The sequence below is a fragment of the Asterias rubens genome, chromosome 18 (genome assembly GCF_902459465.1).
Source record: "Asterias rubens chromosome 18, eAstRub1.3, whole genome shotgun sequence".
In the NCBI taxonomy this organism is placed as follows: Eukaryota; Metazoa; Echinodermata; class Asteroidea; order Forcipulatida; family Asteriidae; genus Asterias; species Asterias rubens.
Genome location: NC_047079.1, coordinates 12,073,304 through 12,136,975, shown reverse-complemented (window position 1 = coordinate 12,136,975; position 63,672 = coordinate 12,073,304). Strand labels below are relative to the sequence as shown.

At 39.0% G+C, this 63,672-nt stretch overlaps 2 protein-coding genes across 5 annotated transcripts; both read right to left on the bottom strand.

Annotated features, from left to right (window-relative positions):
• Nucleotides 1-4,739: 4,739 nt before the first annotated feature.
• Nucleotides 4,740-33,229, bottom strand: LOC117302445 (trichohyalin-like). 3 transcript variants are annotated; one of them, XM_033786392.1, is made up of 20 exons: nucleotides 32,813-33,229; nucleotides 31,801-31,875; nucleotides 31,568-31,596; nucleotides 31,210-31,263; nucleotides 29,979-30,129; nucleotides 29,454-29,536; nucleotides 28,820-28,903; nucleotides 27,886-27,948; nucleotides 25,459-25,698; nucleotides 24,075-24,392; nucleotides 20,763-20,906; nucleotides 15,871-16,104; nucleotides 15,671-15,792; nucleotides 14,244-14,440; nucleotides 13,006-13,049; nucleotides 10,906-11,015; nucleotides 9,002-9,105; nucleotides 8,734-8,771; nucleotides 8,158-8,205; nucleotides 4,740-6,050 (listed from the first exon to the last, which is right to left on the bottom strand). In XM_033786392.1, exons 1-20 carry the CDS (start codon nucleotides 32,982-32,984, stop codon nucleotides 5,988-5,990), a joined length of 2,373 nt encoding a protein of 790 aa, XP_033642283.1. In that variant the 5' UTR covers nucleotides 32,985-33,229; the 3' UTR covers nucleotides 4,740-5,987. The 3 variants fall into 3 exon arrangements, with proteins under 3 accessions (XP_033642283.1, XP_033642285.1, XP_033642284.1); XM_033786394.1 differs by lacking the exon at nucleotides 20,763-20,906; XM_033786393.1 differs by lacking the exon at nucleotides 27,886-27,948.
• Nucleotides 33,230-38,700: 5,471 nt separating this feature from the next.
• LOC117302235 (PR domain zinc finger protein 2-like) lies at nucleotides 38,701-59,090 on the bottom strand. Of its 2 annotated transcripts, none has more exons than XM_033786080.1 (6): nucleotides 58,997-59,090; nucleotides 47,197-47,294; nucleotides 46,806-46,909; nucleotides 46,101-46,256; nucleotides 45,168-45,690; nucleotides 38,701-44,527 (listed from the first exon to the last, which is right to left on the bottom strand). In XM_033786080.1, the coding sequence occupies exons 2-6, from the start codon at nucleotides 47,279-47,281 to the stop codon at nucleotides 39,126-39,128; spliced, it is 6,270 nt and encodes a 2,089-aa protein (XP_033641971.1). In that variant the 5' UTR covers nucleotides 47,282-47,294; nucleotides 58,997-59,090; the 3' UTR covers nucleotides 38,701-39,125. The 2 variants fall into 2 exon arrangements, with proteins under 2 accessions (XP_033641971.1, XP_033641970.1); XM_033786079.1 differs by lacking the exon at nucleotides 58,997-59,090 and adding an exon at nucleotides 50,302-50,328.
• Nucleotides 59,091-63,672: the final 4,582 nt, after the last annotated feature.

Genomic DNA, 63,672 nt, shown 5'->3' with positions numbered 1-63,672 from the left:
GTCCAAGGTTGCTATCACAAAGAGTTAAACAAAGGAGGGTCCCGATCGCAGGTGTTTACACACTTACGTGTACATGCAAGCAAATAGAAACAAGTTACTAGTTACAAGCTGGCGTCATCCACAATTCAAATAATGTACAAAACCTACAGAGTCATACTTGTAAGGGTGCATACTCTATACTTCCTCCTGCTGCACTAAGTAAATCCACTGTCTTGTGGGCAGGTAAACTGGTAATTGCTCAAACATATCAAACACAGATCTCTATCTCGAGTTCCGAAAGCTTAGTCAGTGTTAGAGCCAAAATCTGCGCAAGAAGGGTGAAGTTTGCAGGGCACTGCTATCGACACCCTGAGCTTCCAGCCAGCAAGCTTGTCCTTTGGGAGCCTAAGCAAGGTCAAGCTCAAAGAGGTTGAGGTCATTTGATCAATGTTTATTTACTCAGAAGGGAGACTGGGTTTGTGACTGCTTGGGAAATATCTACATGCATGAGGGACAGGGAGATCTGGGGACAACTCAGTCATACATCATTGACCGAGGAACTACTCGAAATAGAAGACGCTCTGTGTTCCAGCAAAACTAATCAACAAGCGCCCCCCCCCCCAAAAAAAAAGGGCCACACAAAATCACATAGCATTATGGGATACATATATCATGATTGGTATTCAGTAGAGGTAGAAAAACATGCCAGCACTGGTACTTGGCCGAGCAATGAACTTTCTGGTTTACCAATAAATACAAGTTTCTAAAGCATAAGCTCACGATGGTCCAAAGCATGTACAAATAAAGTTGGCAAACTTTCAGAGCCACCACTCCTTCAAAAGAGATTTTACTCACGGTTGTACTCGCAAGTTTACTATTCATATTTATATTTATAGTTACTCTTAAAAGTTGGCAGTTTTAAAACCATTGAAGTAAATCTAAGAAAATTAAACAAAAACAATACAAACTCAAGGAGCTGCATTATTATGCGTAATTATTCACAAAAATGACAGATTCACATGTACAAATTTGGTAAATCCAAGGTAATTTTAATAATATTTTTTTTTGTTACGTCTGACCGATACCCAATTGTGTTGTATATTCCTTTTAAGTTCATTAGTCAAGGCAATTCCAAATAATAAGTTAATATTTTGTTTTAAATCAACAGAAACTATTTCAGCTGAGGGGACCCTCAATAAACTGATCTACATACATTAACATATATTAACATATCAGGCCCATGTTACTTTTATTTCTCCATCACCAATGATTTAATAATAGTTCTTGGACAATGACACATGAATCACAACACTACGGCTATAGACTGTGCAGCCGAATAGGACTTATGGAGGCCAATTTCATAGAGCTGTTTAAAGACACTATTGGTGATTGTCAAAGACCAGTCTTCTCACTTGGTGTATCTCAACATATGCACAAAACAACAAACCTGTGAAAAATTGAGCTCAATCAGTCGTAAAAGTTGTGAGATAGTAATGAAAGAAACAAACACCCTTGTCACACGAAGTTGTGTCCTTTTAGATGCTTGATTTCGAGACCTCAAATTCTAAATCTGAGGTCTTGAAATTACTTCTTTCTCGAAGACCACTTCAGAGGAAGCCGTTTCTCACAATGTTTTATACTGTCAACACTCCCCAGTACTCGTTACCAAGTAAGGTTTTATGCTAATAATTGTTTTGAGTAATTACCAATAGCGTCCACTGCCTTTAAGCAGAAAATATTCCTTAAAAACTGTGTGGTAAGCAGAATAGTGTAGGATACCAGTCACAAATTGTACATGTGACTTGGTTGTTTAGTTGGTAACCTTATTCTGGTAAAAAAATTGGTTGTGCTTTTATAGTTACTTTTTATGCTTAAGCGGCTCTATGAAATTGGGCCCTGGCCGGGGTAGCTACAGCCTAAGCCGAAATAGTCTGGTGCTATTCTTGTTCTACATAAAGGTTGCTAGAATCACTCTTGCATCTCGTCACCCGAACAATCCTATCCTATGAGAAAAACTCACATTCACAAATAATAATAAAACAATATATAAAAAAAACACAACGGGCACCCATACTTTAAAAAAATATAAATAAATCATCATGTTTTAAGCGAAGATCAAGGTTTTGTGACTATTTAATACTGTCTAAATCCCAGCTTTACCTCGCCCCAAACAAAAACAAACAATTAATTTACTCATAACTAGCTAGGAATAAAAAAATACTAGAAATAAAAGTTCATCCATCCTCATATAAATCGACTGACAAAACTACTTCTATTCATACAACGGCATTGCCTTCAAGGCCCAAATTCATCGAGCTGCTTACAAGCACCAAGTGCAGCTAAGCATAACAAACATGCTTACCAGAATAAGGTTACCAGCCAAATACCACATATGTGGCTGGTATCCTGCTTCTTCTTGATAAGCAGAAACCATAAGCAATAAGCGATAATTTCTGCTCAAGCGGCTCAATGAAGTTGGGCCTAGAAACTGAATTGCCCTTACATAAAAAAACTGATTTTTTTTTTGGTAAACTATGTATTAAGCCCCCATGCCACCTAAAGAAACTACCTGTTATAACTTCAGAAGAGTTCGTTTTTGTTATGCTCAGTATAAATGTTATCGTGAACATATGATGTTTGTTTAATTTACAAGGTACATGTACATGTATATAGCAAGCATTGTCTTAAAAATGCATAATGCCAAATATCAAAGTTGAACAAGCAAAATATAATCTTTGAATACACAAAGTGCAGCTGTAATATGAGTGCTGAAATATAAATGCTTTATGTCTCAAAGTAATTTGTAACATTAAAACTTGGCAGTTTCCACTACAATTAGAAAACAAATGTACTTGATTATTTTGAAAGAAATTAAAAGGTAAGCCTAACCCTAGCCTGAACATTTGACGTCACACTTCGAGGCTCGTGACTAACGCCAGAGTTCGGCCTCCAGCTGGCGTGTACATGTACCTTTGACCTACATTCATTTCACATAGAGATACGCAGTCAAATTCTATGGCGGACCTGATAGGAGTGAACTGTTTGGGCATTTATGGAAAGCTCATGTCACTTCATGTTCATCCAATGATATCATTGTATCCAATAGAATCACTAGATTTGAGTAGCAGGTACCTAAGGGGACCAGTCTAGCCTAACCCACGCATCATATTAAATGATAATTACCTAGCTTGATTAATTTGGGCAACACAGAGGGCGCTCTACAGATTATGCCTCAACTAATTATGAACACACACTGGTACTTTGGATTCCCTGGTTTAATTAACCATCATACATAGCTTCATCACAGAAACTGGCTTGCAGCAATAGCCTACACACATACTTGAAATATAAAAAGCATCGCTAAAATAGCTCAATATTAAACGAGAAGAACCCATCTTCAGAATCCCAAGTGATTGTGAAAGGTTTCATGTATGCTAAAACGAACAATGCATAATTTACATACTGCTCAAGAAATCAGGAAATCAGCAGTCAAAAATCTCAATGTGTAAAACCACATACAGCTTGTACAATAAGGTGTTGGGCTAATTGGATAACAGCACCGAACTCAAGCTCTGGTTTTTCTGTTCTGCAGAGTGTGGGTTCGAGTCCCGGACGGACACTTCATGTGTCCCTGAGCAAGATACTTAAAGGAACATTATAGTATTGGTTTTTGCTAACAAAACAGTTGCTGGCAGAGTAGGCACTTTATGTAATCCACCCTAAATACACTGACAAACCTGTAGAAGTTTGAGATCGATCGACCATGTGGGCCACAAGAAAATAGTGAAAAACTGATTACACATTTTGCATGACATTGATGCAAACAAAAACACGAATAAAACGCTCACTGAGCGATAAACTCCAAACGCAAATTTAAGCTATTTATTTCATTTCAAATAGGACATTTCAGGCAGAAATATTTCAAGGGATGTCTTCTACTATCATCATCATTAGACCATGTAAGTTTCATTTAAATCTGTGATCTTCACGATTTTGTTTTCATACCAATTCTGTAACGTTCCTTTTAACAATAAATTGCTTCTCTCCACCCAGGGGTAGATGGAAACCTGTGAGGGCAGAGATGGTTCTTGGGATTAATTAAGTGCGCTACAAATCTGGAATTAGTTTCTTAAGATGCTTACTGCCATTACCATCTTTAAAAAAAAAAAAAAAAATCAATTTCCACGTCTACGTGTACATGTACAGGTACTTTCAATTTGCTCATCTTTTTTTTACAAGTTAGCTTTTGGTTAAAAAACCCACATTTTTTTCAGGGTGATAACCAAAGTATAACCCTATCTTTTTAGGTGACTGGGTACTTTTTGTAACGCAAAACACGATTTCCAGAGATTTAAATTAAACTTTTACACCAACGGATGATACTGACAGTAGGCTTCCCTTTAAATATTACTTGCCGAGTGCTGTATTGATTTATTTTATTTTTAAATGAAGCGTATCTAAAGACGAAATTATTTTAGCATGTAAAGAGTTTTTTTGTAACATTGTTTTACTCATTCCTCAAAAACTACAGCACCTCAGCAAGTAATATTTCAAGTGAATCTTTTTTTTACTATCATTATCTTCAAACCGTGTGATTAGTGTCAATCTTGGGCATTGTGTTTTGTGTTGGGAAGAGGTACATAGACCCTTTAAAAATAAGATTATATTTTTATTTTTACTATTATTTTTTAATTTTTTTTTTTATAGATTAGTCTCAACTCTTTGTGAAATCCACCCCAGATGTTATTATTATTAAATTCCATACATATTTAAGTAGAAATGCAAGAAAAACACACTATTTTTTTACATAAAAACAAGTGAACATTTTGACTACTTTTTCTTTTGGAATTATATGCCCGTTAAGTTTTGATGTCAACTGAATTTGAAGACAGAAATCTTTGAGATATTTTTGAATTCACTGTTGCCATCCTCAGCTCCATTGCTAGAGAAAACACTTCATGAGTTCAAGATGATGCAATCTTTCCATTTTGACCTCTCAGCACAAAGAGGGCAAGACCCAAACACGAACTGAAATAACAAGTTGACAAAATGGTGATCTCAGTGTTTGTGGAGCCCCATTCCTCACACCGCCACTTGGAAACCAGTTGGGGGTCTTAGGCAACGCTTATCAAGCCTTACATTACACATTACAGTAGAAAAGACACTCATCATCCAATCGTACTCCGATGGGGGTACCAGTGACAACCTCATTATGACTCCAGAAATTGTATCCACATTGAGAGATAAAGGTTCCAATCAGGGTAGAAGTATACCCCAATCGGGATAGTACAGGTGCCATTGATGCAATAGTTCCTTGACTCCAGACCACTGGTATCCACATTGAGAGAAAAAGGTTCCAATCAGGGTAGAAGGTTACCTCAATGGGGATAGTTAAGGTGTCATTAATGCAATAGTTCCTTGACTCCAGACCACTAGTACCCACATAGAGAGAAAAAGGTGTCAATCAGGGTAGAAGTATATCCCAATCGGGATAGTTAAGGAGTCATTGATGCAATAGTTCCTTGACTCTAGACCACTGGTATCCACATAGAGAGAATAAGGTTCCAATCTGGGTAGAAGTGTACCCCAAACGGGAGAGTTTATGTGTCATTAATGCAATAGTTCCTTGACTCCAGACCACTGGCATCCACATAGAGAGATAAAGGTTCCAATCTGGGTAGAAGTATACCCCAAACGGGATAGTTAAGGTGTCATTGATGCAATAGTTCCTTGACTCCAGACCACTGGTATCCACATTGAGAGAAAAGGGTTCCAATCTGGGTAGAAGTATACCCCAAACGGGGATAGTTAAGTTGCCAATTGTAGACAGCAGTCAAAGCTCTTCTGTCTGAACACCTTGCAATGTTATTGCTTTATCCCATAAGTCTATTTCTTTTTAAGGCAATTAAGGCGATCAGTACAATTTTGTTGAGCGTTTCCATGGCAACCCTTTTTTTCCAAATTATCACTCATGTCCTGTTGGCATGGAAATACTGGTTAAACAGTTTTCATATTTCTCTGCTTCTGGCGTCTTCATGTGCATTTATATTATTTCTTTCTCGATGAAACTTCTGTTGATGAAAGAAAAACAAACCATTATGAGTTGTATGCATGATCGATGTACACATTTTATTTACTTATTTATAGCCCAATATAAAACTACTTGGGGCAAGTTTGAGCAAGTTTTAGCATTTTGACTGTGTTTATTGTAATCTGAACAAATTCCATGAAAATACCATGAAAGTGATATATGCAATTGTGATAATTTATATATTCAATCTTAAAAATCTTGTGCATAACCTTAAAGGATTTGGGTACTTGTATTACAAAACACGGTGTCCACAGATTTACATTCAACTTACACCATTTGAAGATAATGATAGTAGAAAGCATACCTTAAAGCCTTTGGATACTTTCAGTAAACAGTATTATATACATGTATATATATATCGAAGTCTTATATAGCGCACGTATCTACCAAACAAGGTACTCAAGGCGCTGAGTATATACAAACTTTCAGAAAGATGGGTAATTGCAGTGATGAATTCTGAGACCCAATTATTTAGCACCTTATAAGGGTTTACAAGGTGCTACTGCGCATTAAGCAGCCACAACCAGGAACACCGGGGCGAACCCCTACTCTTTTCGATAAGTGCACTGGGTTCTTTTACATGCGTTACACAACACATGGGACCAACGGCTTTACGTCCCATCCGAAGGACGAAGCAATGGTTAAGTGTCTTGCTCAAGGACACAGTGTCACGGCTGGGGATTCGAACCCACACTCTGCTGATCAGAAACACCAGAGTTTGAATTCGGTGCTCTTAACCGCTCGGCCACGACACTTCCAAAGGCCCACACTAAAGGCCCACACTTCAGGTATCATAACTTATATATAAAATAACAAACATGTGAAAATTTAGGCTCAATCGGTCATCGGAGTTGGGAGAAAATAACGAGAAAACCCACCCTTGTTTCTGCACGTTTCGCCGTGTCATGACATGTGTTTAAAATCAATCTGTTATTCTCGATATCGAGAATTGATAATTGATTTAATGTTTTCTCAAAAAGTAAAGTATTTATTTCATGGAATAATATTTCAAGAAAAGTCTAAACCCTGTTAGTTTTTTGTAAATCTGTGAACTTTTTTCTCTTTCTTTTCTGTTCCAAAAGTGTATAATGGCTTTAAAATATTAGTTGCTGAGGGGCTCTAGTTTTTGAGAAATGAGTAAAACAATGTCATGAAAATATGTTTTTACATGCTAAAATAATTTTTGTCTCATGATCACTGAGACGAAAAAAAATTTCAATACATTGTTTTACTCATTTTTTAAAAACCACAGCACCTCAGCAAGTAATATTTTCGGGGAAGCTTTCTACTACCATTATCTTCAAACTGTGTAAGTTTAATGTAAATCTGTGGACATTGTGTTTTTTGTCCTACAAAAAGTACATAGACCCTTAAAAAAAAAAAAAAAGGCACAAATTTGATGACTGAACCAACATTTCTAAACAACAGTATGAGGACACTAAGCATAAAACCCAAGTAAATTAAACAATCATAAAATGCTATGGCAGTGTTTGAAAAACAGCCTGCCATTGCAATACTTTTCTTATATATAATATATATCGATTTCTGGCACGTGAAATCATTGGATGAAATCTTAGAAGAAAACGCCTCAGGAAAGAACGGGAAGAAAGAAAACAGGTAGAGAGGGAATGAGTTTTACAAATTGCCATTCCATGCTTGTTTTTGAAAGGGCAAGGGCACCAGGGCATTTTCTCCTTGGTAAAGGGCACCCCTATGAGGAAATTAATAATAATAATATCGAAGTCTTATATAGCGCACGTATCTACCAAACAAGGTACTCAAGGACCAAGTACACAGTGTATGTACAAACTTCCGGAAAAATGAATTCTGAGACCCAATTCCACAGCCAGGAACACCGGGGCGAGCCCCTTCTCTTTTCGATAAGTGCACTGGGTTCTTTTACATGCATTACACAACACATGGGACCAACGGCTTTACGTCCCATCCGAAGGACGAAGCAATGGTTAGGTGTCTTGCTTAAGTACACTAGTGTCACGGCTGGGGATTCGAACCCACACACTCCTGCTCGGCCATGACACTTTATAGTCTAATAAAATTGAGTCGATACGATTAATAACAAAACTTACTTGGTTTTCTTGTTGTTCATCATCCTCAGATAAATTATCCCCTCTGAGCTGTTAATCAACCAAGAAAATAAAATTGCTGTTATCCAAACCAGCCGCCTTGTCATGTTTACATAAAAATTGACATTATGTGTACATTTTTAGTGATCAAACAACAAACAAACAAAATAAATAGAAACAGAACAGATAAATAAAAAGTCAAAAATTAAGTGTGTAACAGCCTTATTTTGTTCATGCAGATATAGAAGTGTTGACGAGACTAGAGACAGTGGGTTTTGGACAAAGCGCTGAATTTTTTGCCTTAAAGACACTGGACACTATTGTATCTGACAAAGACCAATCTTCTCTTTATTATACTTTCAACAGCTCCCCATTACTCGCTTCTAAGTAAGGTTTTATGCTGATAAGCTAATTATTTTTTAGTAATTACCAATAGTGTCCACTGCCTTTAAGTGCCTACGATTTCAAGCTCATTTTCAAATTATGATGACTTACTACACATATTTGTTCACTTCAAGATTTATGGCTCGTACTAAACAAATTGAAACTTGAAACCAAAACAACCCAACATCTACCCACCTGGTTAACGCTGTCTTTTTTAAGAGCAGGAACTAAACCTGTAGATAAAAGAAGGAAAAGAAAATCAAAAAAACATAACTGAGACCATGGGAAGTAATGCCCTTCTTTAAGTTCTAACATCAAGTTTTATTTTTGAAAATCCATGATCAGTGGAACGTGTAAATAGTTTGGGATGGTGGCACTGGTCTCCACAATCTATCAGATAGTAGGAGGGATACTATTTGTGGTGGTAAGCAATAATTCAGCAACGAGGCTAAGCATATATTACCTTGAGGATTAGGAAGTTGGACTTGTTCATTTCCCTCATCTGGCATATTAACGACGTCAATATGATCAGCTCCTGGGGCACGTAATTGAATATCACCATTAACCCTGCCAAAAATAAAAACAAAATCAATCAAATATCCAATCAACCAACCCAAGCATTCTAAGAAATAGAATCCATTAAAGCCATTGGACACTTTCTGAACAGAACAAAAACTAAAAGTTCACAGATTTACAAATAACTTACAGGGTTTAAAGAAGGTAATGGTGAAAGACTTCCCCTGAAATAGTATTCCATGAAATGCTTTACTTTTTGAGAAAACATTAAAACAATTATCAATTCTCGATATCGAGAATAAAGGATTTATTTTAAACACATGTCATGACACGGCGAAACGTGCGGAAACAAGGGTGGGTTTTATCGTTATTTTCTCCCGATTGAGCCTAAGTTTTCCCAGGTTTGTTATTTTATACATAAGTTGTGATACACGTAGTGTGGGCCTTTGGACAATACTGTTTACCTATGTTGTGCGATTGCTTTAACTCTACAAAAATAACAAATAAATCAATCAAAAATATTCAATCAATCCAGCCAAGACACAATTCCAGTAGAATCCACAATCCCCTAAAACCAGGAAGATCTAGCAAACAGCTGTAAAATAAAAACCAACTGCACTGGGCTTATTGTCGCAGTGCTGCATACCACAAACCTCTGCGCTTACGACGTACTGTATAGGGCCACTGATTTTACGCGATCGCGGAAAACGGACGGAATTCGCGGAATCCGCCCTTTGAAACGGAAAACGGGATTTCAGTAAATTTGATTTTTTTTTTTTTTTTTTTTTTCTTGACGCCAAAACTATTGAAATTGCATTCTTTATTAAGATTCTTTTTGTTAAACTAAAAAGGCATCAGAAATCAGACCATTAAAAAGTACGAGATCGTAACCGTGGATCATTCTGTTCTACTTCACACCATCCTCAATGTTTACACACATGATGTACACACGTTGTTAACATGGTTAAGCGAAGGGCATTATTCGCGGCACGTTTTAAACATTTTTTGTTCACCCAAATTGCATTTTCTCCCTCTCTTTTACCAACAATAATACACAAACTAGCTTACCTATGATCTATAAGAACACATACAATGTTTTTTCATCTCGGAAAGGTCTAAAATAAAACCGTAAACTGTCAACATTCTGTCGCCAAAGCGAAAACAAAATGGCTGACATTTTGTTTGTGGATGGAGAATGGTCACGTCCATAGACTTGTTCCCAAGTCTTTGATCATGCTGAAACAGCACCCTCTTGTGGATACACTCCTGTCATTAGCCTACAATGTGGCTGATGCAGAGAATCAACTGCAGTTTTAGACTTGGAATCAAGTCTTTCACATCATGTGCATTGATACTGCAGTCACAGTGCAACCTTTTTAGAACAGCAGTATACAAAATAATCCACAATTATAAAAAAAAGTATTTTTTGGAAGTTTGTCAGTTCAAATGAACATTTTACGAAGTCAACAGTGCAACTTATCTCAAATTGATTTTTATAAGTGTGTCCCTGGGTATTAAACAACCTTTTATCTATTTAAAAAAACATGAAACGGAATTTTTTGTGCCTGAAACGGAATTCATGTTTTTGCCAAACGGAATTTGCACTTTTCTGAAACGGAAAATCAGTGGCCCTAACTGTAAAACCCGGTTCATATTTCCTGCGAATGCGAATGCAATACAAATTTGTACGTCACATGGCTGTTTTCACAGCGAATGCACAAGTCAACTGATGACAGTTATTCGTTAAGAATTTGTGACGTGAAAACTCGTATCGCATTTGAATTCGCAGTAAGTATGAACCGGGCTTGCAGAACATTGTTCTGTAAAATGATGATTCATGAAATCTCAAACCTGTTGACGTTATTCTCGTCTCGATCTTCACCCTGACTCTGTCTCCCTTCCTCATCTTCATTTTCTTCATCTTCTTGGTTTAAATGAATATCTTGCTGCTCCTCATTCCACTAGCGACGCAAAAGAAACAAAAATACAATAAGCACTAGTAAGAGATCCTGCCGTTGATTTCACCAAACTCTTCCTAACTTAGGATTAATCTTAGGACTTTGGACGAGTTAAGTTCCCTGTCAGAAGACGTAGGACGCATTGAACCCCTCCTAAGTTAGGTCGGGTAACTCGTGCAAACTCGAGATTTAGGACGAGTTAAGTTCCCTGTCCGAAGACGTAGGCACATTGAACCCATCCTAAGTTAGGTCGGGTAACTCGTCCTAACTGGAGATAGGATTAATCATAGCATTTTGTGAAATCGGCTGCTGCAGTATCCTAATATGCATAATAAGATTTGTAATAATAACAAGATTTGTATAGCCCTGGTATCTAGAAAACTGTTCACTGCGCTGAGACCTCTGGAGACTCAATGATATGCCTGATTAAAAAGCGAAGTTTTGAGATGTTATCGAAGCGAAGTTTTGAGATGTTATCGAGAAATAGCGAAGTCAGGTTTTATCCTGAGAGTCATTGGCAAATTGTTTCCATAGATGGGGGGCTGCAACTAAGAAACTTGTATTCGCTTAATAAGCAGATGGACCCACAAGCAAGTGGCCATGCACAAGCATAAATTCTATTCATTTCTATCTCCGTCTAAGCCTAGCTGTAGTTCTTGTAATTAGGTAGTCTTGTAATTAATTACCACCATATGTTCCTTCTAATGTGTCTAGAGATGAATATTATTTGAATAAAAAGCGTTTTATTAAGTTTCTAGAACTTATTTCCTTAAAGCCATTACACACTTTCAGTAAACAGTATTGTCCAAAGGCCCACACTTCGTGTGTCACAACTTATATGTAAAATAACAAACCTGTGAAAATTTAGGCACAATCGGTCATCCGAGTCGGGAGAAAATAACGGGAAAACCCACTCTTGTTTCCGCACGTTTCGACGTGTCATGACATGTGTTTAAAATAAATCCGTAATTCTCGCTATTGAGAATTGATATTGTTTGAATGTTTTCTCAAAAAGTAAAGCATTTCATTGAATAATATTTCAAGAGAAGTCTTTCACCATTACCTTCTGTAAACCCTGTAAGTTGTTTGTAAATCTGTGAACTTTTTTTCCCTTTTCTGTACCGAAAGTGTATAATGGCTTTAACAGGGGGTTAAACATTTTCAATCTGTTCAAAAGTGTACTAGAGCCGTTGTCATACCCCCTCCCCACCCAAAATAGTAAAAATGTTGAACCCCTAAAGAGTTGAGTAAGCTGTGTCTGAATTGGTTGCTATGGCTATGGCTGCAGCTGTATCACCATGGTAACATGTGTTGACACATTGGCTGCCCCTTAGCAACAGCCGCAGCCACATCACCCAAATCAGACACAGCCACATCAGAGAAATACAAGTCATGATGTGGTTAAATTAATCAAACTTAGCTACAAATTCCATCTTATACACAGATTTACAAAATATGAAATAGACCTATCATCAATTCTGTCCAAACACAAAAATTCACAGAAAACCAACAATAATATTTGAAGTCGATTTAAAATAACTTAACATAATGATCAATGGCTTCGGAGTCATTTACAAATATATACAGTCAATTATAATAATGAAATAAATATTTTCAACGCACATCAAAAAATACAATTTGTAAAAGATGGTGACAAAAACAAACGATGGCAATATACTAAAATTTGAACATGTACTTTAAGAAGCAGCAATACACAATGAACATTAAACAAATACAAGCAATATAAGTTAAATCATTCAATCATAATAACAAATTTAATCATTAAATCATTATAAATATTATGACACACTGATAATATCATGCAATAATGGAAAAAGATTAATAACATTACAATTTGAAATACTGTAAACAAAATCAACACTTAATATTTAGAGAAAAAAAATTAAAAAAATTATCTCAGGAGGAACAGAAAGTCACAGAAAGTCCTGCATTTGTTCCAAAAAATTAATGATTATGAAAAGTCCGAACTAACCTGCTGCTTGGGTAAGTCTCTGTCATCGTTGGCAAACAAATTACCTGCAAATGGAAAAACAAAAATAATCGATGTTAAATTTGCATCGGGGATAAAGAATAGTCATTTTGGTTTTACCAATATACACCGATGTGCGTTAGCACTGTGTGCTCAGTACTTTCCTGAGTTCTGTGGGGAAAAAAAATCGCAGGCATATTACTCGGGTGGGATTCCAACCCACAACATTTCTAGAGCCGTGTCATAAGAATTGCAGCAATGGCACTCGTTTCCAGGGGCAGCATTTGGTTCTAAACATGTTACCATGGCGATCAAGCCGTAGCCGGCACCTATTTCTAAGGGCAGCATTTGGTTTTTAACATATTACCATGGCAATCAAGCCATAGCCGGCACCTATTTCTAAGGGCAGCATTTGGTTCAAAACATATTACCATGGCAATCAAGTCATAGCCGGCACCTATTTCTAAGGGCAGCATTTGGTTCAAAACATGTAACCATGGCAATCAAGCCATAGCCAGCACCTCATTCTAAGGGCAGCATTTGCTTCAAAACATGTAACCATGGCAATCAAGCTATTGCCGGCACCTATTTCTAAGGGCAGCATTTGCTTCAGGCCATGTTAGCATAGCGATCAAGCCATAGCCGGCACCTCATTCTAAGGGCAGCATTTGGTTCAGACCATGTTAGCATGGGGATCAAGCCAGAGCCGGCACCTATTTCTAGGGGCAGCATTTGGTTCAAAACATGTTACCATGAAAATCAAGCTATTGCTGGCACCGGTTTCTAAATGCAGCATTTGGTTCAAAACATGGCAATCAAGCCATAGCCAGCACCTCATTCTAAGGGCAGCATTTGGTTCTAAACATGTAACCATGGCAATCAAGCTATTGCCGGCACCTCATTCTAAGGGCAGCATTTGGTTCAGACCATGTTAGCATGGGGATCAAGCCAGAGCCGGCACCTATTTCTAGGGGCAGCATTTGGTTCTAAACATGTAACCATGAAAATCAAGCTATTGCTGGCACTAGTTTCTAAGGGCAACATTTGGTTCTACACATGTTACCGTGGCAATCAAGCCATAGCCAGAGCCCAATTTTTCTAAGGGAAACAGTTGGTTCTAAACACGTTACCATTGCAATCAAGCCATTGTCGGCACCCATTTCTAATTGTAGCATTTGGTTCAAACATGGCTATCAAGCCATAGCCGAGCGTAGCCGCAGCCGACAATTCCTCTCATTTACCTTTGTGTTCTTGTTGAATCTTGCGCAGCTCTTCTCTCCTGAGTTGGTCCTCCCTCTGTTTCTGTAGTTTCTCTGCATAGTCTTCATTACCAGTGTCGTCATCATCATTACCTTGCTGTGGTTGTAAAGCGACTTGCTGCTCGGCGTCTTTCTCCGCTTGCTGTCGCTGCTGCTCTTCTAGTTGCCTCTCTGTTTCCCTTCAAAATGAAGCAGAACACAAAGTGTTTATATGTTTGTTATATTGCTTGGGTTAGATAAAAAGTACAACAATAAGGGAATCAATGTGTGATGAAGAGATTTTAAACTAGCGGTTTAAACCTGCCGAGGCCCGGTTCATCTCTTTGTTTAAAATACTTTGGTTGAAATACAAAGTGACGAACGAGGTTAGGACGTCAGAAATCCGAGTTGTATACTCCTTATGCTGACTTAGTGGCCACACATAGGCTAGCTGTGTTTAAACACTTCTGGCTGTGGTTATATCATGCCGTTTAAACACCCCCGCAGGATGCCTTCTCAACCAATCAAAATGGAGAAACTGTCCCAGGTATTTATGAATGCACATTAATAAGGTAAAACATTGAAAAAATACAGCAATGAGCAATTTAAATAAAGGAAAAAGGGAAGGGAAAAGAAACAGCTGGAACCCAAAGGATTGTCTAAAAGAAACACCGCTCCTGTCTGGAGACTCTCTTCTCCAGCTGATCTCAAAGAGAACAATAATCTGACAATAGATTGAAATATAAAAAGATATAAATATATAAATATTTGCCTCTGAAGAATCTCCGGTTTGGATCGAAAGCTAAGGCCATCTACCCTACTCATTAAATACATAAATATTCAAACAGCAATAACAATTATTACAAATACGCATACAAGAATACACATACAAGAAAGGTTTTAAAAACAAATATGGAAAATACCTTAAAGAATACACAAAACCCACAACAATTGATTATATTTAAATGCTAAAAGCTTGATTAATGGGTGGTTTTGTGTAAAGGTCACCAAGTATAGCATAAAGACACCTCAATGGGGAAGTCAATTCAATTCATAAGTTAAATTAATATAATACATGTATACATATCCCTGATGCAAATTTAGCATCTCTTATATCGTTGCGGTACCGCTGCCAAAACAAAGGATTCGAACTGCCTCTAGCAACCGCACAACCTCGGTAGTCTAGTTGGTAAGACACTGCTCTAGAATTGCAAGGGTCGTGGGTTCGAATCCCACCCGAGTAACATGCCCGTGATGTTTTTTTCACAGGACTCGGGAAAGTGCCGAGTATACAGTGCTACGCACATCGGTGTATGGGTAAAAAAAAAACTAAAAAAACATGATCCTTCTAGTGATAAAAACCAAGGTGCCTTTGAAAGTGAATAGCTTTGTGTTTTGCAGAGAATATGAAGATGGAATTATTGTGTTACCTCTGTGCTTTGTCTTTTCTTGCTCTCTCCCATTGTTCTTGGTATAGCTTTGCTTGATCGGCATAATCCACCTCCTCCTTGTTCTCAGGTTCCTCTTTGTTCTCATTGATTTCATTCTGCTCCTAAAACCAAGATAATAACAACCATCAAAATCCAAAAACTGCCATTTCAAAAACGAAGCAAACAGGCTTGATCTTTACCTTCTGGTCCCCTTCTTGTCTCAATCTGTCCTGTCGATCTCGCTCCAATTGCTCTTGTAAAACTCTCCGCTGTTCTTCGAGTGCTTCTTTTTGTCGCTGCTCCTTCTCAAGCGCTAGACGTTCCTCTTGTTCACGGCGGAGGCGGTTCTCTTCAGCTTCTTTTATATCATCTTCATCATTTGGTTGGTCTTGACCAAAGCGGTGAATCCTCTGCCCTAGTTGTACTTCCTCATCCTGGAAAATAGATTCAATTAAAGGCAATGGAAAATATTGGTAATTACTCAAAATAATTATTAGCATAAAACCGTACTTGGTAACGAGTAATGGGGAGAGGTTGATGGTATAAAACATTGTGAGAAACAGCTCCCTCTGAAGTGAAGTAGTTTTCGAGAAAGAAGTAATTTTCCACGAATTTGATTTTGAGACCTTAGAACTAGATTTTGAGACCTCAGAATTAGATTTTGAGTTCTCGAAATCAAGCATCAGAAAGCACACAACTGTGTGTGACAAGGGTGTTTTATGATCCAACTTCGACGACCAATTGAGCTCAAATTTCACAGGTTTGTTATTTTATGCATACATGTTGAGATACACCAAGTGAGAAGACTGGTCTTTGACAATTACCAAAGTTGTCCAGTGTCTTTAAAGAGGGATTATTGGTCTTATCATGTACTCATTTTCTTATAGAGTCTTTATGAAAGTGGGAAGAAAATTACAAGTCTATAATATCTTTTTAAAAAGGAGTACAATTTTGTTTAACATGATGTCTGTACATCTTACACAAGAACTTTTAGCTGATCAAAGAAGGGAGAAGAAAAAACATACCAAAAAAACTCTGACAGTGTTGCATTGAATCTAACTCAAATATACAAATACAAAATGCTACATTATTTAATACACATACATCTCTAAACTGCAAGTAAAATGGCTGTCTGATGATGCAAAACTGCTACTTCTAATGCATGGGCTCAAGCTACTCGAGCATAGCAAGACTGGGTTTCAGTCATAGGGTTATATAAAAGAACTAGAGGGCAAACTGGCCTACCATGTATATACGCAACCCGGCATGCGCGCAGGCGGCCATTTTCTAAGTTGACAAAACAGGCATTGCTTCGCGTGTGTTTGTGCGGCCATTTTGTAAGTTGAAAAAACAGCATCGCGTAGCGTTCAATAAACACAAACTCCAACGTGTGTTTCATATTCAAAGCGCTTAAAGAATGGCGCACGCGTGTCTCCTTGCGGTCCCGTCGCAGTACATAGAATTTGAAACTTTGCATGGTGGAAATATAACTAAGAAAAGGTTTGCGGTAACACCATGTGAAACACTCTTTCCAGAGCATACTGATCAAAACGTTGTGTCGTTATAACCATCAGTTCTTTTGTGGAAGTGTCGTGGCCGAGCGGTTAAGAGCACTGAATTCAAACTCTGGTGTTTCTGAACGGCAGAGTATGGGTTCGAAACCCCAGCCGTGACACTTGTGTCCTTAAGCAAGACACATTCACCATTGCTTCGTCTTTCGGATGGGACGTTAAGCCGTTGGTCCCATGTGTTGTGTAAGAACCCAGTGCACATATCGAAAAGAGAAGGGGTTCCCCCGGTGTTCCTGGTCCGATCGGCAGCAAATTGCGCCACAGCACCTTGTAAAACACTACATGGTGCTATCAGAATTAGGTCTCATAATTGAAACGAAGTCCCACATCTTGCAGGAAATACTGTATGTTACAGCGCCAGGAGTGTCACTGAGTGACGGACATGTGCGCTACATAAGAAGCCACAACTATTATTATTAGTATTATTTTCATAAGCAACACTACTCAAAAGAGATTTTCACATGGTGTCACCACAAATCTCTCTCAGAGTTTCAGTGCATCATACAGAATAGACTCAAAGCTAATGTTTTTTTGCAAAGTTTCGAATCCTATGTATTGAAATGGTAGTTGCGATAACGTAACACTCCTCAGCCGTCGGGACTACAGCCGTGACTGAATAGACCCTTCCCATGAAATATGTAAATTGCACATAGCGCGTGCGCACTAACGTTTTGGTTGGCAAAATGAGGGAACATCGCGCTGTTTTGTACACGGCTAATGGGTGCGTGACGCAGACGCGATTGCGCATCTGCTTAGTGCACAACTCTATGGCGTTTGCCAACCAAAAGGGTCTGTACGCATGCGTGAATGTGATTAGCATATTTCATGGGAAGGGTCCATTGCTGGCTACGGCTATTTCTACGGCTGGATCACAATGTCATTATGTGTTGTGGTATCAGAGGTTCATAACGACATTCTTAGCAACGATCATAGCCGTAGCCATACATGTAGTTGTAGCTGCCAGTTCGGATGCGACCTACATTTCTGTCTTAGGTCTTTGCGTTGGTGCCTTTAGAAATTCGTCCACCCTTTCAAGAAAAAGACTTAAAAAGCAGATCTATCTGTTGCATTTTAAAGTTCATTAGCTTTGGGATAATTTTGAAACAAATTTTAAAGGTACACGTTGCCTTGGATCGGTCGAGTTGGTCTTTAAAAAGCGTTTTAAACCGTTTGTTATAAAATACATGATTAGAAAGATATTATCAAAGTAGAATACAAAGATCCACACGAGTGTCACTCCAAATTGCGTGGTTTTCATTTTATCTGGTCGACTAACACGGTCGGCCATTTATGGGAGTCAAATTTTTGACAACGTGTTCCTTTAAGTAAATCGGGAAAAACAAATGCAGGCTTTGGTGGAAGATGTGCGATTAGTTTTTGGTAGGCAGTGGCATTTTGCTGAGTCAAAATGGTAGGCATAAGTATCTACCTACATGCTATGAGTAATAATAATAAAATATGGACAATGTACTGAATATGTACTACAAAACTGAACGTGATTTCATGTACAAAAAAACATGGTAGATGAGGATGAAATTATTCATATTTCTGTTGTCTAGTTTTTAGATTTGAGATGAAATGAAGACTTTCTTTGCTCTGGTTTTTGGATTCTCTTTTTTAAGTGCAAGTTTGAGCTATTGCATGCTACTATATAACTAGTCTCATTTATTATTGTTATTAATAATATCATCAAATTTACACATGGCGTGCTTTAAAACAAAAAGACAAAAACAATGTTAAACTCAACTAAATTCATCAGTGCTGTAACAGAAAATGAATTGAAAAGTGCAAGATTAAAAGACCGTGGATAATTCCAGTGTCGGGATGGACACTTGAGCTAACCTTTCAGAGACCACAGTTGTAGTCTTGGCTCAAGATGTCAACGATTGATAGTGACTGGATAGTGTACTGAGCTTGTTTGTAAATCGCTATAGAAAGGTTGCAATGTGACATAAATCGGCCATCTTTACAGGCCATTTAATGCACACAGTCATGCGTTTTGTGTGAGAACAGCGTGCAAAACACGCATGTTTCACAAAACTCATGGCCTGATTGGTTAGTAAACGAAGCAGCTGCGTAAATAATTTGAGCGCTTGACACGCCTGCAAGCCAAATGCAATTTGCCCATAAAGATGCCATCTACTTGGAACTTAAGCGCGCCCTTGGTCAAATCATACTGTAAGAGGGCGCTATAGCAATTTACAATTGAGCGCAGCAAACTATCCACTATCAATCGCTGACATCTTGGCCAAGACTACCAAAGTGGTTGCTAGTGGTTTAAACTAAGAGGCCTCTCGTATAGTCTTTACTCATTGCACTTACATTACACATTGGTTGCTGTCTGCCATAGTCGCTAATTTGGGAGACAGACAAATTTCAAGAAACAATGTACTGTAATTCCCTGCTTCAAAGGTGCATCCCTGCTTCAAAGGTGCATTTTAAACAGATCTACTTTCCTAAAACAATTTAGTTATTTATTTTTTCTGAAATTTTTCAGACATTTATCTTTGACAATAAAATCAACAAAAGTAGCCCTGTTGGGACATAAGTTGATGACTAAACAGAAATGGATGGTCTCTGATGGGTAAACAAAAAGAGTAAAAATGCTGAAAAGAAAAGGTAAATTATGCTTTGCAATTTGTGGTTTATGTATGAAATGTTATTTACGAGGTGTGCAGTATGAGCAGTATGTGCAGAATAATGCATTCATAAAGTAAAGAACTGTCTCTTTCACATTTCATCATGGTAAAGACATTTTACGTATACTGCCCAATGGTTGATGCGTCTGATTGGTTAATTTGCGAAAAGCTTGCTGCTGATTGGGTGAGATGCATTATTGGGTTAATGTGGTAGCTTTAGTGTCACCCAACCTTGGTTCCCAACTGGGTACCTTGGTTCCGAACTGGGTACCTTGGTTCCCAACTGGGTACCTTGGTTCCCAACTAGGTACCTTGGTTCCCGAGTGGGTACCTTGAAACCCAACTGGGTACCTTGGTTCCCAACTGGGGTACCTTGATTCCAAACTGGGGTACCTTGGTTCCCAACTGGGGTTCCTTGGTTCCCAACTGGGGTACCTTGGTTCCCAACTGGGATACCTTGTTTCCCAACTGGGGTTCCTTGGTTCCCAACTGGGGTACCTTGGTTCCCAACTGGGTACCTTGGTTCCCAACTGGGGTACCTTGGTTCCCAACTGGGGTACCTTGTTTCCCAACTGGGGTTCCTTGGTTCCCAACTGGGGTACCTTGGTTCCCAACTGGGGTTCCTTGGTTCCCAACTGGGGTACCTTGGTTCCCAACTGGGGTACCTTGGTTCCCAACTGGAGTACCTTGGTTCCCAACTGGGTGCCTTGTTTCGCAACAGGGTATTGTTTGGTCTCATGGGCGTAGTAGGGTACCTATGATGATATACGGATACCCTTTATGGGATAGATTGGGTGACTGGGTATGCATATTAGTTTGGTTTAACACACATGCATGGAGCATTCCATCTACATCTACATGTGGCTTGATGTAATAGTCCACCTTTTGTTCTTTTGCTTGGTTTTGTTGTCGTTTAAGGCGATATTTTTTAATCAGTTCTTGTTGTTGCTGCAAATAGCGCTGTTCTCGTTCACGACGTTGGAGAGTTCGACCATTGTCTTTAGTTTCTGGCTTGGTGTCTTTAACCTTAGAAGTAAAAATTATTATTTCACCATAAACCCTTGACATAAATAAACAATCAACAGATACAGGTAACCATGGTAAAGGCCCGGTCACACAGGCCTCAATAACGGGAACGAAAAACGAGAATGTTAACAATGCACGCCCTCGATTGGTTGACTAGCGTGGGCATATTCTGCGTGGAGCAATTCAACCAATAGAATGCGTTCTCCTTGCGTCGTGATCGTTATCGTTTTTGTATTGCTGCAGTGTGACTTGGCCTTAACATGTGCCAATGTGAGATATATTAGGACGATAGAAGCCAGCAGACTTATATAGTTTTTTATTGATAATTTTTAAAGGCCTGAAATGAAACAGCAGTCACTGAGGCCAGTTGCCCAGCGGTGAATTTCACCAAGAGTTAAGACTAGTCTTATCTCAAGTCCTAACTTAGGACAGTCTAGCCTTATGTTTTTAATATCTCCTTGGACCAGTCCTAAGTTAGGACTATAGTCCTAACTCTTTGCGCCTTGGTGCCCCTACAAAACCTTCCGCTAATGGCAAGTGCCCTTTTCAAAATGAAAATGGGCTTGCCCTCTCAAAGATGAAATTCCTGGTCTTAGCATTCACATGAACTCAAACACTGATCAAAAGTATTATCTCAGTCTGCTGCCCTCTATAGTTTGAAGGTGTCACATGTTCCCTTATTATATATACAATCATTATTAAAACCATAGAACTAGAACAGTGACGTTGCTTAGCTCATTCCTCGCACGTGTCTGTTATGCAAGCTTTTTTGATCAGATGTAGACATACATGTAGGCCTTTTTTTGAAACGACGTCTTGGGCTTAAAAGGCCCTGGCTTGCGATCCGTCACTAATTTGTATTGTACTTTTGGTATCAGACTTCAAAACTGAGCTTCAAGCTGAAGCCATAATTTCAAAGACGGCTCAAGCGTATCAACACCAAAATGGCTTATTGACATCACTCCTTGACATTTCCAATCTTTGGTGTGTGGATTTATAAATAAAGACCAACACATAAACAAACGTAGTCCCACATCTGGCAGGAAATACTGTTTGTTACAGCGCCAGGAGTTTCACTGGGTGACGGACATGTGCACTATGATTATTATTATAAACCAACTGAATCCCACAAGATCATCATCAACTTTCCAAAGTGCAGTCATTGGCTCACTCCAAACCTTTGCCACAGCTACAGCTCTGGGCTCTTGTTTCATGTTGAAGCACCGGGGCCCAACTTCATGGCTCTGCTTACCGTAAGCGCAGAGTACGGAAGCTGGAAATTCTGTGCTTACGGCAAGCATATTTCACGGGTTAGCAGCGAATTTTGGCTGCTACGTACTCCGCGCTACTAGGCATTCTATGCTTACAAGGCTAGCACAGAAATTCGGTGCCTGCACATAAGCGGAGAATCGTGATCGAAAGCGCAGAATTCGGCGGTAAGCAGAGCCATGAAATTGGGCCCAGGCAAAAAACAGCACACTGATCCAAGATGGATGATGCATAGCCACAGCCGGAGCCGGAGCTGGAGCCCAAGTCACAGCCGGAGCCCAAGCCAGAGCCGGAAACCAAGCCTGGGTTTGGACTAGGCCCTTAGTTTACCAAACAACCACAAAACAATTTCTGGACCCAAAACTTAAAACAATGACGCATGATTTACAGCTTATTACAGTTACGAAGTTAGCACTGGTCACAATAAAACAAATAAAATTTATAGCTTTGCATGGTGTATTAAAATAACAGTGAAAATAAGACATGTCTTTTTAGGTGACACACATGCAGGTAAAATCTTAGCCTGAACATCAGACGTCACACTTTGAGGCTCTTAAATAATGCCAGAGACCAGCATCAAAAACTTGCATGTAGTTTAACCTTTGACCTCAGTCATTTCACATAGAGATATGCAGACATTCTATTGCGGACGTGACATCAGTGTACAGTTTGGGCATAATGGATGCACGCTTATCCAATATAATTGTATCAAATGGAATCACTGGATATGCCAGCAGTGACCTGTCTTTATCCTTGCGGATAAAGACAGGGGGTCCAGTCTAGCAAAATCTCTCCTTTGGAATAGACAAATAGATAGATAGATTCTATTTTGGGTTTTTCTGTGAGATTGCCCAGCATCACATCGCCACGGACAGTGACTTCAAAAGTGAGGGCTACACTTAAAGACACTGGACACTATTGGTAATTGTTAAAGACAGTCATCTCACTTGGTGCATCTCAACATACAAAATAACAAACCTGTGAAAATTTGAGCTTAATTGGTCGTCGAAGTTGCGAGATAATAATGACCCTCGTCACATGAAGTTGTGTGCTTTCAGGTTCTTGATTTTGAGACCTCAAAATCTAAATCTGAGGTCTCAAAATCAAATTCGTAGAAGATTACTTTTTTCTCGAAAACTACATCACTTTAGAGGGAGTTGTTTCTCACAATGTTTTATACTATCAACTTCTCCCCATTACTTGTTACCAAGTAAGGTTTTATGCTAATAATTATTTTGAGTAATTACCAATAGTGTCCATTGCCTTTTACTGCTTCGAGCTGTCGACCCAAATCAACCATCACCAAGGGCACAGTGCCACCTACTCCTGGGGCTGAAACAAGGTTACCCTCTTCACAGTCTGTAAGGAGGTAGGCATCCATAGTGTCCTGGTCATGATCGGATATTGAACCCACACTCTGCTGCTGGCAACACCAGAGTATGGGTCCTGCAAACTAGACCACTCAGCAACAACACGAAACATAACGCAACAAACTTGAACAATAGTACTGCAAGGAAATGCTTTTTGTATGATAAAAAAAATCAATAAGAAAAGCAGTTGACAAAATACATCAAAAGGACACAAAAGAGCCCATGAAATTAATATTTCGGGGAAAACGTTCAAGTCAGAGAATAGATTCTTAAGTACAGAGCCAATTTCATGAAACTGCTTAAGCACAAAATCAAGCTAAGCACAACAAAATCATGCTTTACCAGAATAAGGTTACCAGCCAAACTACAACGTCATATTCAACATTTGTGAATGGTATCCTGCTCATTTCTGCTTAATAGCAAACAAGTGTTAAGCTTAAGTAGCTCTATGAAATTGGGCCCATGTTTGTGCCTAGAATAGTACTCACTTTTGGCTCAAATATTTAGTCAACATGTTCTTGCCGCTCACCTGTTTTCTACGATACAGTTGTTTCTTGCCTTGCTGTGCTGGCTGCTGAGCTTGCTGCTGTGCAGGTTGCTGCTGCACTTGCTGCTGCACTTGCTGCTGATTTGCATATGGTTGTTGTACAAATTCCTGCTGCTGGTATTGTTGGTTTGGAAACTGCTGCTGCTGGTTAACATACTTTTGCTGCTGCTCAGGATACTGCTGTTGTTGCTGCGGTTGATCAGGATACTGCTGCTGCTGCTGTTGCTGCGGTTGCTGTTGAGCATACTTTTGTTGTTCATACTGCTGCCGCCTCGCTGCGTACTGCTGTCTCAGTAATTCCTGTTTCAATGAAATAATCACCATAATGGTAAGGTCATTTCAGGAACATCAGATTAATGTACTGCCCTTTAGAGCCATCTTATGGGTTGGACACCTGGGCCCAATTTCATGGCTCTGCTTACCGTAAGCACAGAATCGGCGCTTACGGAAGCAGTGAATTCTGTGCTTACGGCAAGCGTATTTCACGGGTTAGCAGCGAGTTTTGGCTTCTCCGCGTTACTAGGCATTCTACTCTTACAAGGCTAGCGCAGAAATTCTGCGCTTGCACATAAGCGGGGAATCGTGATCGTAAGCACAGAATTCGGCTGTAAGCAGAGCCATGAAATTGGGCCCTGGAGGTTTAACCAAAGGGCCCTTATAATATTAATACATTTATATGGTGCATAATGTAGGAGCTTCTATGCACAACACAAAACATAAAACAATGAAAAAGAAAATATATATATATATACTGTTACAAACGAAAGATTCAAACAAATGAGTCTTCAAAAGTCCCTTGAAAGTCTGAAGAGAGGCAGCTTGACGAATATAAATAGGTAAGTCGTTCTATGACAAAGGTGCACAGAATTTGAAAGCTCTTATAAATCCTTGTTCCCTTTGGCTGGCCTACACAAGGATTTCCAGGCTGTTAAAGACATTGGACACTATTGGTTATTGTCAAAGACAAGTCTTCTCACTTGGTGTATTTCAACATACGCATAAAATAACAAGCCTGTGAAAATTTTAGCTCAATTGGTCATCGAAGTTGCGAGATAATAATGAAAGAAAAACACCCTGGTCTCACGAAGTTGTGTACTTTCAGATGCTTGATTCCGGAACCTCAAATTCTAAACTTGAGGTCTCGAAATCAAGTTCGTGGAAAATTACTTCTTTCTTGAAAACTCGAGGGAGCCGTTTCTCACAATGTTTTATGTTATCAACCTCTCCCCATTACTCATTACCAAGTAAGGTTTTATGCTAACAATTATTTTGAGTAATTACCAATAGTGTCCACTGCCTTTAAAAACAACAAACGTAGGAGAAATTATGCCTGAAGAATTCAGAGAGAAAGATATCTGTTTCAAACCTGATGTCTCAGCTTTTCAGAAGGCGTAAGATTTGGTTGAGGTTTGATGTACGTTCTGAGGTCCCCCATTTGCTGCGGCTGTTGTTGCTGCTGCAGTTGCTGTTGTTGCTGCAGTTGCTGTTGTTGCTGCAGTTGTTGCTGTTGTTGCAGTTGCTGCTGCTGCAGTTGTTGGGGGTCGTCTACAACGACCTGATCCATGCCCTTTTGTTTATTGATCTGGCTGAGCTGCTCTATATGTTGCTGATTAATAATAACAATAATAACATGTCAGTTTCCTGACGATGACTAGAGCAAGCTAGTCGAAACATTGAGACCAAATTTAAGAACTGACTCCGCGGTAGTACAGTTAATCAAGATCCTATAAGCTAAAGTAGTAGCCCAGCCTATTTTCTATACCATCCGCCCAGGTAATAGTTAAAAAGCAGGAAAGTTCTTTTCAGAACTGAGAAGTCTTCCGAACCCCCGAATATCTACTTTGCGGTAGTAGAATAAAGCAAGACAGTTCCCTAAGAACAAACTCTACCTGGCAAGTAGATACACACATGGTGTTACCGCAAACCAAATTTACAATAATAACATGCATATATGATATAGCGCTTAATGCAGGGTTTCTTATCGCTGAAACAAAAAGGTCTCAAATGAAGCACAAAAAAACAGATCTCAAACAACGCACAATAAGAGACTTTGGAACGCCAGGTGGCAGCAGACTTACCAAGTAAATTTCCATTGTTTATGTACAGTTCTGAGCACGCGCACATAACCAAGAACAATGAATTTACCTGGTAAGCCTGGCAAGTCTGCTGCCACCTAGCGTCCAAAAAGTCCCCTACTGATAAGGTCTCAAATGAGGCACAATTAACAACCAAGTCTCACAAAAGTCAAATGAAGTACAATTAATTGGTATTGAATGAGGCTCAACAAGTGGTTCGTAAAGTAATTCTGAAAAAGTTGATTAATGCATGAAACAGGGGTAAATGTTCAATACAGTCGATCTGAGATGAGATGAGATGGAATGGATTTAAAACATACACAAAATAAACTGGGAATATTAGCAAATGTTGTTCTTAATTAGTGACTATTTCTTAATCAACAAACCAGGAATGGTTTATGTTGACCCTTTCCACCAAAAAAATAAAAATAATGTGTAAAATTAAACTTGTAGTTAGAGTGCAGTTATACATGCTTTACTTGCAGACACACTTTTTCATGCAGTTTTACTAAACCATGTTAATTCCACACACAAACAAAGCATTTACACTCCACGCTTTTACCAGCAAAACCAAAATCTTGAATATTTACTGAATTGTTTGCACTTCTGATAGCAAACTAGTAATAATCTGGGTGGCTAATCATCGTGGGGGGTCGTGGCCGAGGGGATAAGAGCACCGAACTCAAGCTCTGATGTTTCTGTTCAGCAGAGTGTGGGTTTGAATCCTGGTCATGACACTTGTGTCTCTGAGCAAGACACTTAACTATATTTGCTTCTCTCCACCCAGGGGTAAATGGGTACCTTTGAAGGCAGAGGTGGTTCTTGTGATTGATTTAGCCGAGTAGCGCATATATTGCGCACAGGCTGCATACTCCCCACCAGGGAGTTGAGATGGTTTAAGGAGTGATTTAAGGCCCAGTGACCAGGGGTTAATAGTGTAAAGCGCTTTGGGACGCCCTCCAGGTGTGAAAAGCGCTATATAAAAACGGGTTATTATTATTATTAATATTATCCTTTACTCACAGCGTGGAAGCTGAATTGTGACGGAAGCTGCTACAGCGTGGTCGAGCTGCAGGCATGTAGCAGGCCTTTGGAAGCCAACCACACTGATCCAGGCCTGTTTGCTTTGCTTTTGAAAGGGCAAGGGCATTTTCTCCTTGGTAAAAGGCACCCTATGAGGAACCCGTAAATTTCTACTGGCACCAAGGCAATGACCAGGGAGCACGGAGACAATTGCCCTCGTTGCCTCCGTGAAGTATCAGGCCTGCTGATCATTATGTACGCAGAGCACAGCCAGAGATTGAAATTTGAAGTGAGTGAGTTTTTTCAGGGGGGAGGAAAACTCAAGGACTCATCGAACAACCTTCATGCACAAGAAAGAACCAACGCATAATTCTATCACACGGCTCTAGCTTGGAATCGAACCCGAGCCACAGAGGTGAGAGGTAAGCGCTTTACACACTAGCCCACCAGAACCCACAACTCCCATCAAATATCATAGCCCTACACGGATCGAAACCCGGGCCAAGAGTGCTTTATAAATCAGCCAACCATGCCAACCAAATTATTGCAGCTGAAGTAATTCCCCCTTAATATAACAAGTTGACAATTTGTTTCTCTAGCGAATCATTTTCTTTCATCCGTTCACTCAAACAAAGGACTAAATTTCAAGCCAAAGTGAGGTAACTTTTACTCATGTTCAGTTTATTTTTACTTACTCTGTATTCTTTAGATTTTTGCTGCAGATTTTTATAATCATTGATAACTCGTGCATTATCATTCTGCCGATAAAAACACAAAACTTGTTTAAAATCCGTGAGCAAAGGATTCAAGCATTAGTAAGTTTTGTAAGCATTAGCTCTAATAATATAGTCTTTTCCACTTGGCAGCTTGATGAGGAAAGTCTACTGACTAGCAAAAAAGAGCCAAAATAATCAACAAATTTGAAAAGCTTCCGGAAACCACGAGGGTTTACCGATTCATGGGGTGCGTTTCCGCAGCTGTAACCAACCACTATTTAGGTAGTGCACAGTGATAACTGATGACCAATTCAACCCAAACAGTTATTGGTTACAACTGTGAAATACACATCTCAGTATCAGCCACAAACCAAAAGGCAGTCGCCCATGTGTGCAGTGCGTGTACGGTGCATTGTGTGCAAACGAGTTAGCTCTCAATAAAGTCATTGATTGAATGATGTCTGGGGCATTTTCCAAACCTTGGCTTCACTCCGGCTGCGGCTTGCGCACCTTCCTCAATTTTAGAGCAGTGGGCATTTTGTATGGTGTCTCCAACATCAAACGAAGCCCGAGCCGATTCCTAAGCCGAGGTTTGCAACAAACCCTGGCGTCTACATTCGGGCAATTAGGTTAGGTCAGTTTGGTGATGAGGGCAGGTCAATTTGGTGATGAGATCAGGTAAATTTGGTGATGAGGTCAGGTCAATTGGGTGATGAGGTCAGGTCAGTTGGGCAATGAGGTCAGGTCAAATGGGTGATGAGGTCAGGTGAATCAGGGTCAATACACAATAAATGCTGCAGTTTTAAAGCAAACAATTTCAAATCTCTTGTCTAGCTATGCAACCGAGCTACATTACAGCAAACACAAGTGGAAATATTATTGGACGAGTTAGTACGAATCAATGGTACCATACCTTATACTGTTGGATCTGGTCATTTAATTCTAGAATTTGCTGATTTAGTTGACCCTTCTCTATGTTTCCAATCTGAATATCTTGCTGCAGAATCAAAGAAATCATTGAAAGATGTTACTCAGAAGTAGAACATGTTTATGCCACAAACACACTAGGCTCAACAATCTACAAGATGATGGGAAGTATAGGATTTGAGGCATTACATGGTGAGGTATCAATATATATTTGGTTTGCGGTAACACCATGTCTGTATCTGCTTGCCAGGTAGAGTTTGTTCATAGAGAGCCGTCTTTCTTATTCTACTACCGCGGAGTACATTTATCAGATGTTCGGGAGACTTCTCAGTTCTGAAAAGAACTGTCCTGCTTTTTAACTACTACCCAGGCGGAAGGTATAGAAAATTGGCTGGGACTACTACTTTAGCTTATAAGATCGTAATTAACTGCACTACCGCAGAGTCAGTTCTTGAATTTAGACCTGAGAAGCCTCCCGAACATCCGATAAATGTACTCCGCGGTAGTAGAATAAAAAAGACAGTCCTCTAAGAACAAACTCTACCTGGCAAGTAGATACACACATGGTGTTACTGCAAACCAAATATATATGATAGGAACATATTACACCAATTACTCACATCCCTCTGTTGTAGTGCTTCCGCAGCCTGCTGATGAAGATCTCGGACATTCGTTAGATCATCTTTAGAACCTTGAAGTTGAACTGTGTAAAGAATAAAACAATGTACTCCAACATGTCAATAAACATGTCCACAGTGGTCACTGCCGGAAAACCCGCCAGGCACTCGGAAATCCCTAACCACTACTGGCAGAATTTCCTATTTCCGACCACCACACATTTTCCAAACTTTTAGATTACACTTGCAATTTCCTTTCAAAGGTTTTCATCGATATCTTAACAGTAACAATGGTATCCAAAACTATTAGTTTTTAGCACTTCTTTGATCTACCATGTAACTGATCCATCATGCAATGGTTTCCAGGGAAACATTTTCCCACCACTACGGAATCCTGGGCAGAACCCCGAGAGTGTACCATCTATATATCCAGATTGTGAGTTCTTGATACATAAGAGTCAAGGAAAAAGCTCATAAAGTCATAAAGAGTGAATCCTACATGTATTTTAATTAAACAAGTTTTTTTACCTCTCAGGTTGCGGACTTCTTCTTCCATCTCTCGTTGTAGTCTCGTTAGATTCTCCTCATGTTCAAATTTCATTCTCTCGTGTTGTACAACGACATCGCTGTGTTTCTGTTTGACGTCTTCAAATTCTTCTTTCATGTCTTCATGTTGTGTCTGATTCATTCAAAATCACAAAAAAAAGTTCTTAGGCACAGAATCAAATAACTTTATACTGCAGACCTCAAAGGCAAATTAGTCACAAAAGCATGAAGGCATATTCATCAAATGTAGAGACAAGAGAAACCCTTCAAAATCCAACTGCATGTTTTGTTTGAGTCTGTTGGACTGCGCACTACCTATTAACTGATTATGCTTTACATGTACACGGAATCAGGCATGCCACTTTAACCAGAATTAACTGACCGCCAAGTTTCTGACTAATATTTACATACACTGTATGTATTCTACAACTTTCCACACAGCGCATCCAGCCTGTGCGCGACTTACGCCCACAGAACATATCAACCACAGTCACACTTCCAGGGGTTATGATCGAACAAGGCATGCTGGGAAAGAATGGCGCGGCGAGATCGATCACCCCTGGGAACGAGGTTGCAATAATACAGATTTGAAGGCAAGACTAGCAAGTAGCATGGTGCCCATTGGTCTGCACCATTTAATGCGTTTTCTTTCTGCTGTGGTAGTCTGGGTGCCAGTGCTACACATTCATGGCGAGTGCAGGGAAATCTATCCGCCGTAGATTCTGTCCCTAATATGGGAAATTAACATGGGCTGGTAGAGAATGATTCAAAGAGGGCGCTATCAGAAGAAAATTGTACATGTACACAGTTTGCCATAAGAGGGGACAGAAGAACCTCCAGCCACACAGGCAATGTAATTGATTGTGTATTGTATTGACTGATCACAGAGGGCAAAACACACCACTACTGACCTCTTTTCCAAGAAAATGAATGATAATAAACAAACGGCCTTACTAAGATCTGGGCCCAATTTCATAGAGCTGCTAAGCACAAAAATTTGCTGAGCATTAAATTTCTTCCTTGATAAAAACAGGATTGCCAACCAAATTTCCGTTTGTTGCATATTGCCTGTTGCTGGTCTTCAGGTGTTGTTTACTTATCCTGAAAATCACATGGAAATTTGGTTGGTAACCCTGTTTTTATCAAAGAAGAAATTTCACGCTAAGCAATTTTGTGTGCTTAGCAGCTCGATGAAATTGGCAGGTGTACTTACTTGTAACATCTTATGCTGAATGTTTATTGAATTATATCTGTTAAGTGCCTCTTTCTGAATGGACAGAAAAACATAAAAACAATCAAATTGAAAATTGTGCAAAATTATACAGTGAAAAAGAACCACAAAGTAACTTGGTGCGAAATACATTCATTTAAATTGTTGAGTTGCGATTGAAGTTGACTAGAAAATACATAAATTTAGTTATATTTTTCATTTATTTCAGTCTTATTCCCCAACAATTCATATGAAACTGCACCAGTTCACTGCTAAGAAGTGCTTGATCAGAGAGAAGTACATTTAAATATCATGCTTGAAAAATGCATCAACACAGAGGAACTGTCGCATTTCGACCCACCTTTATTTTTTCAAGTTTGTCTTCATAATCTGCAAGAAAGAAAACAAAAAAGTGCAATCAAGAACAATCATTTATTAAAGTTTTCATTAATTGCAAGAGGGCGGTACCATCTGAAAAATAGGAAACTTGTGCAGGGGTACCAAGGCAGCCAATAGCAGGGCAACGGACACCATGTCCTTTGTGTAATTTCAGACCTACATGTATGTGTAATGTAGCCACTAAATCAAAATTACCTTCTCTTGTAATTTTGTGCTCGCTCTTTTCTTTTTGTAAAATCTTTTCCAATCTGGAACGATGTTCATAAACAACTGCAATAAAAAGAGACGATACAAGTCAATCTAAAGTATAATTAAACGTTGATAAGTGCAACGATTCCATAGAGATGCATAATCATAGCCAATTGTTCAGTCCCAAACAAATAAGGACTGCTCTTTACCCACACACTATCCCCCAATGGAACAAATTACCACCAGAGGCAAAAATGGCCCCGGATGTCCCAGCGTTTGAGATCATGCTAGAAAAGTGCAAAATTTGGCGATGCATGTGGGACTGCACGCCAACAGCCACATCTGAGGCGATTAGTGCAGTAAAAATATCAAGATCAAGACCAAGCAAGAGCAAGATCATTCAAAATTTACCTCCACAGTATGTGCCATCTTGTTTAAGGGACAGATTTGTTTACTTGGGAAATGCGATGCCGTCTACGATCGGTGCTCAAACTTCCACACATCTTCCTATATTCTCAAGGATAGTGTGATAACTGAGTGGCGTGTTGGAGACAACAGCAAAAGTTTTAACTTGTTTGCAACAAATTTCCCCCGAACATAATATGGAACATAATATTACTATTACTTTACATTTTAGCCGTGAAGGTGCTTCAAGCAAGACAATCTACAAAGACCATGGCAAGCTGAAAACTATAGTATTACAAAACCATTTAAAAACAAAACACATTGTTGATGTAGTGTATCAATACCATGTCTGTGCAAGTTGTGTACACATTTCGGCCATCATGTTGGTGCACAATTTTAAAGTGAGTTGTTTCTTTACACAAACTGAAAATTGTACTAACAAATAAACTTGAGACAGTCTCTTAGAGTCCACCCCCCCCCCCCCAACAAAAAGGTACGTTGCACAGTTCCCTTTAATCATTCGGACCCCAATCATTGCTCTTTCATGCGACCACCATAAAAAGTGCAGTCTTTTTAAATTGAATTTAATGAAGGGGAAAATAACATGACAAACCTTGTAGTTGAGCCGTCAGCGACTCCTGTTGCTGCTGGAATTGTTTAGCTTTGATTTTGGTGTCTTCTAAGGCCTTCCTAACCTGCCAATAAGACATTCCAACATAACCAAGAAAGAGTAAACACAAAACGATGAAGAAAGTTGGCACCATTCCGCCACGACGGGCCATCATGGTGGGTCGACCGCCCAGCACTACCCGTGGACTTGCCAAAGTTATCCGCGGAACCTCCACAATTTTGCAAGGTGTTTACTACAGGTCAGGTAGTTGATGTCATCAAACACGTCCACAGAACGATGCTTTACCTCAAAATGGTAGTTGTGACATTATTAATGTTGAATTATTTGCGATATTCTAGAGGCCGTTTAGAGTGTTTTTATTGTAAGTTTCCGGAATTGACACAAAACAACTGTATGGAAAAATGCGTTCCAGTATGTACACGTATATCATGTCTGATACCCTGCCCATTTGATATCAAAACATTTCAAGGACAAAATAGGGCCTGACTATTTTTATAATGTAAGTTAAACTTGTACCAGTCCCTCGACCAGAATGATTTGCATTGAGCCTAGGGGTGGGGGGGGGGGGTTGCGATGGAAACTAACAATTAAATGTTATAATAAAACAATATTAAAACAGACACAGAGCCACGGTCTGATTAGATTTACGTTATCCGCAGGAGTGATGGTATCACACTGATACTGCAGTGTGGTGGATTGTAAAGGGGCGTGGTTAAATCAGCGCGGCGGGGGGGGGGGATGTCGGCATGTCGCCCCTCCCACCAACTCCTTAATGAATCGACCCTGTTTTTTTTACCTTTAAAGAACTTTTATGTACCTCCCTAAAAACTTAATTTGTATGATTATCGTGTAAAGAACTTTACATTTTTAACCAATATTGGTTGGCAAAAACTTGACCTAGGTCAATACACTAAACCTGTGACGTCACATGTTTACAAAGAGCCACATGCCCGGATATCCTACAGACAAGATGTGTAATTAAAGAAAACAGTGTGGAGATTGTATTGTCGGATTTTTGTTTTGCAACTTTTTATGTTCACATAGTGAAGTATCAAAGTATTCCTCAATGTCATGCTATATAACTCTTGAATAATGTTTAATTGAGACACATCATTTAGTGTTCCCCGTTATGAGTACAGCAAATTTGTTTTGGCTGTCAAGTACCCTATATAATGTACGTACGGTCTTTCCTCCTTTCTTAATGGTGGGGGGGGGGGAACAAATACATACCTCCTCTAGTACGCTGTCTCATGAGGGCTGTGATCATTTTTATTCAAATAATACTCCTTTTTGGATTACGATTATCACCGAGTGGAGTCACACGAGGCTAATTCCATTATAATTGCATTTTAGTGGCTTCCAAAATAACTTCTTCTTCCAAGTAACCCGACAGCAGCGCCCTCACCGACAGCTTTCAGCTGTCCCAGCGACCGTCCTGGAATGGGTGTGTCCCTTTGTGGGTGGTATGGTGTGAGTCGCATTTTTACCGTCTTCTATCCGCATGATAAAGACTACGGGTACACACACAAAATGAATGGTAAAAAAAAACGGGTGGAAAAAAGTTTGTGTGAAATATTACGATTTATGTAAAAAGCAGCCAAGGTGTATTAATTAAATAATAGGCTCTAATCTCAAGTCGTTCCACCTGTTGATAGTACACAACCTTTTGAGAAACGGCTCGTATTTGTTATTTCATGCATATGTCGGGATACACCAAGTGAAATATAGTGATCTTTGACAATTACCAAACGTTAGTATGGAAAGGTTTGCGGTAACACCATGTAATGACTATCACCAATGAGTTTGGGGTGGTTCTGAAAAGAACCGTTGGTTTCAACTCGACGTTTCGATCAGCAAAAAGCAGCTTTCTCCAGAAGACGATCAGAGCAAACTGATCGAACGTCGAGTTGAAACCAAAGAATTCTTTTTCAGAACCACCCAACTCATTGAGAGATAATCACTACACGGTGTTACCGCAAACTTTTCCATATCCTATTCCCACCATGAAGTTTCAAATCCTAATTCCAAAACGTGTCTAGTGAGGCAGTGGACACTATTGGTAATTACTCAAAATAAATTTTAGCTTAAAAACTTACTTGGTATCACGAGTAATCGAGAAGCTGTTGATAGTATAAGACATTCCGAGAAACGGCTCCCTCTGAAGACGTAGTTTTCGAGTAAGGAGTAATTTTCCACAAAACTAGATAGCACACAACTTCGTATTTCAAGGGTGTTTTTTCTTTCATTATTATCTCGCAACTTCGACGACCAATTGAACTCGGGTTTGTTATTTTATGCATATCTTGAGATACACCAAGTGAGAAGACTGGTCTTTGACAATTACCAACAGTGTCCAGTGTCTTTAAAGCTAAAGAAATTTAAATGGATTGTTCAATCTTAGAACCATAGCACACCTTGAACGAATTATCAACAAATAAAGCAATCAGCACAACGCCATAGAACCTTGTAACAAACAAAACAGAGACTGTTTTAATCTTACTGAATTGAGTAGGCCTACAATATATTCGAATTTATGGAACAAACGGTAAAATTACACAACAACAATGTTAACGAATGTAAAAAAGAAAATGAACTTGACACCTCTGATTCAGATGGTCAACAGATATTTATGCGTAAAGAAAAGAGTACAACTGATTATAAACGCAATTGGTGAACAAATTAACCGATATAAATCAATAAATAAATATACAATGTGTCAAGACAAAACGCCCTGCCATAAAAAGTCAACTGTCTAAAAAACCTTCTGCATCAGAAATGACTGAATTCCAAGCCCAATTTCAAGATTATGCTTACCAGAATAAGATTACCAGCCAAACTGCAATGTCACGTGTAAAATGTGTGACTGGTATCCTGCTCATTTCTGCTGAACATAAACATAGTTCAGCAATATTTTCTGCTTAAGCGCAAGCAGCTCTGTAAAATTGGGCCTGATCACTGGGGCTTAAACCCATTACCGGGTCAGGCCGACCCGGTAATTCTTCGCTATTTTGTTGTATCCACTTGTGGGTCATTTTGACACCGGTTCCAGGTGACTACTGACCACTAGACCCGACGGGACCAGGGGTTGATTTTACAAAGCAATAAAATCCATCGTAAGACAAATTGTCAGTATAACCATGAGTGCGTTTTGGCGACCCCAACCAAAGCCCAACCGAGTCCACAAGTCGGTTGCCGGTTGGTCTGAACAGCATCGTCACCGCACTAAACCGAACACGCGAAAACGCGCAACCGATTACCAATGTTTCTGGTTTAAGGGGTCGCCAAAATGCACTCCATGGAGGTCGAAATAAATCATAGTGATTTGCATTGTGACATCACACTAAGCAACTACGATTGATTTGCAGTTACGATCTTGGCTCTTTGTGAAATCGGCCCCTGGATCCAGAATAATTCCGAACCAATGTGTCAGGAGATTCTGTCTCCCCTGATATTCTGCCCCCATCCCCTCTCTTGAAGACACTGGACACTATTGGTACTTTTCAAAGACCAGTCTTCTCATTGGTGTATCTCAAGGTATGCACCTGTGAAAATTTGAGCTCAATTGGTTGTCGAAGTTGCGAGATAACAATGAAAGGAAAAACACTACGTCACTACGTCACTACGTCACTACGTAACTTCAGAGGAAGCCGTTTCTCACAATGTTTTATACTATCAACCTCTCCCCATAACTCGTCACCCGGGAAGGTTTTATGCTAGTAATTATTTTGAGTAATTGCCAATAGTGTCCACTGCCTTTAAATATTTCCAATGAGGGGGCAAGAATCTCCGGCTGACAAAATACACCAGGTGTGACGTCATTATTTTGACCAACGCACATATCGCTCAAAACCATAATCCTATAACTCTGTCTTTCCAAATTAGACATAATGAAATTTGAATATAGAGAAACACATTTTTAATGATAGAGTGACTAATATCACTAAAAACAAATATATCATTATACTTTTGACTGAAACCAGCCAAAAAATTAAAAGCAGTCCTTAATTCTTTTAAGTTATGATATATTTTCCGGATGATGTTTGTCTTTGTACCCATACATGATGTTTTGTATGTAAGTCAGTGTTGTGGTAGTCTGTTGGTGTATTTGTTTGTTTTGTTCGTTTTTTGTCTGTCCGTAGGTACGGGAACAAAAGCCTTGCTTCACCCTCCTATGCCTTGATGTTGTCCTGTTTGTCATTATTTACTCAACTTCCGTGTAAATTGTTATTGTCTTGGCTACATCTGTGGTTTGCCATTATTTATTCATTACCATGTATATTAACTTTAACGATGTACACAAATGGAACTTCATGGCAACATTGAAATAAATGTATTGAAATGAGAAAAAATCACTTAGTTGCATATCTGTTTTTATATAGTTGAGTGATGAACTTTTTAAAACTAAAATATGTTATTAATATAATAAAACGTCAAATAACTTCTGTAAACTGATAAGACCGTTCTGTAGTATTATATGAAGGCACTTATAAATATTTGATATGTTGTTATCCTTTATAAACTTTTACTATAACCTACAAGGCGTTCAACTAAGACTAAAGAGTATGAATTATTTGAAAATGATCGTCAACAATATTTTGATGTGAAACCTAATTTTCGATAATCACATACCTTGAGGTATTACCATTATGTATAACCAATGATCATTCCAACTGAAATACTGTAATGCGCAAAGGTCTGACAGCTGCTTTCGTGGGTCACACAATGTCAATATTGGCTGCGCTTTTTCGAGAGCCGCATTTCTCTTACACTGTGCAGTGCGCATTTTTAGATAACGCGCATGCAGCTATTAGACGCTCTCACCAAATCCCAAAATATTAATTTTGGTTTTTTTACCCATACACCGATGTGTGTTAGCACTGTATACTCAGTACTTTCCCGAGTCCTGCGAAAAAAAAACCTCAGGCATGTTACTCGGGTGGGACTCGAACCCACGACCCTTGCAATTCTAGAGCAGTGTCTTACCAACTAGACTACCGAGGTTGCCCGGTAGCTGGAGGCAGTTCGAATCCTATGTTTTGGCAGCGGGTACCGCAACAATAAAAAGAGATGTTAAAAATAACTTGCATCACAGGACTCGGGAAAGTACTGAGTATACAGTGCTAACACACATCGGCGTATGGGTAAAAACAAAAATTAATATTCTTTATCCCCGATGCAAATTTAATATCTCTTAAAATCCCAAAATGGCAAACCAACGTGTGCCGTTATACGTATAATGAATATTCATACCATTTACAATAAATCAATACATCAATAGTCATTATCGATGTTTTCTCGAGAGCACTGTTACTACTTCAATTTTGATGATAGTTGGCCTACACATCGCAATATTGTTTTTCGCGAAGGGATGGGAATGTCGAAACGCGTTAAAGAACATTTTCGTCATAAAGGCCTATGCAATAGAAAACATGTGTTCAATTTGAAAATGATTTTACACTTCCAAAAACCAATTATGAACATTGTTTAATGTTCTCAAACAATGATCTAAAAAACAAAATCAAACCACATCTTCCTCTTGAAAAACAATGCTTTCATTGATTGCAAATTAACTCTGAAATGTCCATAAGTAGAGATAGATCGTAAAATACAGGAAGACGTATTCATACGGAAGCCGACAGTGAGCATATTATTCATATTATAATCATGATACAAAATAATTTGACCCTTTGAATAATTTTTTTTTAACCAAAATATCTTGTCGTCACCCGTAATAAACGATGAATATTTCTGAAGAATTCTAATAATAACATCACTGTAGACTATGGATTTGAACCATAAAGAAAAAATCCGTAAAATGTGCACTTCTTCAATGTGATGTCATGTTTGTACAACACTCAAAATCAATCGCGTCACGTGCCTGAGCACACATACTGCCACGTCACTCTATAGAAAATTTCGAAACCACGGCTTGACATTGGCTTTGGCTTCGTGTAATTTGAAGTCCTGTATCGAAAGTGTACAATGCTTATTAGTACAAACGGATAGGAGCCAAAGCCAAAGCCGAGTCCTAAGTCGAGCCATGGCTTCGAAAACGGACATTGAGAGTTCTAACCATGAAAAAATCATTGATGATTAGCTTCAATTATTTTTTTACAAAACATTGTTTTGGGCTTGTATGCTTTCCAGTTTCAGTCACATGAAGTAATGAATTGGACATTTTGCCGTCGTGACGCCGCAATTTTAGATGTTAAACAATAGTGAAATAATGAAGAATGCAAAATGAACAGCCTTCTTAATGACATCAAGCCAAGCCTGCCCTCCAGCGTCATGTTCATCAATGTTCCATACAGCCTGGAACTACCCGATCACTATCCGCCAATGGCATGGTATCCATGCTGCTTGTACAGTCCATTGTATCTGGTTTGGACAGCATTGGGGTGGCTAGATGTTCTCGGCCATCTGCCAGCTGAGGGGATGAACTTGGAACTGGCAATTCATGTTCCTCTCTAATCCCTTTATAAGAATCTGTAGCATGATCTTCATTGTTATCATTAACTGTGTTCATCTCCATGTTTACTGGTGATTTCTTACCACAGATAACTTCGGATCCCTTTTCCAAGGTAGCCTGGTTCTTCTCAATCCTAGTATCCTCCCGCGAGTCGAAGCCAACTTGGGGTAAACTCGTCGTTTCAGCAGATGCATCGCGACCAGGAAACGATGCAACGTCATGGTTGTTTGGCAGAGTTGTTGATACTGTTGATACTGCTCCACCTCTCCGCATTCCTCTTGCTCGTCTTGATCCCCCTCTACATCTAGGCCTACCCCTTCCTCTCATATGTGCTCTTTCAGTTTTACGAGGTTCTTCGGAAACGGTCGTACTAATTGGCGCCTCTGCCCCACTGACGTCATCGCTTACGTGTCCCGGATGTGATGATGCGATTTTACCTCGAACCCCTCGACCACCTCTTTTCCGAACTCGTCCCCGACCACTCCCTCTTCTCACACTCCCTCTACCCCTGGCAGTAGAGAAACTCGCACCCCTGCTACTAGAAAATGATTTCCCTCTAGCGCGCCCTCTGGCTCTACTTCCCCGTCCTCGGAGATACCTCGTACCCAGCTGAGAAAGATCTTCGTATCTGGATGACGTAGATGCATTCCGTTCTCTGATTGGATATTTTTTTAGCTTTCCGTCGTTCATTGGATCATCCAGATGCTGTGCTGCATCGTTGCTTTGTTTGCCCTTATTTGGAGAAAGATACCACCTCGTATCTTCACGGTTAGTCAACCCCCCTGCTTCTGACTCATCCGATCCAACAGGAATTCCACCAGGTCCCGTGATCCGTTTAAGCTTCAGAGAGAACGAGGATACAGTTGAGGATGATGAGTCTTGATGTCCAGGGCTTAGTATTTGGTCTTGATTTGTTGAATCTGCCAAAGTCTTTGGTAGTTCGGTTGTCTTGCCGTGCACTTTAACTTTGCTCTTTTTCTTCTTTTTCTTTTTCTTATTCTTCTTCTTTTTAATTTTCATGGCGTCTTTTGGTTGTTTCTCCTGTACGATCTCGTGGAGATTGCCATCGATCTTAGAAGCATTTGTCACACGCTGTTTTGTATTAGAAACATCGACAACTTCTTCACTCTGCTTGTTCCTCAGAATCTCTTCTTGTTGTCTCTGATAATTTTCCTCGATTATTTTCAGTGGATCAACTATATCCGCCGGACGGAACTGACAAACGAGAACGTGTTTCTTCAGGCTTTTTAAGTAAGTGTAGTGATGCTTACAAAAAGGACATTGGTGTTGAGAATTAAGTAGAGTTTTGTCAGTCTTCTTGGTCGTTTGCTTGACTTGAGTGACGTCATTCAGCTTCAGTTTCTCCCTGTTTGGACACATTCTCATGTGTCTCTCTAAACTGTTGATGAAGTAGAACTTCTTGCCGCAGCCGTGACACGTGTGGATGTCGTCCATGTTTGCTGCCGGTTCGCGACGTGAGTACTTCATAGGATTATAGATCTTTAACCCTGGTTTGGCGCGTTGTCGTTTTGGAGTACTAGTAGCAAGTCTACTAACACCAGTCTGCTGTGTGGTTTTCTGCTTACTTTTCCCGCCAGTGACGTTGTCCACAACTGGTTCGTTAGGAGTACTTGTATTTCTGATATCAGCTATGGGTACCAGACTTTTCTCGGCCTCTTGAGCACCAGTCTGAGTTGTTGGAGCACCCTGGACAGCACACTCTAATATGTGCTGATGGAAATCGGCCATGACGTCAAACTCCTTCTCACACTTGGTGCATCTGTTCACGAGTGTTGAGCTGAGGGTTTGGTGGTTTTTGGGATCAGCCAACATACTCAAGTATCCAATCTGCCTTGCTCGAGCGAATGGATGATGCCGCTGGGGGTTAAAGGGCACCTGTTTACGGGTAGATTTATTGGGCTTTGCTGGTGATACACTGGGTGAGGTACCCTTGATGGTCAACCGCCCAATCTTAAGGGTGTTGGGTTTATTCATTTCTTGGGCAAGAAAAGACGTTCTGGAATGCTGCTCTTCTGGAGTACTGTCTGGAACTTGGAAGGAAACACCCTTTTCTGGATCAGTGAAGTTTTGTGGACGCAGTTGCCCTTGTTCTAACTCTTTGTAGACGCATTGCTTCACGCCATGTATATCAATTTGATGCTTCTTTAAGTTGTCAAAGTAGACAAAGTCTCTCTGGCAAAGGGTGCAAGCGTACATCTTCTGGACACGGTGGAGATCCGAGCGGTGCCGCCATAGATCTTTAGGATCTTTGAATAAGAACACACAAAACTCACACTTGTACGGCCACTCATCAGCATGCTCCACGACGTGTGCTGTCATGAACTTCATTGAGGTGAATGTAACATTACATACGTTACAATCAAACCTCATTGTTTTAGGTTTGGATGGCACAGTCATCGTTGTTTTGACTGAATCTTCCTGAGTAGGAGCCTCACCAAGTCTGACAAACCCCACGTCTTTGACATCTTGTTTCTCCATTGCAGGTTGTGTCATCAGAAGCAAGTGCTGTGATTCGTTTGGGGGACAAGCAGTACCGTCATAACTCGGTAGTGTTGGTGCGTACGAGGCTTGTGGGTTAGACTCATCACAAAACCCATTACCTTCATACGTGACAGCCGTCTTTGATTGCCTCGGAATTAATGTTTCACTTGAGCCGTGTGAATGACTGTTGTTCAATTTCTCCAGGTCAACATTTCGTGTTTTAACCTGCATAGCTGCATGAGCGTTCACAACTTCTAAAGCCCTCAATAACTGCGTTGATAAATGACTCGGTTTGGGAATTGTTTTTTCATTGACACTGTCTGTAGGTAAAGTCGTGGGAGTAGATTTCATGCTCAGGTCTAGAGGATTGGTTTGCACCGGTATTTGATAGAGCTCAATGTTCGATTTAGGCATCGCCTGAGGAAACTTAACTCCTCTTTTATGTACAGTCAGGTCCAATGCAGTATCATTGTCAACTGTCTCGACGTCTTCTTTTTTTGTGGCAAGATTCATGGCTCCATGTTGATCATAGATGCCCTCACGATGCTGGGTTCTTCGTTTAACATCGTTGCCTATAGGAACGTATGGTTGGGGTTTCATTGCTGAATTACCGAGAACATTGACAGGATTTGAAAACTGTGTTGGTGATACCGATTGCTTCTTTCTCTTATGCTTGACAGAAGTTGGGTATATTGCATTTAGACTTTGCTGTGGAGAGGCATTATTCGGCGGACTATGTGCAGATGGGACCATTTGGTTGACTCTATCAGCCGCATTGGCATACTGTGGACTTATCACAGCAAACTGGCGGGACTTATTTCCCTGGAACCGGCCACTCTGGATCTGGTACATTGACGTATTTCCTTGACGTGTCACCTCGAGATCAGGTTGACCTTTGACATCAATACTTGGTCTCACACCAAGAGGTACGTTGTTAGGCAATTCAAAAGAAGGGAACTTATGTAATGACAAAATCGGTTGCTTGACTGAAGACATATCTGAATGACGGATTTTGTGCTGTGCAGCAATAACGTTGTCAGGAGCACTGTGGGGCTGTGAAGCCAATGGTCTTTGATCGTCATGTGTGTTCGCAGTGGGAGATGCTGGATGGTTTCTCGTAGTATTTACTGAATAATCAACACCTGATGACAAAGTTGGCGCCGGTAGTATGGGCCTAACTCGTTTCCCTCCTATCATATAAACCTTCACCGAATGTAAGTTGGTATTCGGAGAAGTTGGTGGTGAACTTCTACAACTCCACTTTTCTAACGCAGTGTCTTCGGTCGAGGGGACATCACTTGATGAAGTGACTGCACGCGAGGCAACTTTAACCTTTGACACACGCGAACTAACTTTAACCTTTGACAAAGCACGCGGTTCATCAGACGTCTCGGACGAATCAACGCGTACCTGCCGGACACTGCTATTTGATCGTCTTCGCCTCATTCCAAAGGCCACGACTTTATGAACAACCCGCTTGTGACGGTAGACGTTAGTTTGGGATGCAAACATTTTGTCACACATGCTACACGGGTAGATCTTTTTGGGGTTTCTTATCTGCTTGATCCTGATCTCCTGTGACGTGTTTGGTGAACTCATTACAATGTCCCGGGCCGTCTGAGGCTGTTGTAATACTGATTTGGTGGGGAATTTGCGTTTCAACCTCCGCTTCTTTTTGAATGATGTTGGATGAGTGGTATTGTCGTGATACGTAGCTACACTGACATCGGTTCCGTCGGTTCCCAATGAAGGATTGGGCTGAGGCTCCGGTCGGCTGTGGCATGATACAATATGGTCATGGATACCAGGCAGGGAGGCAAACTCCACATGGCAAATCTTACATTGGTACGGTATTAAATTAGCAAGGTGTGCCTTTACGTGTTCATCCAGTAAAACGGGATTACCAAGTGAACGGATACAGAAATCGCACTGCATTTTAACATTAGTTGCTGGGTGGGCATTATTAAGAGGTGCAGTTTCTCTCAATGATTCTTGACCATTATCAGTTGGACGAGATTGTCCATTATTGGAGTCGCTCCTTTTCAGTGACGTATTACTTGAAAGGATCATCTTTCTACCTTTCCGTCTCATGCTTCTCCTTCGTTTCGGTAACTTTATGTGATTCACGAAATGTTTCTTCAAATCATCAATTGTTGGGTAAATATTCGAGCAAGTTAAGCATTTCAGAACATTTTTCTTGCCCTTCGTCGTTGCTATGTAATCAATTTTCTTTTTTAAGTCTCTTGGATCATGTAGCATACAACCAGTTGTCCGGACGTTAGTGGAGAGTTCTTGCGTTGTTTTCATCGTTGGTGGCGCTACAGATGGCTCTACTGAAAGCTGAGGAACTTCGCTGTCATTCTTCTCGTCTCCAACATTGCTCTCCAACTTTCTTGCATCCAACATATTATCCTTCTCACTTTGTATAAACCCAAAGGAAACCTCACTGACTACAGAATCTGGAATACCATTACCAATTTCCGTAACAATTTCGTTCTCAGTATGATCAACTGAAGTATTGTTCGCTCTTCTATTGTAAAGCACACTCGCACCCTCGAGAATGTTGTCGTATATTGGCGATATCAATGGGGGCGAGCTACATGGGGTAGTATCTTTGGATCGAGGTGATACATGTACCGAGATTGGTGCTGTGACGTCAGTACCGCTCGAGACTTCCGCTTGGATTTTCTCCAAAATCGGCATGTTGTTATGGCATTCCATGAGGTCTGTAAAAACACAGAAACAAAAGGGAAAATTATATGTGTGGGTACAATAAAAGTCAAAACTACACAATGATGTTCTAAATACCTTTGCATTCAACTTTAATTTTGTCGTCGGTTGCAAACGACAATACGTTTGCCCCAAAACTACTCATTAATGACGTATATGTAGTTACCAAACGTCAGTTTGTGACATGGGTCCTTGAGCTGCTTAGCAAAATGAGCAGAATACCAGTCACAAATTGTACATGTAACATGGTATTTTGGCTGGTAACCTTATTCTCGTAAGCATAATTACATGTATATGGTTTTGTGCTATTAAAAGCAGCTACATGTATATGAAAGTTGGCCATGGTTTAAGTTGGGTACGTTTTAAAGCCATATTGGACATTTTCTGAACAGAATTTTTTTTTTAAAGTTCACATAGCTACAAATAACTTGCTTTGTTTACAGAAGGTAATGGTGAAAGACTTCCCTTGAAACATTATTCAACGAAATGCTTTACTTTTTCAGAAAACATTATAACAATTATCAATTCTTGTTATACATTTCGTTGCATATTGTTTTCTAAATGAGAAGAAATACCACAACAGCAAATCATGTATTTTATTGTAGAATAGCAATTCAAATTGAGATACCACCGTACCTGATGAATCATCCACAATCACACTATCCGGACTTGCTAGTGATACCACGTTGGATATCTGGAACCCTCCTAATGCAATGGCCAATGGTCCTTTCTCAAAAGGCATCATTTCTGCCTCCTCGGTGGGCGTGTTCCAGGTGTCTTGAAGGGGCGTTTCATGGTGCAATGTATCTTCTATTGAAGCTTCTTGTGTGGACATGTCTTGTAAGGGCGTGTCTTGAAGGGGCGTGTCATGATGCAATTTATCTTCTATTAAAGCTCCTTTTGTGGACGTGTCTTGGAAGGGCGTGTCTTGTATGGGTGTGGCTTGTATGGGCGTGTCTTGGATGGGCGTGTCCCTACCAGACGTTTCATCATCATAGGATATGTCTTGTCCAGATGAGGATGAATCTTTGGTTAAGTCTTGGATGGATAGGTCATCGGTGGATTCGTCTTGGCATGACGAGTCCCCCTTTCTTGGTGATACCTTGGGGATGTATCCAGTAGAAAACCAGCATAAAAGTTCTTCACCTGCCGGGATATCCTACGAGGAACAAAACAAGTATAAAGACTAACAATTACGGTTTGTAAAAAAAACAATCGTTCATGGAGTTATTCATAGGCTCATTCAAAAGGCACTTAATGACACCTTTTGTAATATTGTCAAAGACCAGTATTCTCACTTGTGAAAATATTGACTCAATTGCTCATCGAAATTGCAAGATTATGGAAGAAAAAACATATTTCTCAAAAGCTACGTTACTTCACAAGAAGCCATTTCTTACAATGTGTTATAATATCAACAGCTCTCCATTGCTTGTTACCAATTAGTAAGTTTTTATGGTAACAATTATCTTAAGTATAATTATCAATAGTGTCCAGTGCCTTTAAACGTAATCGGTTTTAAGAAATTATTAAACTTCCAAAATAAAAACAGAACATTTGCGTCAATACCCTCATAGCTTTGTAGTATATGTTCTTCTTTTCTTGGGTTGCAATGATGTTCTGCTCTTCGTAGTAGTGTGCACTCTTCACGTATCGCATCCAATTCCCTTTGCTTGGATCTGCCGCATCGATGCAGAAAATACGCCGACCCTTGGGACCACGAATCTTTAACAAGAAAAAAAGAGGAAACTTCGGATTAAATTATTAAAAAGAAACAGAAATGTTTAATAATCTAGGACACGTTTCGTGGATGTAGATAAATTATTTCCTTTTTTGATAGAATTGTACGTCCAAGAGAACAGTCTATTGTACAAGTTCACGCAGTCATTATGTTTTTATAGTCAGTGATGAGATTAAATAAATGTGAAAATTCCTTAAAGTGTGGCTTGCTGGTTATGATCTAGGTGTCCCCCCCCCCGCTATTCTAGACCCAGAACTTCCAAGATGTTACAATTAATGAGGTACAGACTTTGTGCATTACCATCAATATTAAACTATGGCCTACATGTTTGGACGCAATAACCACTTTATACATTTCCCTCTTATTGTTCTTTTTTTCGATCAACAATAATTGAATGCTTCTTAACATACATATTCGATAATAATTTACGAGATTCGGAACTCTGATGATCTGCTTATACTTGCAGTTTCCGAAACAGTGTAAAAGCTCAAGCAAGTTAACTTGTAATTTTAGGATTGTTAGATTTGAATTACCTCCCAGCTGTAAGTATCGTCTTCCACATCTTGAAGTTTCTTCTTTTCTCCTTGGAAAGGGCCGAATGTTGCACCTTTACTGATGACTGTCGTCGCCCACACTCCTTTAAAAATAAATTAGTTTAATACTTAGCTTAATAATTAGTTGCCTGACGTTGCTGCCATGTCAGAGCATGGAGGGCAATATAAGTCTAATATCATTTTAGTGAGAAATTACTTCTTTCTCAAAGACAACGTAACTTCAGAGGGAGCCGTTTTTCACAATGTTTTATACTATCAACATCTCTGCATAATTATGCTAACAATTATTTTGAGTAATTACCAATAGTGTCTATTAGTGCCATTAAGTGTTATACACCATGCAGTATTGCAAACAATAATGCACACGTACCCATGAGGTTTTCAGTCATGTTGGACTCTCTGAAACAGAGCCCTTTCGGGAAATCCTGCCGTATCCGATCCGGCACCACCTCCATGGTGGTATAAAACCTGTAAGGAAATCCGAAAAATAACAACATCGTTAACTCGGAGTTGCGATCCTGTTCGTATATAAAGTAATTCTACTGTTAGACATACACTTCCCTGAATTGCACTCAGGTAGATGTATGCTAAACACGTTAACTATTTTGGACCTGGCTTTTAACTCAGGCTACGTTCTTTATAGACTCATGTCTTTTCAAAATTGAAAGCTTCTTTAAGCCTATATAGGCATAGAAATGCTTTTGAATGAAACGGGTTACTTTTAGTAAAACTACACACAAGGCGTTTATACAAGCTTTGGTACCGGATATGACGAAAACTTTGGGCCTGCAGCAGATATGCACGCATGTAATGTAACAACTATAACAGAGCTGCTTAAGCACAGAGAGCAGCTAAGCACAACAACATTAACCTTATACCAGAATAAGGTTACCAGCAAAATCTATGATAGAACCTTTTTTGTTTGCTTATCTTATCAGATTTCTTTTTAAAGCCATTGGACCCTTTCGGTACAGAAAAAAAATAAAAAAATCACAGATTAACAAATAATTTGCAGGGTTTAAGGTAATGGTGAAAGACTTCTCTGGAAATATTAGTCCATGAAATGCTTTACTTTTTGAGAAAACGGTAAAACAATATAAATTCTCGTTTGCGAGAATTACGGATTTATTTTAAACACAATCCCCCATGTCATGACACGGCGAAACGCGCGGAAACAAGAGTGGGTTTTCCCGTTATTTTCTCCCGACTCCGATGACCGATTGAGCCTAAATTTTCACAAGTTTGTTGTTTTATATATAAGTTGTGATACACGAAGTGTGGGACTTGGACAATACTGTTTACCGAAAGTGTATAATGGCTTTAAAGCACTTCTATGACATTGGGCCTAAGAAACAAACGGCAACCAGACGAATTTCAATTCGGAACGCTAATGCACAGGCCCTTTTCGAAACCACGGCTTCGGCAGATTCGGCGCACGCTAGCTTGGCCTCGTGGTTGTTTTGACTTGAGTACGTGCGCTAGGCTTCAGACGAGAGAACGGAGCCTGATGAAGCCGATTCCTAAGCCGAAGCCGTGGTTCCGAAAAGGGCCTATGAAATTGGGCCCAAGATACAAACGCCTATGCGCTTTACACATTCGGATCCGTCTAGCTTGACAGTTTATACATATAGCCAAGTCACAGTTAAATCAGCGAATAAGAATGTTTGGAAAAAAATCTTTTGGTTAGATTTATTCTATACACCAGACCTATACTTCGGGAATGGGCCAATGGTGCGAAGTAGTTTTGAAAAGTCAGCCAATGTTTCGATCCTTCAAAAAACCCAATTCGAATACTGAAAAGAAATTTGCAGTGGGCAAACACTGTTAATAAATGACAATACTTTTAATACATGAGTTTATGATAAAAAACCTATAGTTGCGACGTACATTGCGATATCGACTCGTTCTGCACTGGTGAGTCAATTGTATATAATATGGAATGCTCGAAAACATGTGTACAAGGTGGCACGTTTCATGACGAAGCAAAAACCGCTATATATTATACAATTGTTCAACTGTGCTTCGAGTAAACAGAATTTTGCTAGTATTTAAATGGCACCAACGTTATACTCAGTTTTGACCACTCGCTGTATTAGTAAGAATTATAGCCCTATAACAACGAAAGGGGGAACAATATCACAAGTCTCTCTCTCTGTAACCTCTTGTCGTTTTTGTTTAGTATTTCAAGGCGCAATTTGAATAATGACATCATTTTGATATCAACAAATTTGAATCCCCAGCCGTGACACTTGTGTCCTTAAGCAAGACACTTAACCATTGCTTCGTCCTTCGGACGGGACGTTAAGCCGTTGGTCCCATGTGATATGTAACGCATGTAAAAGAACCTTAAAAAGTGCACTTATCGAAAAGAGAAGGGGTTCGCCTCGGTGTTCCTGGTCCGATCGGCAGCAAATTGCGCCACAGCACCTTGTAAAACATTACATGGTGCTATCAGAATGAGGTCTCATAATTGAAACGTAGTCCCACATATGGCAGGACATGTGTTACAGCGCCAGGAGCGTCACTTGGTGACGGACATGTGCGCTATATAAGAAGCCACAATTACTATTATTATTATTATTATTATTAACAACAAATACATATGCCAGCGTATTCCGAAAAGGAATGGTTGCGTCAGACAACATGTCGAAATCAATTCCATTTGTATGAATATCACTCAAATTAGGAATGAACTGAAAACCTCCCTTACGAAAATGTACGGACATAATTTATGAATGAAATGTGGCGTCTTTGGTCTCTCTTGAATTGTTGACGACACTTGAACAGGGAGGTTATCAAATATATTGTGTAATTGTACACAAATGTGGCGGTTTTTAGAGACGTGTAATTTGCTTTAAACTTTCATAATTAGGACTTATCTATTGACAAAGAGAGCATTAGAATGACTGAATTTGACCTGTGAACCCCAATCATCAGTTATTTTAATCAAGCACATGATAGGGTGTCATCGAGTGGTTCAACGTCATCGGAGTGTGGGTTCGAATCCTGGTCGTGACACTTGTGTCCTTGAGCAAAACTATACAACTGCCTCTCTTCTCTACACCCAAGGGTATACATGGGTACCTACGAGGGTAAGAGGTTGATATTGTGTTTGAAAAAGCCTTCGGTTGCCCATATAATAGGTTAAATAATAGGCCCAGAAAGATTAAAGGGATGTTACTGACCCAATGATAGTGCAAGGCACATAAGGATCCATGCAGTACACTCATAAAAGACACAACCAACTTGCCAACTTGCAAGCTGCTGAAAACGCCTGTCTCATGGTTCCCTTTACCATTTTTTTTTATGGAAAACAAAATTTTTTATATGAAAAACAATGGAATTACGCAAGTTGCATAGAAAAAAAAACGCCATTTTGCTGCAACTTTTCATTTCTTTTTTAAATTGACAGTAAACACGACAAACAAAAGGTTCACAACTAATTCAATATATTTTTCACGATCGTTATGCTTACCCTTTTAAATGATACCACTTCATTGTGCTTTCTTCGTCCAAATGAACACCGATAAGTTTGCATCACTGCATGGGTGTTGAACCGTACAACTGCAGTTCTACCAAGCACAACACGCTCTCAAAAACATAATCTTTAAAGTACGATAAATGACTGCAGAGTTTGGATAATTTATTTATAATACACAAAACCAGCACCTGCTCCCACAACAGGTCTGACGGCTAACGTTATATTTCAATGGTTTGGTTCAATAAACTAGATCTCTTTTATCAACAACCACAACGTCACAAACCTTGAAAATGTTGAAAACATTAATTGTTCTGTTTCTCTCTATCTAAAATTAGTTGAATAGCGTGGGCTTGAGTGCTGCCATTGGCCCTCGTTGCAGCGTGTAATACGTGGGCAAACAGTAGATCTACACCGATCATATCAGCAACAAAACACTTGCCGGCAGTCACGTATACACACACAAATCAAACCTAATATTTTTAGAACATATCTAGTCCCTCGAGTCGCAAAATGATATCTGTCCCAAAATTAATAACTATCTCTTATACCGACGAAGTGTGTTAAAAGTGATCGTAAATTCGTTTTTTTTTGTTTAAAGTAACTTTAGGGCTCATTCCGCGCTAGTGCAGTTAATAACTATCCTAAGCTAAAGTTGTGAAGTGCCGGCAGACTTTCTATACCTTCCGCCCAGGTAGTAGTTAATAAGCAGGACAGTTCTTTTCAGAACTGAGAAGTCTCCCGAAAAATCCGATAAATCTACTCCGCGGTAGCAGAAAAATATAGAAAGACAGTTCTTAGTAAAAAAAAAAATAAATAAAAAAAAAAAATAAAAAAAAAACTCTACCTGACAAGAAGATACACACAAGGTGTTACCGCAAACCAAATATATGTCGATACTTTCACCGTGCAATGCCTCAAATCATATAAACTTTAGGGCTGTAAGATGAAATGAATTGTTCATGTTGATAGAAAATCTATAGTTTGGCTTTGGTGAGGTATTTCCCTGAACTCTGAACCCGCATGCATTCTTCTCTGGAATATTCTATCACAGTTTACAGTTTCTTTGGTCGGTGCATTGAGACACTCGAGACCGTTTTGTATTTCCGTGAGTGAACATCCGGGATTAAAGGCAGTGGACACTATTGGTAATTACTCAAAATAGTTATTAGCATAAAACCTTTCTTGGTGGCGAGTAAAGGGGGGATGTTGATGGTATAAAACATTGTGAGAAACGGCTCCGTCTGAAGTGCCACAGTTTTCGAGAAAGAAGTAATTTTCCACGAATTTGATTTCGAGACCTCAGATTTAGAACTTGAGGTCTCGAAATCAACCATCTAAACGCACACAACTTCGTGTGACAAGGGTGTTTTTTTTTTCTTTCATTATTATCTCGCAAGTTCGATGACCGATTGAGCTCACATTTTCACAGGTTTGTTATTGTATGCATATTTTGAGATACACCAACTGTGAAGGCTAGTCTTTGACAATTACCAATAGTGTCCACTGCCTTTAAGGTAAACCCTCAAGAACAGTAAAAATGTTTCGGATACTCTACACTCTTAAGGGTCTTGCATGGGATGGGATCGAATTAACTATACAAAATAATAGTAAACTTTCGGGTAAACCATATGTTTCTCTTAAAGACGAGTAGAGTACACTGTTCGAAACGTCGAGACTACACCGGCTCTTATCAGAGCCAACACGCCCAATAAAGAGAATTTATGGTTGTATACCCGCAACTTTCCTATTATTTATAGTTTCTTATATTCTTCACATCACGCAAAGCTTTAAACATCACTCTTATTTTTTTATTTGAAACGACAATCTTTAATCATCAGTTTAACTACACTTGTGAGTGTGAGTTTGACGATACAAAACCAAACTGAGGCTGGACGAAATAATAGTCTGGTGCCATGCTCAATGAATGTTACCATTCATTACTGTTATTGGAGACAGGGAACATGAGAAAGATGGTGACAGCGTGATAAAGTCTTTACCAAACAACAAGTCAAGGTTATTGCAAAGTGTTATTTCCACATCAAACCGCCTGAAACCCATAGGGACCGATTTTCTTCTCTGTGATTTCATTTCACAAAGAGCTAAGATCGATCTTAACTGTTTATCAATCTTAATTGCATACGCAAAGTGTGATGTCACAAATCACTATGGCGATATTGACAACTCATCTCATGATAAATCTTACTGCTTTGTGATTGCTCTATTGTGATATCGAGCCTAGATTGCTAACCCATGTTTTCGCAATACCAAACACGTAGGGCATATAACATGTGCATGTACATGTTATTGCAATACCAATTAGGGCCTAACATGTACATGTTATTGCAATACCAACACGTATGGACCTAAATGTACATGTCAGGTTATTGCAATACCAACACGTGGAGCCTAACATGTGCACAAGACATAAGACATAAGAAAACTTTATTGATCTCCAAAAGAAGAAATTGCATTGCCCACACAATCTTTTTTATAGCCAACACGTAGGGGCTACATGAACATACACATGCTATTGCAATACCAACGTAGGGCCTAACATGTACATGTACATGTTATTACAACACGTACGGCCTACGTGCATAATTATGTACATGTTATGACAATACTAACACGTAGTGTAGGGCATACATGCGGATGTACACGTGTCATAAACCTGCCTAGACACCGTTTAGGTCTATGGTGGTTTCGCTGACTTCCCTATAGCCATGCCAAGACTGACCCTTCGTCACTCCACGGCACAGAAGGTATACAAAACATCTTTCCCCTGAAACATGTAAAACGCACATCGTACACGCGTGAATAGGGGTGGATTGAAAGAGTTAAGACAAAGTCTTACAGTGTCTCGACTTTGGACTAGCCTCAATTTTTCAAAGGAGTCTTAGGACTAGACCTAAGTTAGGACTATCTTCGTGAAATGCTGTATGCGAGCATTTGAATTACCCTGTTTAATTGAATTGAATTGAATTGAAATGAGTTGAATTCGACTCCTGCCAGTACTACGTGGGCAAAATGAAGGGGCGTCCGTATCCAAATTGGCTACTTCAGAGCTACGGCTACGACTGTGTTCCTTAAAAGCTGTTGCTAAAGACGCACTTCAACACATTATGACGCAAAATTCTAGCAGTAGCCGTAGCCGTCAGCGGTCAATGCAAGGGGTCTCAACGTGTTAGTGCCCATGCGTGATTGTAGCTAGCATATTTTAACGGGCCAAATGATGGGCTTGTATAGCGCTGCTTTTTGGAACCCCTCCCAAAATCTCACAGCTGGGGGGGGGGCACTTTTTTTTTAAGCACATTTACAATACATTTTCGTTGTATACCGACAGCTTTCTTTTAATTGTACAGGCTACTCCAACTGTAAAATCGAGCATTGAAGTTGAAATATTGTGATAAAAGGAGTTTAGATCATTCAAGTGTGTTTTTAAAAATTAATTCAACCTAACTTTATGGTCACAGTGCAGCATAAAATAAATAAACATGTAGGCCTCTATGCATAAATATACCAGGCTACAGCATTAACCAGACCAACAATGCGTTCCTTTATGTTGAAGCAGCCCATACTGTGGAGGATAAGCCTGGCTTGTAACCTTGACGAAACTAAGGCGGAAATTACCGTAACGCCAAATCATCGAGGCATGAAAACGTTTTCTTAAATGCCATGACTGAAAAACATATTGCTCCCCAATACTGTAATTTTTCAATTTTATTAATAATTCGACTGTCAAAACGTTAACTAGCTTATCACGTATATATCATATTCAGTGGTGACCTTATTAAACTGAAATCAGCATTCTTTAAAGGCATTGGACACTCTTTGAAATTCCTAAAAAAAAATCATTTGTTGAGATACATCAAGTGAGAAGACTAGTCTTTGACAATATTACGTGTCCAGTGTCTTTAACTGTCACATAAAGCAAGTGAACAACACAACATTTTTATTAAAAATAACGCGGACTGCTCTTTAATTTTTTTTAAGAGCAGTCCGCGTTTTACGTGACCCAACACAATACATGAAAAGCAGTTTCCAGTAAAAAATTACGATGAATTGAAAATTTGCATATTGGTGGAAACAATTTAGTCAGGCTTGCCATCAATAACACAATGAACAACATTAATATGAATTTAAGGCCTTCATGGTGGAGATACAATCTATAAAAGTGTGCAATACCATGTATGCTTACCAGAGTATAGGATTTGAAACTTTGTATGTTGGGGATCGATTGAGTAAGTTCTGCAAAAACACAATTCGTGAGTAAGTAGTTCACCATAGGATTGTAATGTCGAAATACAATCTATATGAAGAAGTAAGGTTTACAGTATACATGAACATTGTACCATGGAGGAATTGTTTTCCTCCATGATTGTATACATTGTGTAGAATTTTAAAATGTGTATAGTGGAGAAACACAATAGCAAGGTTTGGTGTTTACACCTGCAGCCGATTTCACGAATCGCTAGGATTAATCCTAACTCGAGTTAGGACGAGTAACCCGTCCTAATTTAGGATGGGTTCAATGCGTCCTACGTCTTTGGATACGCAACTGAACCCGTCCTAAGTCCTAAGATTAATCCTAAGTTCGGAAGAGTTTGGTGAAATCGAGTTGTGGTTCTGAAAAAAAAAAAAAGGATTGGAGCACACTGATCGAAACGTCGCGTGTCAAAGTTCAAACCACTGGTTTCTGCACAGAACCGCCACAACCCAAACAGAGAAGTTTTGACAATTTTTAAGGTAAAACAATTAAAACCGAACACTAAATAATTACACAGAGGTATGAAGTGAATGCACTTCGTGGGAACTGTTCAATATGCAGTCATGACAAACAAAAAACACGAACAGTGGGTGGGGGCGAATATATATCATTGGTACACATTCGTATACGCCCTTTTCGAAACTACGGCTTCGGCTTTAGATTCGGCTTCGGCTTTAGATTCGGCTTCGGGCCCCGCCCTCTCGTCTATTAAAACCTTAGCCCGTACGCAAAGGACACGCAATTTGTCAAAACAACCGCAGGCCAAGCTAGCCTGCCAGGGCCGAACCCAGAGCCTAAACCGTGGTTTCGAAAAGGGTCATAAATGAACAGTGTATAAAATGTTCTCAGACAGACTTTATGCTGGTCAAAGGTCACGCTAGTATAGTCTGCTATTTCCCATCAAGACTTCGAACACTAAAACACATTGTATAACCTATAACAGAAGCAAACAATGATACATGCAATATAAAAGTAGGTTGAACTTGTTTATGTTATAGTTCATTCTTATCATATTGAGGCAACACAGTTACGTTCACATAATTATACATGAGTAAACACTATTTTAAAATTGGATAACTATTCTGAAAGTATAGCGCACTTTATTGCGCAATTCATGTGTGTGACCCAACATTCTATTATGACATAACAAACATTCTGCAAGTTTAAAGGTAGTATCATCGTAACATTTGTCTTTTTGTGGCGGGGGACAGGACGCAAAATACAGTTCGGGTGATCAGTTCTTTAAAAAGTAAACAATGATTCATACACATAATATTTACAAAATTAAACGAAAATAACGATTTAAATCCATTATATATAAAAAATAATATTTCAAATCCAATGATCCGGTAAATCCTTGATCCAAACTTTACTACTAGAACACTTAGTTCCACACGGACTTCACCGATAATTTAAAGGAACATTACAGAATTGTTTTTTGGTCACAAAACAGTTGCTGGCAGTGTATTAAAGTCACCTGGAAATATTCTTTTTCTTTCAAACATAGGAGTATATGCTTAGGAACAATAACACAATTTTTTTAGTAATTGTTTGTCACGATTTATGTTTAAAAAATATATAAAGTTGTTTGGGAGGCTGACTCCCCCTACCCCTTTTGTGACGTCAATCGAGGCAGACTTTGCCTGCAATGCGTATAGTAAACACACGTGCAAAGTACATGTACGTCCAAGTCGTGAGTTGGTACGTTTCCAAAAGTGTTTTTCTGCATTCAGCAGCAATACACTTGGTCGACATTGCCGGGAGAAACAAAAAATCTTTTTTTTTAATCGTACAAACTCACGACTTGGTCCGTACATGTGCTTTGTGTGTTTACTCTACGCATTGCAGGCAAAGTCTGCCTCGATTGACGTCACGAACAGCGCCCTCTCGGGTCGGAGTCTACTCTTAAATTTGTAAATAACATAAGAAACTTTTTAAAACCTTAGTTAACTGTTTATTCACATTCCACTCATCAAAACACATATGTAAGTGGCAAAAGCTTTATTTTGAAAAGATACCACGTCCAGGTGACTTTAAGCACTTTACGTTCATACATAAACTGACAAACATGTAGAAGTTTGAGATCGATCGGCCATCTGGGTCACGAGAAAATAGTGAAAACCTGATTCAACATTTTGCATGGAACCTGTTTTTTACAAGCTCATGCTTACCAAAACGGCCCCGTACTCTATTTATTTATTATGGTTACTCTTACTTAAAGACATGTTTTGCTTTACTCCGTAATACTTGTAACTGTCGTTGTTCTTTTTTGAGAGTATGGAAATAAAATTATTCTTGAGTTGAGTTGAATTTAATTGAATTATATAATGTTTTTTTAAAATACAAATAACATCAACAGCTCAACGTGAAATGTAAGTAGGGAGCACGTAGACTCTGAACCTTGAATGACGTCATCAATAAGCATTTCATTCCACGTATCATTAACGAGAGTTGGGTTTCAATTGAAATCACGTGACAGTGCATTATGTGAATCACGCGAGCAGCATAAGGCCAAATACCAGTTGATCGTCCCCCCCTCCCTCATCCTTTTTTTTTTTTTTTTAGGCCGCATCACTTTTTTTCTTTTTTAAAATTGTCAGTGTATTTCTCATTAAACTTAATAACTATCTTTAAGAACAAAGTAAATTATGACTTTAAACTGAAGAATTGGTGGGCAGTTTAAATTATAATGCTGGGCGGCCACTTTTGGAAGAAAAAATCATAAAGGCCCTCGTCCTCCTCTTTTTTTTAGAAAAAACCCGGACGATGAACTGTTTTTTTTTATATGCATGTGTTTACACCTCAAAAATGAAAATATATATATAGTTTTTCAATTATCCAAATAACAAAAATGTGCTCATAAGATTCTTTCTAGATGTACAATTTGCTTATGATCAAATTGAAAAGTTCCCTTCATATATAAACGAAATGCCAAGTTATTTTTTTTCTTTTGTTTCCTGCACAAAACAATAACAAGGTTCGAAGATCTTCTTTCCAATCAAAGTTCAGAAAAGTTTATCATTCTGCGTGGAATTACAAAGCTTTGAAAGCCATTTCAACCATGGCTCTGAATATGCTATATTGCTGATTCAGTGAAATAGTTATAAACACTTCCTGTTTGTTTAATTTTGATCTCTGCTTACAGTTTTTAGTGTAAATATTGCATAACAATCCAGCTAAAAAAAAAAAAGATTGCAAGTAACAAAACAAAATCCGAGAACATAATCCAAATACCACAATGAATAACTAATAAACAAATCATCTGATTTCAAATAATTTTCCCCACATGGACGAGCTAACCGCTATAGTAAAAACACAAACGCAACATTGGTCAAGAGTTTTGGGATTTTATAATTATTTATTCAGGCAACGTTAAAAAGTTAAAAACTAAAAAACATCGCCGGGAAATTGTAATGCACCTCGAGCCCTCTAGATTTTAAAATCACAAAATAACATCAAAGACCACTAATACGAAGAAGAGGAAAATGAGTAACTATATATATATAGATAGGCTCCAAAAGACAAATAGTTCCCATTAAAAGCACGAACAGCATGGGGATACAAACTATTTTAATATAGGCCCCCAGGAAAACTAAGCACGTCACGCCACTATTTTCGTGTCTGCCTAGCCTGTGTCAATTTGGGTACGCCCTTCGGGTATATTGTACGAGTAAACCGTTTCCCATTCTGGCATCGTGTTAAGCGAAGCAAAGATCATGTTGTTACCAACAATTCAACGAACGTAAACTAAAACACAGTAGTTATTTCATTTCGAAGACAACTGCATACAGTACATGCAACCTTTACCTTCGTTGAATATGGTTGAATGAAGTACGATTACGACGTGTATAATAAGTAAGCATACTGTACATTGTGTGTGTACATAAAACACTAGATCACACACAAGTTGGTATTAATGTACGCACACAGGCTGCAGTGCATTTTTGGACCATGACTACACGGTTTACGTTCTTCCACATACCAATGCAAACCGTACATGTACAAAGCATTAACATACTGCAGTTGGTTTATAGGCAAGGTCAGTGCAGCCTAATGTAACTTCCGCACGCATTTTGAAAACAATCTTTACTATTTACGAAGGTAAATTACGCACCAAGCAACGTATATTAAGATTGAAATCAATAAGAAACAAACACATACAAGTGTGTTAAACCACTTGCACAAACTATGGCTGTAAACTTCGACTACAACTCACTAAACCACCAACGAAAAAACCCAAGCAACTTCGAAACCATTAACTTTTTTTCTAGTCGTAAATAATAGCCGTCTATTGTCCATGCATTTTCACGGAGTCGCCACCACACAAGAATTACATGTCGACGGTCTTTCCAACGCAAAATATTTTCAATCTTTTCGAAGTACATCATATGAACTGTTGTGTTATGTAGGTAATGCACTCACCTTGCCTACTGTGTACAAATTGGAGTGATTTGAGGGTCTTGTGGGCTGCTATGATGAAAAATCCAGCGCTGTTTGTCGAGCCGGAAAGCAGATGTGGATAACAAAATGGCGATAGACCATTGGTGCGCGCGCAGCATTTCCTCGGCGTAATCAGTGGGCCGTATATTTTTGTACCGAAGCAAATAATTGAGTTGTGGAAGTTGGGTGTTGTTAACGAAGTGCGTATTATCAAAATAACTTGGGTATGTGAAAATAATGGTATTCTGTGACAGCATGGGTATTACTCGTCGCCCAGAAATGTCATAGTGGGTGTAGGGTTACAAATGTGGCTTGACAGTTCCATGATGCTGTAGTAGTAAAGTTTGTTTTTTAGAAAACTGTTTCTATAATAAAAAGCCATCGGTTAACGTCAACTTCAAGTTAACCACTTGTTCAAGTTGAACCATAGCTTATTATGTAACATTGTAACGAGTGACATCACATATTATTTTTATAAATCATTTTTATGTTGTATAATTACATTTGTATCGTTGGCAGGGTGGTTTTTACACATCTCCTTGATGACCGTTTTTATACTTTTGTTTTTACCTTGACAGCCCCTTTCCAACTTGTAATCATTATGTAAATAATAAATACTTGCAAAAAAATAATGTGTTATTTAATGTAAATTATTCGCTTTCAAAAAAGGCTTTAAAGTTCCTCAAAAAAACCAATGTGGCACCTAGCTATCTCGCTTAATTTCTAACAGCCTGTCGTTTTTTTTTTGTTTTTTTTTTTTTAAATGATGAGCCTGAACAAATTAATGATTGACATATGGCCTAATGATTGATTTTGTGCATGCAATCAACGCAGGAGTACATAATCATAAACGATAGCAAAGAACTTAAAGGCAGTGGAAACTATTGGTAATTACTCAAAACAATTATTATCATAAAACCTTTCTTGATTACGAGTAATGGGGAGAGGTTGATAGTATAAAACATTGTCAGAAACAGCTCCATCCGAAGGGACGTAGTTTTCGAGAAAGAGATAATTATCCACGAATTTGATTTTGAGACCTCAGATTTAGAATTTGAGGTCTCGAAATCAAGCATGAAAGCACACAACTTCCTGTGACCATGGTGCGACAAGGGTGTTTTTTTCTTTCATTAATATCTCGCAACTTCGAGGACCGAGTGAGCTCAAATTTTCACAGGTTTGTTATTTTGTGCACATGTTGAGATACACCTAGTGAAAAGACTGGTCTTTGACAATTACCAATAGTGTCCACTGTCTTTAACATGGCGTCTGCCTCTGTCACCAAAAATGAGAATTTTATAAGTCAAAATTATTTTATGTTGTATTATTATGTATTCATTTTATTTGTTTATTGTTGATCTAATTAAAGTACTCCACATTGTAAATGCTTTTTTGCCATTTGCATTCTTAAATACACTGATGTACACTATTGGTATATTGTCAAAGACCACTCTTTTCGCGTGTATATCGACATATGCACAAAAGTAACAACAAACCTGTGGAAATTTGAGCTCAATGGTCGTCGAAGATGCGAGATAACTATGAAAGAAAAAACACCCTTGTCACACACAGTGCTATCAGATGCTTCTGATTACCTCAAAATCTAAATCTGGGGTCTCGAAATCAAATTCGTGGAAAGTTACTTCTTTCTCGAAAACTACGTCACTTCAGAGGGAGCCGTTTCTCACAATGATTTGTACTATCAAGCTCTCCCCATTACTCGTTACCAAGTAAAGGTTTTATGATAATAGTTACTTTGAGTAGTTAGCAATATAGTGTGCACTGCATTAAACAAATTAAGGTATAATGAAATATAGTTATACAAATAAGAAGTCGAAAATATTTATGTCTATCTTTTTTTGTATTACAAATCAAGCAATTCTTAATATAGAATATTGATTTTTTTCATTCTTTTCCTTCAGCAATTGTATTAATTTCGATAGAGTTGACTTTTTAAAGAAACATAATCGACTAATCATCTTCTCGCTTTAATAAACCAAACATGCGATATGCCTATGATGAGTGGTTCGATAAATCATTTAGAAATGAGAATTTGATTTGTTGTTTTTTATTCGCAAACACGCGATCATGCCCACATAATGAATTATTGTAGGCTTATACGTTTTAGAGTTCTTAGTGATATATAAATCACGTGCAAAAAATAATTCAACATATAAACATCGACGTCAAATCATCAGAGTAAATAGATAATTATCTTTTTTATTGGTCTACAGGTTGTATTTTCCTGCTCTAAATTGTGGCATCATATAAAGCAGTAGTGCAGAAAGTTGAAAGTTGAAAACTATAGGCATCGACAGCCAATCACAAAACACCACGTCTGCAATGAAACCTGCCGCTCAAACACTATATCCTGCTGTATACATTGCATTTAAATCTAATACTTTAGTTTAACTATAGAAAATAATGTGAGAAATCAACCTATATGGTCCAGTAAGATTTGTGTATAATGACATGGAGGTAGAGAAATTTCCATAAAAACTAATTAGCCTTCGAGAAAGACTCTGCTATAGGGTCGAAACTAATAAGTTAACATTTTTGTATCTGTTGCGCATTACTCGATGCATATAAATCTATTAATATTGACTTGCTGTTCATGGCGGGGACACTATTTCCTCTTTCAATAGTACGCATAGTGCAGTGTGGCAAGTGATAGCATAGAGAAGAATAACACTGTATATGCTCCTTACTGCTCGTAGATAACAAAACAGACATGCTATTGATATTCTAATAAGTGATGAAGTGAGAGTCCATGCACACACAGTCATGGCGGTGCCAGCACAATGGAAACGTATTCAGTGTGTATCGTATGTCCTTACATCAAAATAGACAGTCAGACTATCAGTGACGCCATTTGCTCTGAACAGTTCAGAAACAAATCCGTTACAGACTCATTTACCACCAAAACAAATCCTTAGATTTGACACACACTTGAATAAGAGATTTGTTAAGTTCTATTATACGATTGTCATGTGTTTTCCCATTTTAGAGCAAAACTGGTGCGTATTTGAGTGGTGGTTTAGTTGCAGGTGTCTAATCGAAAAGCAGTGAAACAAAAACATAGATTTAAATCTCTTATTGATAAGGACGCTCTGCAATGATTGTTATCAAAAATATGCAAATAGCAGCTATTAGGGTAATCGCTGTTTCAGTCGCCATGATAATAAGTTTCATGTTTCATAAGATTAATTTTATCCTTTGGTTTGATTATAGTTATAATAATCGCTTATATAGTTTCAAAACGCTGAAGGCTAAAACAAAATGTTTAAAAGGGTAAAACTGACCCCAAAATGTAAACAAGAAGTTTAGAGAAGAGTGAATATACATAATCTTTTGAAAGCAAAACCGAATAACATAAATTACTTTTCGGGTGTAAAACAGACTTAAAAATGGCAGTGAAAAGTTATAAAAAATAAAAAATAAATTAATAATTTATGTCAACTGCTATTATTTGTTATAACTGTCTTTAGCTGATATTTATTATGTTTGTTGTTTTGTTTGCATCTGTAGTTGTACCACCAATCATAGGATTGACTCATACTTCCTGTGAGTAAGTAAGGTCTGCGAATGAGAGCATAGACTTTGTTTCGGGAAAGAATACATGGGTCATTCCTTCCCGACGAGAATAACAATTATTACATGATGTTTAAAAAATAATAATAAAGTTCTAAAATGTAGACCTTAATGCAAACTATTATTATTAATTACCTTGTACAATTTACACTGACTCTGATTGGTCAAACCCCGATCACGTGGGGATGCATTTTAATGGGTGCGTTCGTTTAGCTTCCCTGGGTCAACCCCGGTGTGTGGTGGTTTTTTTCCCCAGGACAAACGTGGGTAATAATCTGCACACGTTCGTCCTGGAAAAAAAACCCGCCACATACGTACCGGGGTCGACCCAGGGAAGCTAAAAGAACGCACCCATTAACTACTGGAATCTTGCACTTCGCGCACATGCGCGTACGCGCTGAAAGTGTAACAGGTACGCGCGCATAAGTCAACATGTTCATAATGGTCTTGTTTACATTTCATACATGAGGAGACAGTGAAATGTTGCCCTTGAGCATCTTTGGTACAACTGAAATGCAGAGCAAAAGTTTCACTTGTGACCATTTAGTGTTTCAATTATGTATTTTCTCTACGTGCTATTAAAACCGGGCTCATGCAGTAAAACCCACACATTGAGGCTAAAACCACAACTTATAAGTAGACAATGCCTAAATTACTGCATAACAAAATAAGCAGAACACCATTAATTCACAACGTAATGCCCTATAGGCCTATAAAAAAAATCCTCGGTGTTGGCCCCAAATTCACTAAAATTTCGCAAATTTGCTTCGTTGAGGGCCCTGAAACCTTTAATTAATAATCTAGACAAAAGCTGTAAAAGCAGAAAATAGTGACAACATTTCTTTTTGCTAAGCAACAATTAGTTGGGCACTAAACACTGAAAGCAGACGGCTACCTGTTTCCTGCTAAGCAACTATTATTTCCTTTAAGGTTTAGTGCTTTAAAACTGTTAAGCAGAAAATACTGCTTGACAAATTTATTTGATTAGTAAGAATCGATTGGGGCACCGGGCAGTCACAATATGTAATAATATGATTTTGGCTGGTAACCTGTTTCTGCTAAGCAAT

What these genes read in the sequence shown, in the direction of transcription:
- LOC117302235 (XM_033786079.1), bottom strand. Translation starts at nt 50,324, where the DNA reads ATGAAGTGGTATCATTTAAAAGG. An exon ending in AAGTGGTATCATTTAAAAGG is followed by an intron (nt 47,295 to 50,301) that starts GTAAGCATAACG and finishes ATTTCCTTACAG; the next exon opens with GTTTTATACCACCATGGAGG. An exon ending in CATGACTGAAAACCTCATGG is followed by an intron (nt 46,910 to 47,196) that starts GTACGTGTGCAT and finishes TTATTTTTAAAG; the next exon opens with GAGTGTGGGCGACGACAGTC.
- LOC117302445 (XM_033786392.1), bottom strand. Translation starts at nt 32,984, where the DNA reads ATGATGGCCCGTCGTGGCGGAATGGTGCCAACTTTCTTCATCGTTTTG. An exon ending in GATTCAACAAGAACACAAAG is followed by an intron (nt 13,050 to 14,243) that starts GTAAATGAGAGG and finishes TTCCATTTGCAG; the next exon opens with GTAATTTGTTTGCCAACGAT. An exon ending in CCAACTTCCTAATCCTCAAG is followed by an intron (nt 8,772 to 9,001) that starts GTAATATATGCT and finishes TTTTATCTACAG; the next exon opens with GTTTAGTTCCTGCTCTTAAA.